The sequence below is a fragment of the Notolepis coatsorum genome (assembly GCF_963971535.1).
Source record: "Notolepis coatsorum genome assembly, chromosome: 3".
Lineage (NCBI taxonomy): Eukaryota > Metazoa > Chordata > Actinopteri > Aulopiformes > Paralepididae > Notolepis > Notolepis coatsorum.
This window is the reverse complement of record NC_140167.1, coordinates 181930022-181995423: the sequence shown is the minus strand read 5'-3', so window position 1 is coordinate 181995423 and position 65402 is coordinate 181930022. Positions and strand designations below refer to the sequence as shown.

The following is a 65402-nucleotide window of genomic DNA, read 5'->3' as shown; positions in this document are numbered from 1 at the left end:
TGCCTCTCTTGGGTAGGCTGGTAACTTCACACGTAACGAGCCAAATGCTGATGGTGGGACAGAAAGAGATTGAGCCACAAATCGGGCCATATCCTCAGCTTTATGCTGCCTTAGAGGGAGACGAGGGGATAGAGGATTAGGGGTATGGTGAGGTAGGGACATTTTCTTTTTGTTGGTTCTTTCCTTTAAGGGTGACGGGGGATGGTCTGAGCGCAGTTTTGTTGGTTTATTCCTTTAACTAGGAATTTTAGTCTGATTTTCTAATGATCCTTCGGCATAGAGATTGCAACCATTGAAAATCATTGCATTGTTTTTTATTTTTTTATTATTTTTTGTTTATTTTACTTGTGGTCCTGGTCAAACCGGAATGGGAAGGGGCATCGGCAGAGTGTCGGTTCTGAGCCTGAGGAAGCATTGAGAAGAAGTGGTCGGGGGATCGGTTCTGGGGACTGGAGGGACAAAAGGGGGGGGCTAACGCAGTGGGCAAGATGGGCACCTCCCGTCGAAGATGGGGGGACACGTGGTGAGGTCGGTACCAGCGCCTCCCGTCCAGGCATGGGGACATGCTTCTACGAGGACTGGAGGTGTGGCGTGGTGGTTGCTGTATTGGCAAAATGTGACTTTTGGCAATACGGTGAGGAGACTATGGCGTGGGCATGGAAGGGGGGCTGAGCGATGGACACTGGGACTCAATGTTATGGAAGAGACAATGTCATTTTTTTTTGGGAGGGATGTTCTATGTTTAGTTCTGACGGTCAACTTCTCCTTTCCCTGATGAGAGTCGCGGTTTCCGGCCGGAACTGTGGCTCATTTGGTAAGCGGTGGAGGTTGGGGGGATTTGTCTGTCAGGTTAGGATTATAAATTTTTTTTTATTTTTTTTGATGTTTTATTATTACTCTTGTTTTGAGCGGTTTTGTGTTTATTGTGAGAACGGTAGTCAGCTTTTGTTGGTCCGTTAGGGGTCCAGTGAATGAAGTAAGGTTTCTTGTTTAGTTAGACGTTCACATTTTCTTGGTTATATGATTTGGGTGGGACTAGGGATAGCCCCAAATGGGGGAATGTTGGGGAAAATGTGTATACGAGGGTGGAGGTAGGAAAGGGGTTAGTCTTGACTAGTTTAATATAGGTCAACTAGCAGGGCTCAAAGACACTAGGGCGACAGTCTGGCTGATGTTCTTAAAACAGCCTCAAGATAGTAGATGGACATTTCAGCACATCATATCGTGTGTTCTAATCTTGTGTCTTTTCTCTCTTACACACATACACAGCACACACACACAGACACACACAGTCGCACAGACATACACACCGACACACACACACATTCCCTGTGTCACAATACACACATACAATACACACACGTCTGTACACAGACGCACACACACACAGACACACACACACATACACACACACACACACAAACACACATATCTCACTCTCTCTTCATGTTCTTAATGTTTTACATCATATCGTGTGTGGATATCATATCTTGCTTATCTCTCCTCATGTTCTCTCTCTCTCCAATGTTAAATCTACGTATCATCTTAATGTACGTCATGTCAGATCTGACATGATGTGACACGTCATCATATCTGTCATGGGGGCAGGACTGAGAGGGGATTTAGGGACAGGCAAAGGGTTCCAGGGTAGAGTGTTTTTGTTCAAGCTGTGGCGATCATCTTTGACCCATAGCTCTTGCTGTTAACGAACTTCTTTTCTTAAATAAATTACCTATTTGTTACAATTGGAAATATCGTCTCCTGCTGTGTCAAACAACCTTTCCACAACAACACTTAACCCCTAATTGCTCCCGATGAGCAGGTTGGCACCTTGCTCTGCGGTGTGAATGTGTGAGTGAATGGGTAAAAATGTGAGGAACAAATTGTAAAGCGCTTTGGATAAAAGCGATTATATAAATGCACCATTTACCATTTCTTTACCATTTACCCTGCCCATACCTGTACCTCCCCTCCCCCATGCTGCTATGACGCCCGGATTCCCACAAGGGGATCAATAAAGGAATATCTTATCTTACAATTCTGTACAATACTCTCACTAATCAATATTCAGCTGTAACATTATCTTGACTACTCTCCAATATTCTATGCTAAATATTACCCTGGAAAAACACATTATCCATGTATTTGGACAGAAAGCGTTCCCAAAAACACATTATCCATGTATTTAGACAGAAAGCGTTCCCAAAAACACATTATCCATGTATTTAGACAGAAAGCGTTCCCAAAAACACATTATCCATGTATTTGGACAGAAAGCGTTCCCAAAAACACATTATCTATGTATTTGGACAAAAAGCGTTCCCAAAAACAAGTCACAAGTCACAAAATATCTCCCCATCTACACGTTTCTGACAGACGGAGTGAGGATTGCATAACACTGCTAAGGGGAGTTCACCAACTTGTATTAGGATAATACTTTCACATCATGACCCCATATAGCTGCAGGAGCTAGATGCTGGAAGAACAGACCATAGTAATTAATAATAATTAATATATGTTGTTGGGAGCACTTGCGAGTTGTAGATCAGAGATGGCAATGATTAGTATGGTACACAAAACACTCCAGCAATGATCCAAATAGTCGGGTAGGTTCGTTCCATTTCATAGACCTTTTCTAACATGATGACATAAACATTCTAAATAGGCCCCTTTGTATTTCCTGTTGCAATGTTTGTTAATACATTCATTCGCTGACGGTAAATAAACAGGGGCCAAAGTTGTTCCCCCAAGCAACGGAATAGCAACATACTTCTGAAGAGGTCTATACAATCAGTTCAAAAAACGGTTTAAAACAGAAACGTATTCAGGACCCAGGTCTTAAGAAGAATCCCAAATGGATGGAAGTGAAATAACATGCTATCCACATGTAAAGACCAGACTCATGACATTCAACATTTATCAAAGTGTCTTGTTTCTTTAAACAGATCGCTTGAAATACACAAGGTGCAATTGTATAGAGTAGCATTTTGTGGAAGCATCAGCAATCAATACCAGAAGCAACAGCAGGAGCGGGTAAAACGAAAGAGGAACCAGAACCAGAACAAAACAAAAAACAAAACAACTCTTCTATTTCCTCCCATCTGCTGTAGATACCTCACATACTAACAATGCACCTCTGCAAGTCCCACAGATCAACTCGAGGCAACAGTTGTGGTGCACAGTACACAGTGAGTGCTACAGAACACTTTGCAGATGGGTTCTGCTGTTCACCCTACGCAGATTAACAGGTTGCTGCAGAGGTCTGCGCTGGCAGCAGCAGGGTGCGTCGGAGTAATGATTTGATGTGTGAGTCACGTTGACTGGTGGGCTCAGGGCTATTTTCAGGGTGAAACTGTCCCCTTTCCCAGCCGCTGAGCATGGTGAAACGATGATGTGATTGAACAGCCTACATTAGAGATTAGCCCCAACAACAATAGACATTGTCTGCCGGATCTCACCCTCCACCCAGTTCATGCTGGCTGCAGTTTGTGTTTTTTCTATTTGATCAATCAATAAATCTCTTTAGATTAGGAGCCTCTTATTCGTGCAATATCTAGGTTTCATATTCTGCTCAGTGCTGGTGAGGGTTTAAACCCTCTGAGGTCTGAACTATTTTGTGATCATTTGTAAACCCGCCTACAAATGAAACGGGTTTGGAGACCTCAGAGGGTTTTAAAGGAACACACCAACATTATGGGAAATGTGCTTACAGCCTTCTCCAGAGTCGGACATGAAGATAGATGCCAATGTGCGTTCAGTAGAAAGCTATCTGGATGCAGGCTACCCAAGCTTAGCACAAATGAATGGAATCGGATACGGACCACTAGCCAAGCTTAAAGCTCCAGGAGGAGTGTTTTTGGACAAATGCTAGGCTAGCTGGTAGGTATCCACTTCAATTCATTTGTGCTAAATTACTGTAGGCTAACTTGCAGCCGGATAGCTTTCTACTGAATGCAGAGAGGAAATTGGTATCCATCTTCTTGTCTGACTCTGGAGAAGATGGTAAGCGCATTTCCCATAATGTTGACATGTTCCTTTAAGGAGCGAGACTGACCACCAGTGATGGTGATGACAATCATTCCTGCCGCCTCTCATCGGGGACGGGCCAGGATTACAACAGAGCTGAGATGACACAGTCTGAAAGGTAGAAAGAAAGAAAACTCACTAAAAGCAATAATTATGAATTATATACACTAAAAGACCTGTTCCTGGAGATCCATCAGCGATTATGTGATAGTTCATATCGGTTTCTTGACTGATCGCTACATTTTATACACTCCATAGGATGTTACAATAAAACGTATTTCTAGAATGAAAACAAAATGCCCCAACACACTATAGACATGCAAATCACTTCAAAACAAGTGTCTGCTAGCTGCTTATCTTTTAAATAGAATTGCCACACCTGATGGCAATTTATGCAATAGCTAAAGGGTCTACGCAAAATAAAACACAAGATGCACAAATGATGGCGTGGGATATGTTCTTTCTTACCGGTCTTTCATGCCTGATAGTTGTGTCCATGTGTGATAGAAGTCCCTGTCCAAATGTCCATGAGTCTGTCCATTCTGTATGTCCAGCTCACCCTCACAACTGAGACCATCACAGCTGGCAGAACTGACCTGTGCCTGACGCACTATTTGTATGAGAGCAAATAAATGTGTGCATGTGTATGCCTGCTGTTGCACTTACTGCATAGCAACCTCCCCTTTTAGTGAGTGTGTTTATGCTGCACCATCATTAACGGCACCACACACATTTGCAAAAGCCATCTCTTAATGGCTGCCAAATCCCCTGGCCAGAGCTGGACGGATGGAGATGAGGGGAGATGTGTGGTTGGCAGGATTAGAGGTAAAGCAGCACTCGGATCAGTGCCAGCAGACGACACCCTGAGCACTCAGACCCCTGCCCGACTCAAGAGGGGTGGACCAAGAGGGCCTGCAGATGTGTTCATAAGACTAGGGATCAGCAGCCCATTACTGGGGCGATCTGATCGGCAAGTGGATCAATGATATAAGATGTGGAGCAGGGAGTGGTATATAGGTTACGGCCAATATCTACAGCTAACTTCCTGTAGCTGAATTAAGCCTACTTGCATGTCCTTATACAAGGCCATCTTGGAAACCTAAGAGAATTTCATGGGCCAACATGCTGTAAGCAGTGATCTGTTGAGGACCATGTAAAAGATTGATCTCCTTCAGGTGGTCAAAGTTCATCTGTAGACCGAGGAAAAGTTAATGCACATCTTACACGTCCATATTAATAAGTGATCAGTCAACTCGTTTTCATAACATGTTGTGAAAGATTGAATTAAAATGAGTCTCGTATACCATTTAAAGACACATTCGCAAAAAGAAAATTGACGCGGTTAGGTTTACAAATGAAATCTTTATATATTTTTTCAAAAGAATTGAAGCCTATCCAATCTAAGCCAACTTCAATATTTTCACTGCCTCTCCACCCTGCAGCCACAAGGCAACAAGCCCGCCTGCTACAATAGTTTCCTCAGCACAACTACAGTAAACAAGTCTTTAGGAAACATGCTTGATTTTTCAGATACTTTTGCATTCAAACCTTTTATTTTGGTAAAATCATACAATAAATCGCACAGCTGAGTATTTCCCATGCAGTGCATTAGCTTCTAAGCTAGTACAGAAAGCAAAGTCTACATCTAAAGAGCTCTGGGGTTCTCCCTGGGGCATGGAGCAAGTCTTGGACAGGGCTCAGACTGCACAGTGCGTGTGCTGGACCCCCAGGTCATTCCAAAACAGCAGCGAGAGCCGCCATGGACGCCACTGTTGCAGCAGCAAGAGCCGCCATGGACGTCACTGTTGCAGCAGCGTGAGCCGCCATGGACGTCACTGTTGCAGCAGCGTGAGCCGCTATAGACGTCACTGTTGCAGCAGCAAGAGCCAACATGGACGTCACTGTTGCAGCAGCGAGAGCCGCTATGGACGTCACTGTTGCAGCAACGAGAGCCAACATGGACGTCACTGTTGCAGCAGAGGCGTTGCTCCATACATGGGGAGAAATCGAGAGGTGCCATATATGCAAATGCAACAATAGAGAATAAACCACATGTTTGTTTCTTTGAAGATTGCCATGTGCCAGACATTCACTGGAGAAAAATAATTATCAGGTCAAATTAGAGTAAAGAATCATAAACACAATGCACACAATTGGAGAATCCGAACACTTCTGCACTGATACGCTTAGGAAATTGATTTGCTCTTTTGACAACTATATTCCAAACCTTGGCATGTTTTTCTAATCTTTTTTTTTTCTTTTTTTTTTAATTTTGATGGTCAATTGGGAATCTTAATAGATGATTGAGCCTGATTAGGCCTTGAAACAGCTGTGGATATTATTTACTGAGTCCAATGCGTCTTCAACATTAAAAAGCTCACACTACCCCGAAATATATAAATTTCACGCATACAGGTGACATTCAACATTCAAGTGCCAGTGTTTTTGTACTGTCTTTTGGTCAAGTTTCTGAAACTTTCAAAGAATCACTTTGAGGCTTACAAAAATAAATATTTGTCAAAAATGCTTAATAAATTACACAAAACTAGCAGCAAAAGTAGAATCTAGAAATCTGTGTGCAAATGGCTAAATTCCCCCAACTGCTAAATCCCCTGGTCCCAAATAAATCCTGGTTAAACGTTGAGAACCCTTCCCGTTTGTAAACAAGCTGCGTTTTTTTTTGTCTTTTTTCTTCTTCTTTTTTCTCTCACAATCTCCTCACACACAATATTTGGAAGCTTAAGGTCACATATCCAAGACATCTATATAAAACTCTAGATGTGCAATAAAAGAACTTTTGTAAAACTCGATGGGCACGACGTACAAGGGCCTATACACCTAAATCAAGTAGCACCATTCAGTCTCAAGTTCTAAACACTGTCAGTGCATCCGCTTTTAGTTCAATTACTAAAAAAGTTTTCAAGGCACAACACACCCGAAGAGAAACACAAGAGCACTAAAGGTTAAATGCCCCATTTCTCCTCCTTTCATTGGCTGGTCCTCTTTAAGAGGAAAAGCCTGGTCTGGCTTAGTAGAGCCAGAGCTTTTTATACATGTCTGAGCAGATGAACTCCCGGAGGAGTTGACAGTACTTATGTCCTATAAGGAAGTGGACACTCCCTCCATCTTTGGCCACCTCCACAGTAAGATTTCGCAGCAATGGAAACCAAAGCCACTGACACAATGGTGGTGCACAGAAAACTGCACCCCAACTCCTAACCCCCCCCCACCCCTAAACCCCCCAGCGGTCGGAGTGCTGCTCTGCCCCGTTTGCTTTGTAACTGGTAAACCTCAGTGATCATTCTAATGCCTGTCTCGTCAAGATGAACTGTGCCTCCCAACGCAGCTTGAAAAGAGAAAACGTCTGTAATTAACTTAAGCCTGCGACTCAGTTCATATGTCTTTTCTCCTTGACCAAAAAACAAAACACTAGCATGCGTAGAACACCGTCTCAGGCCTTGTGGTTAAACGGTGAGATCGGTTAGGAACGCCGACGCCACGACACGCTATGCCCCCCCCCGATGCTATGGTCCTTATGCAGCCATTTTGAACTTCACTTTCAACATGGCAGGCATTTTTTGTTTTGATACATATTTTGTAAAAGAAACATCTGAAAAATCAAAAAACTGAACTCAGTTTTTCAACCGTGCACGCGGCTGCACTAAATATGTCTCAAGTAAAAAGAAAACAAAAAACACCGCCCACTTAAATGTAGCTAGCACTTGGTAACATACTAGCTGCCGTAACACTGTCAAGTCAATTGAGAAATGTGGAGGAACACGTTCCAGCATCGAGTGTCCTTGTTTTACATCTCAGTGAGTGTTGGCACTGAGCTTAATGACTTTGTGTTAATTAAGATCACAATTGGAATGGCTATATATATTTTTTCTTCTTCTTCTTCTTTTAAAGACTACCATATCCATTAAAAAGGAGCCTGTCCAGGATAGAGTGAGCGAAACAGAAAAAAAGTAATCAAACTCTTTGTCCCTTAAGATTAGAATACAGTTGCCTCACCGGGGCCGCCCGGCGGTGATCGGATGCGAGAGTGTTGGCTCCGGTTAGCTGTTTTACTGTAGAAACGGAGACATGTCGTCTCCTGCAAGAAATTTTGAAGTTCAAATGGAATCATGACTCGAGCGAGCCACAACACCCCAGTATTTGCCAAGGTTTGATTAAGTCCAAGCTTAAGTTTACTTTTCTAACGCTTTTCACCAAATAACAAAATAACAGTAATAACAAATTTAGAGCTCTTGGCCAAGTTCATTTGGTGAAATGACAACATTGATTTTTCCTGTTTAAATTCAAAAGGCACAGTACATTAACATACAAATGATCCTCAGGTTATTTCAATTAGTTAGCGGTTTTCTTTTTTTCCCCCACAAAGAAGTACTTTTAACAATGAAAGTCCGAGGTTGCTGTCGGACAATGCATGTCAGCGTCCATGCTCACTCTCTTATCTACGAGGTGAATCTCTGCGGTCTCCGGTGGAGTGCGCGGCGCCGGTGTCTTTCCCCGTTGCGTCGCGCTTGCACTTCAGTTTTGTGAGAAGCGAAGGGCAGAGAATCAGGGTTGGTAATGTACTGTGTGTCAGTGAAGCTACACAGGGAGGGGGGATTGTTATGGTCTGGCTAAAGTTAACATGTGGTTTCCGTGGGGTCGGGTTGACATGGCAACCTGTTCCTATGGGCGACTAGTTGCCCCACCAGTCCTGCCCGCCGCTGCCGGAGTGGCTGTAGTTTCCCCCGTAGCCGTCGTTGTTGTAGAAGTTGTTGCCAAATCCACCTGGAAGGGAGAGAGTAAAGAGGACAGTCAAGACGGGTTCCAGGTGAAAACACCTTTAACGCTACAGAAGGTTAACCTTTCACTACCACACTACAGAAGGTTAACCCTTTCACTACCACACTACAGAAGGTTAACCCTTTCACTAACACACTACAGGGTAACCCTTTCACTACCACACTACAGAAGCTTACCGTTTCACTACAGAAGGTTAACTCTTTCACTACAGTAGGTTAACCCTTTCACTTCCACTACAGAATGTTAACCCTTCACTACCACTACAGAAGGTTAACCCTCACTACAGAAGGTTAACCCTTCACTACCACACTACAGAAGGTTAACCCTTCACTACAGATGGTTAACCATTTGTAGTGTGGTAATGAAAGGGTTAATGTCAGTTCAGAGGACTGATAACTTACCTCCACCACCACCACGTCCGCCGATTCCTCCTCCTCCTCCTCCTCCTCCGTGACTGCCGCCGCGCGGTCCACCGCGTCCGCCACCGCCACCACCGCCACCGCCGAAGCTGCTGGATCCACCAGACGTCTGGCGGTAATCTCTGGCTCCGAAACCACCACCGAATCTACTGCGATAAGGAAGTTATAACATACGGTAAAGGCTTTTCCCCCAACTCAACACCCGACCACTAGAGGATGACCAGTAGTTTGAACAGAAGTGTCCTCTCACCCCTTGGACCGTCCCCGTGTAGGGCCCTTGTGCTGGTGCTCGTAGGCCAGGCTCTCCAGCCAGGAGGGTACCTCCTGCTTGGCCTCTACCAGGATATCCAGCAAGTCTTTGGTTATGTTGCTGTTTTTGTCGTTAAAGAACGACGTGGCCAGACCTGCACACAAACACAGGGAACCCGTTTTAATAAAGGCGGTAACTTAAAATATTATAACAAACAGCTGCCCACAAAGCTTCCATGTCCAATATCATCAACGGCTAAATAAAAGAAAATGGGCACATGGGGTGAAAACGAGGCGTGGTTCTGACCTAGGTTGCCCACACGTCCCGTACGGCCGATACGGTGGACATACTCCTCGATGTCACTGGGCAGGTCGAAGTTAATCACGTGCTTCACGTTGGAGATGTCCAGACCTCTGGCAGCGACCTGCAGGAGCACAGGGGGGAGAAAGATGGTGCTTAATAATCAAGGTGAATCACAAGAGGTGTAGAGACACCGCTGCCGTGTGAGTGAGTGACTACGTACAGCTGTGGCCACCAGGATGGGGCAGCGTCCGGAGCGGAACTGATTCAGCGCCTCCTCTCGGTCCCTCTGGGAACGGTCTCCGTGGATACTGGTGCAGGCGTAGCCCTCGCGGTACAGGAAGTCCTCCAGGGAGTCCGCTCCCTTCTTGGTCTCCACAAACACCAGAGTCAAGGACTCCTTGACTGTGCAGACAGGAAGTGGAGGAGAAGGAGGAGCACGAGAAGAGAAACAAATACAAAACACATTGAGAACAGTGTCTGCGGGCTGTACAAGTGAATTAAAAAAACAGTGAATGTCCAGATTGAGAAGAGAGATGGGAGCAGGAACTTAAAACTTATCATACAACAAGGCCAGGCGCTGCGAGACCATGAGAAGAGAACCAAAATGGCAACTGAAAATAGAGACAGGGTGCATAGAAGCTTTGCATTCACTGACAACTAGGCTTGGGCGGTATACATACGTTTCTTTCTAGATGGGATCGTCGCAGCGAGCGTGACGTCACAGACTGTGCGCCACGCAACGTTATAGTGTGTTCCTGACTTCCTGTGGGTCGCCCATCTCGCATGCGTGTTAATCTGCATGACAAATAAAGACTTGAATCTATAGAATGAGGTTATGGACCGATGGCCGTCCGTTTATTAAGGTCGAATGGACCATGGGTCCACTTCCATACATCGGACGATTGTGGATTCAGGTATCGGAGCGTTTTTCTAACGGTTTGAGAGTACGGATTCGGGAACACGTTGTTTGGGTAAGTAAGTTATGTTATGGTTAAGCGTATATGGAAGATGAATGTATGAGGGTCCGGATATTTTTTCTACAGGGGTTTACCGGCTTCAGCTGGGTTTTGATTATCAGTTTATTAACACATTCGTGACCAACCACGTATATATATGGGTTTCAGCGCCATGCTTAAAGGGCCAACCACGTATATATACGTGGCTAGGTTGTTTTGGCTTTTATTCCATTTTTTTTTATCAAATATTTTTCTTTTTCTTTTCTTTTTTCCAACATTAAACAAAACATATCACAATACAACAACAACAATACATAAAAAGACTTCCCAAGACAGTAACTCAACACCACATGACAAGACAACTGATACAACTGTACAGTGATCATCCTAACATGGACACTCGCTCGTTCTCTCCCCCCCCCCTCCCCCCGCTCACCCCAGGACCTCAACATGAGTCACACTCAATACATCACTCAGCAAAAAACAAGAATCAAAACAAACGTTTCCAAATTTATATGCGTTCCCTCAACTTTGCCACGCCATGAGCTGCTCTTATTTGTAAATAAAAGAAAAAGGAGGTTCCGGGGAGATCATATCCGTTTTATTCCATTGTAATATCCTACTCAATGTCACTGAGCGGCACTGCAGATTTACCCTACTCTTGGAATTCGGAAGTGCATTACCGGCCAGATCCTCATAGGGGTGCTGTCTCGATAATGCAGTGTTCCCCATTACAGACCGGTGTTAATTTTTTATTATGAATGGATTTTTCTGTGTAGCTGATCGCCTGAAATAGTTTTTGGGATGCTTAAATCAGTATGCAGTAAAGGATTATAGCATCAGCCAATGGACATATGGACCAGATGGCAATCGATAACTGGGAAATCCTTTTTGCAGTCCAACCGGCCACAGGTAGGAGCGATTTGACGTCAATTACAGCCCGATCGGGCGTTGCTCTCATAGCCATCCACCCAGTCAGCGAATTAGGCTACTGCCGGTATTGGTAATAAATAATCAGAAATGACGTCCCCCCGCCCCCCTTTCATGCATTCATGGTGGACCATGATACAGACAATATGCATTTTGAGTTTTATCTCTAGCTTGTCTATGGCCGAAACACCATTCGATTTAACATTATTAGCTTAGCGCCTTGTAACTCGCGTTCCAGGAAATACCCCAGAACATTCTGCTATAACGTTCTTATTCAAGACGCTATAAAATGGGAACGTATTGATGAAACAATTCATATTGAAGAGACGGTTTATAGTCAATTAGGGGTGGACGGTATGGTCTAAAATGTATATCACGGTATAATTTGAAGCATAGACGGTAACGGTATATATCACGGTATCAGTGTTTCCGTTAGAATAATTTTTTTTGCCTGATAGGCAGGCTATATAAAGAATGACATCCTCAAGGCATGTAGATTTATAATATTTTAACTTAAAACTAGGCTACTTTTGCGTAAGTCATTATATTCCAAATAAAATAAATCCCGAGTCCGTGCTGCTCCCATTGCAAACAGCCGGGCTGGATGCTGGATTTTGCTAGAAGCATATGTTGCTGCAGAGCCGCAGAGCCAGCGGCGCTTTCAGGCCTGGTCACAGCTTTCAGCCGTTGGGTGGGGGGGCGCTGTTGAGCGGACCTGACCTGAAAGCGCCGCTGGCTCTGCGGCTCTGCAGCTGCATGCTATTCGCAAATCCACTGCTGCCGCCGTCCTCCCGGCTCCCGCTGTAGCCGTCGTCATCATAACACTACACGCATATCATAATGTTTACAGCAAACTGTAGTTGATCACCAGGTATGTTTTATTAACGTAGAATAATTCATATAAGAAAAACGATAGGGACATCTCTTACCTTTCTCCACTGGTTAAAAATGCCAGGAACTGAAATTGAAACTTGCTGTGCCGTGGTGATATGCGTTTATTATGAAATGACAATTGCGTGTTGACACGCCCACTGCGCGAAGCCTCCTAAATAACTTTTTCCAGTTTGCACATATCTATTATCTATGACTAATTCTATCTATTTTTAGGGGCAAATGCGATTGAAATAGTTGCGCTGTGGTTACATGACGTCATTGCTATTTTAGAGCTACTCTACCGGTTACACGGTATAGTAAAAATCCATACCGTAGAGCAAATTAATACCGTTTATACCGTCCACCCCTAGTGTCAATTGACAATGGGAACGGACAGATTTAGCTCTACAAACAGCCTCATGCACAATGAAATCTTGTTATGATATGCTGGCCGTATAGAGTGGGCCCCGTCTAATCCCAATGGCCCTGAATGTGTTAATACAGATAAAATGTTGTGCGTCTGTATGTGTACCGTCGTGAGTTTGTGAGTCACGTTGGTCTCATTTCAGCCTCCGTTATTTGTTCCGTATGTCGTTTCATATCCGTGTGTCTCGTATGTGCGTGCTGTGCAGTTTGTTTACGTTGGTAACACGGGTCGCTAAGGAATTTAGGTTCGAGGTTGAAGAAAGTGCACATTTAGGTTGAAAGAATGGCGTTTCAATATAAGCATTCTTAAGATACCACAGTTATGTTGTGGATGTAAATTAACATTTGCTTATGTAAAAACAATGCATAAGACGAGACCTTTTCATTATAACGTCTTGCAACTATGGGTATGATTAAGATATCAAGTATTTACTCCGGGAAAATCTTCATGTATGGTGACAACAAAGTATATTGTTAAAGGGGAATCATCTTATAAATCGCTTTTCCCAGTGTTTAGCATTGTTTTCTAGCAATGTGGGGTTGTATCAACAATGTTGGCAGAGTTGACTCGCTATCCTACGTAGCAAGGAGCTGATCTGCATATCTAAGCGCGCTCTGTGGTTGAAGCCACCGCCCACAATTCTCTCAACAATGGAGCAGTGGGAACAATGTGGAAATAGTTTCCCTGTCACTTCCGAGCGAGACTCATACCCCTGCATTTACACACAATCGCGAGTCGAGCCACTCACACACACGCACGCTCATGGAGCGATCTCTCCCTCTGTCTCTATCTCTCCACCTGCATTTACACACAAGCACGAGTCGAGCCGCTCACACACGCGCTCACGGAGCGATCTCTGCCCTCTCTCTCTCTCTCTCTCATATGTATCACGCTGTGTGGGTGACTGTCACTCAAAGCGCATTGCTAGCGCAAAAACAGCTTGGAATCGAAAGTACTTGATTAGAAATACAAAACAATGAATTTTATTTATAAATTTTTTATAATTTCTTTTAAACCTTACAGATGTGTTCCATACTCTCAGGAATTGTGTAAAATTGCCCAAATAGTGAAAGGAATAGCAAAATAGGAGACTTTTAACTTAATTGGTCAAATTGTCAGTGTGTTTTGGTTTTTGGAGAGAAAGGTAGGCATGGCAACACTGACTCACCATTCGGGGTCGAATCAGCGGCGGGTCGAACCAGAAAAGGGTGCGTCTGTCTGAGTGAGAACGCTCCCCCCCCCCGTCCCGCCGCCCGCTGATTCGTCCCCGGGGGCGCTGAACCTGGACCGATGAAATAGGTGGTCTCGGGTGCGGGCCGGTGGGAGCGGGGGACATGACGCACACAACGTCGTTACTGTAATGCTTTCCACACAGCAACAACTGGACAATAGGGATGGGTACCTTTCACATTTGAACCGATACCGGTACCTGTGAATCGATACCGGTAACCAACGGTACCTTTTTTCGGTACTTTAGTCTCAAGAAATTTTATTTACCTACCTCAGTCGTGAAAAAAAATACAAACTTCAAATAACTAATTTCGACAGTTTTCGGCTTGCCATTGCTTTGACTGCTTTGTTGTTGAATCAAGTCAAATCCTAGGTAAGCATATATTGTGCGTGTGAACGTTGACATGAAAAGAAAAAAGTAAACGTTTTTCTTTTTCTTTTCGGTATCTCACTTGATTAGATACTCGGTAGTACCGACGTGTTTCGGTTCGGTACCTCAAAAGTACCGAATTCGGTACCCATCCCTACTGGACAATACCCACAAAAAGATTTTTTTTTTATCCACTTTCTCCCATTTTTCTATATTTTTTCTCCCATCCCAATTTTCGTATCATCCAATTCAACCCTCCCCTGTCACGAACGCTGTTTCTTGCCTCCCACAAGCCGGCTGCAATGTGGACTAAGTCATACATAGCACAAGTCCCCTCCGGTACAAGGTAACAGCAGTCACATCTTTTCACCTGCGCAGCTCGATCTCTGTGGCGAGGAGTAACGCGTGGGAGGCTCACGCTGCCCCCAACACTTCCTGATTCTACTGCGCAGGCGCACCAACCGACCTGTAGGAGTCGCTGTCCACAACGCCCGATCCCCACCCATCAGTTTCCCACCCTCTAATACTGCCAATTGTATTAGTACGGACAACCAGCCAAACTGAAAACAATGTGGAGAGCTGGATTCGAACACGCGAACCCAGCGTCTCCACATTGGTGGCGAGTGCCTTGCCCACTACACCACCTAGCCGCCCACCCACAAAAACGATATTTATGGGCAATTCGAAAGTTCAGACCTCAACCAAAAACAAGCATGTGGAGCCTCACAGCTCAGTGGATGAAAACATGAAGCCACGTTACAACGCACAGCACTTCCCTGGCTCGCATTAAGCCTGGCAATTTTGTTTGCCATTGCTATGTCTATACATTGGTTTCTTGTTCGAATGCATTTATTTCTATTAGACCAGTGGTGTCTCTAATGTTATCTAGCTACTGATAGCTCCCGATAATCAGTTTGGTGCTGGCTGGCGTTAGCTGCTAACGTTAGCTGCTAGCCACAATGCTATACTGTTATACTGGCATATTCCATTCACGTTAGCATGTAAGCTAACAATCGGCACCGATGAGACTAAACTCCGCTTTTGGTGTTCAATTGTGTTGTTAGTTTTGTTTAATCAACAAATGAGAGGCAGAACACAGTGAATGTATCCGTTTTGTTTATTGCACGTTCTTTGCTGAAAAATAAGTGCTACAGTGGCTATACTAGACTAGTAATAGGCTAAGCTAACTAGTGTTAGCCGTTAGCCCTGGGACATGCTCAAAAGCGGACTCTACAACACCATCCATTCGTGAGAAAAGGGGGTGGGTTATATTGACAAGGCTTGACAACAGAGGTTCAAATATAACTTCATATTTATTGGTTATTTGTTTATTTTATATCAGCATCCAGTCTCCGCCGCCGTTTTAACACTCTTCCTGTTTACATTTTCGAGCGTGACATCATTGCCTACGGCAAGCGTACATGCTCAAAACGCAAACCGTAAACAGAACTCGGAGCGAAACAAGACTGAAGTGTGTACACAAACTAGAGGGGGGAGAGGGAGGGGGGAAGTTCGCACCCGACCCGGAATGAGGACGGTACGGACCGGAACGGACCCGAATGAGTGAGTGAGAAAGCACCCTAAGCTATCTTCATGCAGTTGCCCTCGTCAAGCCTAGTTACTATGGTGATAACAGACTAGTGTGCTTTAGCAAGGCTGCCCATGACATCCATAATGCATCTCTTCACTTTCAACAGTAGCTGGGTGCACAAGTAACCATGGGAACAGTACAAAAGGTACTTTACGTTTAGGCGAGATCAAAGAGGACTTCTGGGTGACACCAATAAGGGGTGGGGGTTGATCCAGACACCGATATACCGTACTTTTCAGACTATAAGCCGCGGCTTTTTCCCCCATTTTTTGACCCTGCGGCTTATATAACGGTGCGGCTTATATGTGACTCGACGTGACCAAACCCGAAAATGTTAAAATCTAAATATTGCTTTTTTGACTGCATTGAAATGTTATTTATATGTTCCCTTATTTGCTAAACTTAATACAACTTGTAAATGAGTTAATTATTGTTATTTGTCCGACAGTATTGTGTCCCAATGCTAATTACATATGGTAATTAAACATTAAAACACCTGCGGCTTATAGTCCAGTGCGGCTTATATATGTACACATCATTCAATTTAGCTGCTGCGGCTTATAGTCAGGTGCGGCTTATAGTGCGAAAAGTACGGTAATACTTAGGCCATGACATTGCGATTTATTATGTTATTACAGTGAAATATGTAGTTTAGCGTGTTCCACCGCCTACTCCCTATTCCTAGGAGCAATATCAAGTTATCCAACACAGTTGGTCTGTTGTGCATTCAACTTGCTGTGAACCAACAGGTCTGTGCCAATATCAGATCTATGTCACGGCCGTCGGACTCATGGAAGACTGGGGGGCTCCGTTTCTACGGGGAACCCACCAATTAGTCCATATTGAGCTGGCAAACGCCACTGTTGAAAATGTTCCCAGGCAGCAACGCAGAGCCAAAAAGGTCTCCTTTGGCCACAGGGAGTTTGGGAGGGGGGGGGCGGAGCTTGGGGGTTGAGGTGGAGAGAAGAGAACATTTATCGAGATGCAATACAAGATCTGCTGCTCCACTAAAAGCAGTCTTCCCTTGGTGCATGGCAAGTGTTACTCGCTGCGCCTAGAAGTTCATAATCGGACAGGAGAAGGAAAAGAAAATAGAAGAAAAAAGGGTGAAAAAAAGACAGGATGTGTGAGCTGGGGAAGGAGGGGGTGAGGTGCGAGATGTCTCTGGCTTGTGGGTCAAGCCAGAGCCAAAGACAGTGTGGTTGAGTCTTTACTTACCGGGTTTATCTGGTACGTCGGGAATACTTTCCGGAACATCAGGGGGAATGACTGAGATAAAAATGAGACCGCCCAGTTAACGCAAAGCTGCTCATCGTTACTTTCACAGCTTTTATTAAAGAGTTAAACGAGAAGGAAGCTCCTCAAATACATTCTTGGTGTGTTGACTGTAGTTACGCGGCGGCCATTTTGCTCTTACTTCGTGTGGGAATCGGGGGGTGGGAAGGAACCCAACCGAGTGACATAAGCGGAAAATGGCCGCCGTGTGACTACGCGCCTGTGCTTACCCCTAAATAAGCATAACCCAATTGCTCCAAACGGTCTTTAGGGAGACTTAACACATTTTAGCTTACAGGGATGTGGCTAAGTCAATATTAGCTTAGCATGAGTCAGACGGACAAACACAGGAGGATGGGGGCACAAGGAGAAATATGAAATCTTTTACAACTCAATGCATTTATCATAAAAAAAATATAAACACAGCATAATATTTGTGCGTGCGTTTCTCACCTGTAGCGTTGAGCAGGTCAAGAAGGAAAGACCTCTTGTCGTTCTCCTCCACCCAGACCACCTTCTGGGTGATGTTTTCTGAGGTGGAGCCCACACGGCCCACAGCCAAGAAAATGTAGTCCTCAAGGAAATCACGGGCCAGGATCTGAAATGGAATTAAAATCGATAAATTGGCCATAATATACCAAGACTGAGATGTGCAGATCTGTGCACTGATTGGCTAGCCATATCTACCTGGATCTCCTTGGGGAAGGTGGCACTAAACATCATGGTCTGGCGAATGCCTTTGGGTGGCATGGTGTCCTGTTCCACAATGCGCCTGATCTGGGGCTCAAAGCCCATGTCCAACATACGGTCAGCCTCGTCCAGGATCAGGTAGCTAGAGAGGACACGGCACAGACACTTAGACCATGACACCGTCTGCCGTGTCAAAAACACATTCTTCTGCGGGCAGCTGGGTAGCGCAGTGGACTAAACACTCGCCTACCACCGCAGAGACTCTGGGATCGAATCCAGCAGTCAGCGGTACCTCCGGCTTGGTCAGTCGTCCCTACCAACACAATTGGCAGTTAGCAGGTGGGAAGCCGGTGTGGTATGTGTCCTGGTCGTTGTAAACTGCGACTCCCACTGGTCGGTCGGGGCGCCTGTTCAGCAGGGAGGGGATCTGGGGTAAATTGCGTGAACCTCCGCACACGTTACATTCCCCCAGTGAAACTCCTCGCTGTCAGGTGAAAAGAAGCGGCTGGCGACTCCACATGTATCGGAGGACGCATGTGGTGGTTCTAGACCCTCCCCAGGCCAACAGTGGGGCAATGCACGCAACGACCAGGAAGGGAATTGGCATGACTAAATTGGGATGGGTGAAATACAGAAAAAATACCTAAACAAATTTAAATAAACATTCTACTATTCAAAAGCCCGGCATGTAAAAATACACCTCTCCCCGGTACTGACTTGCAGTAGTCGAGTCCAATCTTGCCCCTCTCCATCATGTCGACGAGGCGCCCGGGCGTGGCCACCAGCAGGTGGCAGCCTCTCTCCAGTTCTCTTATCTGCTGGCCGATGTCTGCTCCTCCGTACACCACGCAGGGACGCACCTTGGAGCGGTAGGCCACCTAGAGCGGGAGAAGAGGGGATTCAAGAGAGATTTAAGCTACCCACTCGATAATAATTCATTACATTTATATAGCGCTTTTCTAGACAGAGTGCTCCCCACAATGTAGGGCGGAAATGTCCTCCTTCACTGGTAGCACCCAACCTTGGGCTACGCAGGCTCAATGCCTGCCATACACTGGCACTAGGGCTGGGCGATATGGCCTCTAAATGATATCGCGATATTTTTTGGCCATATCACGATACACGATATATATCGCAATATTTTGACATTTCCTCTAAAGCACTTAAAAATGCTTGATTTAACCCTTTGATGCATACAATAACGCCAATATGATGATTATAATAAGTCCCTGTAAAATATGTTTGCATTATTAAACCATGAAGATCCTTTAAAAAATTATTAAATGAAAATGTACTAAGAGTAGTCTACTGACAGACTAATAAAAAAAAATTACATCCAAGACAATTTATATAAAAACTATTGGGTGCCTAAGACTTTTGCACAGTACTGTGTTTTCTATCCACTTTAGCCAAACCACACACATATTATATATATATATATATATTTTTTTTTTTTTCGGACTATAAGCCGCGCCTTTTCCCCCCATTTTTCGACCCTGCGGCTTATATGTGACTCGACGTGACCAAACCCAAGCAAATATTGCTTTTTTGACTGCATTGAAATGTTATTTATCTGTTCCCTTATTTGCTAAACTTAATACAACTTGTAAATGAGTTAATTCTTGTTATTTGTCCGACAGTATTGTGTCCCAATGCTAATTATATATGGTAATTAAACATTAAAACACCTGCGGCTTATAGTCCAGTGCGGCTTATATATGTACACATCATTCAATTTAGCTGCTGCGGCTTATATTCCGGTGCGGCTTATAGTGCGAAAATTACACACTACTGTGAGAAAATAATAACACACAAAGGGATAATGGCTTATAGCAGACTTAATGATTTTAGAATATTTCAGATAATGAAATGTTTATATAATCAACTATCCAGTTAGTATTTATACTGTAACGTTTGGCTACTTTAAATCATTGAATGTAGAGAGAGAGCGAGAGAGAACGCGTTTGCGTTTTGAGCGTATAAGCTGCCGTAGGCGATGATGTCACAAATACCGAGATGTCCCACTATGTTACCCGTTTATTGCACAATGTTGTTTTATTGGATTCTATTATATGTTGTACTACTGTATTGCACATCGTTACGGGCAAGACCACCCGCATTTCATTGTATACTTGTATGCCGTGACAAATAAAACTCTTGACTTGAATGTAAACACAGGAAGTTGAACACACGGGAGATTGAAACTGGATGCAAGAAACGAATAACCAATAAATATGAAGTTATCTTTAAACCGCTGTTGTTAAGCGTCGTCAATATAACCCACCCCCTTTTCTCACGAATGGAACTAGTGTCGTGGAGGCGTCTCTACATTTCGTAGCTCCATTTCTGCAGACCCCTCTCCGATTGGTTGAGCTCCATTTCTGCAGACCCCTCTCTGATTGGTTGAGCGCGCGCATGCGCATGAGCCGCGACAAGCTCCTCCAGGAATCGAAACTCTGTTAAGCTCCAGAGAGAGGCTGAAAACCCAGTTCTTGCCCAACGGATGGGAACCGAATCCCGGATCCGAGGTTTCTGATGACTACCCCCAAAACATGGAGGTCGCGAACGCAATTTATACGCATGGAAGTATTGATTACGCCATAACAAATCATTAAAATACTATTGACAGGACCTAAATAACTTATGTACATATACCGATATGCCCTACTCTGTTTACTTGTTTTATTGCACAATGTCGTTCTATTGACAGGACCTAAATAACTTATGTACATATACCGATATGCCCTACTCTGTTTACTTGTTTTATTGCACAATGTCGTTCTATTGGATTCTATTATAGGTTATTACTATTGTATTATGCACATTGTTGCGGGCAAGACTACCCGCATTTCATTGTAAACATGTATGCAAATAAACAACTTGTGACAAATAAAACTCTTGACTTGACCACCAGCCTCTCTTTCTTAAGGCATTAACTGGGTTAATTAATCTAAATGTTATATTGTAACTGTCTAGTTAGGCATTAACTGTGTTAATCTAAATGTTATATTGTAACTGTCTAGTTATTGATTGATTGATTGAAAACTTTATTAACAGATTGCAGAATGGGTACAGTACAGTACAGCTCAATACATACAATTGTTAAGGGGATGCAGACCCCAGAGAAAGACTTTCATCTTGTTTACATCAGGGTCCCCCATTTTCAATTCATCGTAACATATATTACATCAGGGTCCCCCATTTTCAATTCATCGTAACATATATGACATACAGATACAGTACAAACTGTGTTAATCTAAATGTTACATTGTAACCGTCTAAAGCATTAACTGGGTTAATCTAAATGTTACATTGTAACTGTCTAGTTAAGGCATTAACTGGGTTAAGTTGGGAGTGCGTCATGGTACAGTTACAGTAAGTGGGGAGTGTAAACACGTCACGTGAAATAACGTTATGTGAATAAACCTATAACGTTACAATGTACAGTACAGCTGGCTGTGTTGTGAATAACGTTATGTGAATAAACCTATAACGTTACAATGTACAGTTTCTGACAGCTGGCTGTGTTGTGAAATGTGCATAATGTTATGAATAAACCGCGGAGTCACGCGAAATAACGTTATACGCGAATCTGGTCGTACATTTCTTTTGCCTTTTACCAGGTGACGAGCTAAACCAATCAGAGGGGCTTCGCTCAACCAATCAGAGAGGGGTCTGCAGAAATGGAGTTCAACCAATCAGAGAGGGGTCTGCAGAACTGGAGCTACGAAATGTAGAGACGCGTCGTGGAGTCCGCTTTGAGCGCTTCCAGGGTTAGCAGCTAAGAGCTAACGCTAGTTAGCTTAGCCTATTTATGGTTTAACTTAGCAGCTAACGTTAGCCCATTGCTCGCATCAATTATATTGCATGTCATTGAAGGTCCGCGCTGGTCTGTGTAATGAAATTACAATTGCATGTCATTTAAGGTCCGCGCTGGTCTGTTTATAATGAAATGAGAGGAACGCTCTGCACTAAAGCAAGTCTCATATCAGCCGCGACAACATATACTCGATGTTCACGATATAGTAATTTACTACATCTCACGTAGAACAAGCCGCGATACATCGAGTATACTCGATATATCGCCCAGCCCTAACTGGCACCAGGCACACATCACACTACACAATGGCTGAACGGCTCAGGAGACAGGGATTGACGTCAGCCAATTAAGGGAAAGGGATGATTAGGTGGCCTTGATGTCAGAGACCTGATTGGGAATTTGGCCAGGAACGTCATGGGAACCTCCTTCTCTTTGCGATAGGCGTCCTGGGTTCTTTAACGACCGAGATTCAGTCAGGATTAGGCATGGGCCGGTTACCGGTTTGACGCGGTTTGAAAACATTGCAGTGTCAAAACCACTAATATTATGTTCAGACGGTAGGCGCCGATGGTATACGCTAGCAAGCTATTAAAAAAGAAACGATTCAAAAGGAACACGCCAACTTTTTGGGAAAGTGGAGCAATCTTCCATTTACTTATGTATTTTTAGGCGGATTTTCAGAAAATAGGGCTCGGGCTTAAAGGTCAACCTCCACGTTGTATTTTTGTTCAATAAACAATGTGGACTAGGCCAACAGTGGCTTTCATGAAGGGGAAAAAAAAGTATTGAAATTGACCCAGTTTTAGCGTTTTTATCAAAACATTTTGTCTGCCCAACACAATCACCACGCACGTGCATATTTTAATCAATGGTTCATAACGTGCGCGTGTAATGTCGTCACAACAGGTGTTGGTCACCAGGGGGCTCACCAGGGGGCGCTGAGATTCACACAGCTAGTGGCAGGCAGAGAGCCTTGCTACCATAGATATATGCTTGCTACTACTAGCCGAATGAAAATGTATCCGTTTCACCTCACTATTGCTCCGTGATTATAGCCATCCATCCATCTCTAAAGCTAACCACTATTTGTAAAAGCCACAACCACGTTACCATATTTGTAATAATGTAAATCATTGTGTCGTTGTACACATTGTGTTTATAACGTTAGTAGATAACATAGCTTAGCTTGGTAGCTATTGTGCTAACAACATATCACGACATCCGGCTCGCTGGCCGGCATGAACGGCCGACCCAAAATGGTTCTCTCCTCTGTACACCCCGTCCCCACGGGTGCCCTGCCGGGGGGCCCATGGACGCGAGGGCGGCGGCAGCCGCAGGGCGCCCGAGCCCGCCAAGGCTAGTGTTACACGATAGCTATGAGCTAACTAGCGCTGCGGGCTCCGGCGCCCCGCGGCCGCCATCGAGTCCACAAGCTCCTCCGCGGGGACGGGGGCACACAAGGAGAGAGCCACCCGCAGGGACGGCGGGCTATAGGCTAACGTCAGTGAGTGTAGTGGTCCCGACTGCGTGTAGCAGGGACGGCGGAGATATAGGCCAACTGTGATGCACCGAGTGAGCCACCATTGATCTAGTACTATGACCCGGATGGACATAAGGCATACGTTTCCTGAAGTGACGTCACGGCCGTGCTAGGTGCTAGCGTCTGATAAGCTTTTAGATTCGGCTCATTAATATGCACCTGTAGTGACGTCGGCGTTTGATAAGCTTTTTTGATTCGCGTGTGCATGTTATTCGTGCATGGACCTTTTTAACTCTTTCAGAGTGGCATTTCCGGTGTCAAATGGAAAAAAATAAAGAATGAAATTATATACCAATGATGTAAACTACCCATAATTGATCAGTAGGGTTTAACCTAGAGGTTGGGCTTTAAGAGGTTAATCCAGTAAGAATAGTTCCCGCTGTGTGTAATACAGACAGTCTTCACACATTCATAAATAACACAGAAAAGCTGATCACAAGCACTCTGTAATAAAAATAAGTTTTGTTCAATGGTTTCAATGTTTTTTTTTACCGAATACCGTGACATACCGTCAAACTAGGGCTGGGCGATAAAACGATAACGATAACTATGGCGATAAATTATTTCCTCGAAATAAACATGAAACATGGTCGCAAAGTTTCGATATATCGATTTCCAAGCTTGGCTCCGTTCAGCCTCGGCTCAGCACACTCACTAACAACAACCAACGTTGCGTGATGACGTGCATACGCACAACAGCTAACAACCAATCAGTGAAGGAGATGGCCGAGAGCGAACGAGATCCGGAAGGAGACCCAGAGGTACTAGGACTCACTCAACAACAAGGCTTGCTAGGCTAATTAGCTTGCACGGCGTTGTTTTATATATTTACGTGCCGAGTGTGTGCGTGTTTTGAATTCTGAGGCCACGTTTAAGTAGTGTGGGGTATACAGTGGACGTCGTTTCAATATATTGTGGCGGAAGAGAGTATTTTAGTGTCATATTTAGCACATTGTCATGGAATACACCGCTTATAAACAACAGGCTGGCTAGGATAACTGTTTTATATATTTACGTGCAGAGTATGTGTGTGTTTTGAATTCTGAGGCCACGTTTAAGGTCGCTTTCACATATAGTTTTGGTGGACTCGGTGCGGTTCTGGTGGTGAAGTTGCAACATTGTTGCTTTCTTCATTTGGTTCGCCTGCGTTCACATAGAGAAATCTGTCAGCGCACCGAGACCTTCTGAACAATGTCACGCGGTCGAAAAGGGCGCTTGTCTATTGGACAGTGGAAATGTGTGTGGCTGCAAGCCGTGTGTGCGCGCGCGCGTGTGTGTGGACTGTCTGCGAGCTCTCAAGATCAGCGGAGCGAGTTTTGACTGATCCATTGTTCTATTGAAGCACATTACCACCATCCTCTCGCTAAACAACTTGTAGACCAATAATAATAATATAATAATAGTATTGACGTGGCATTGATCCATTATTAATGCCGTGCGCCTCGGTAATAATAATAAGCCGCGTTTTTCTTCCTTCTTCCCAAGATGCACAGTTAGATATATAGATAGATAGATAGATTAGATGCAGTGTGCTTGTTTTGCAGTGAGTGCTGCAAGCAGTGGTAATAATAATCACTTCCTATATTTGGTCCGCTGAAGCCGAACCGAGACCTACGTTTTCAGGCGGACTAGAGTTCGCCTGCTTGGTCCGCGGACATTTCGACGCGCATTCACACAGACCCGAAAAACCGGACTATCGAATTCTGGTCCGAAAGTCCGGACCAAACAGCCCCTGTGTGAAAGCGACCTAAGTAGTGTGGGGTATACAGTGGACGTTGTTTCAATATATTGTGGCGGAAGAGAGTTTTAGTGTCATATTTATTGTCATGAGATACTCCGCTTGTCGGCCACTGCTAACGTGCGCGGACTGATGACGACATCAACTCGACTTGAGACATTCGCAGCAGCATAAGAAGTTAATAAAATTTGACAGACATTATATCGACGATAATTATCGATATCGAATTATATGAAAATAATTTTATAATTTTATCAGGATAACGTTTTTGGTCATATCGCCCAGCCCTACGTCAAACGTGGTATTTTTGCCCAAGGTTATCATACCATCAAAATGTCATACCGGCACATGCCTAGTCAGGACCTCGATTAAGCGTCCCGTCCGAGCGAGGAAAGAGAATCAAAAGCAAGCTTTCAGCTCCTCGCTGGTCTTCGTGCGACATGTGCGGTGGCCTTACCTTCCTAGCCTCGTCGTAGATCTGCAGGGCCAGCTCTCTAGTGGGAGCCAGCACCAGAGAGATGGGGTACTGCTTACGGCGTCCGTACTTGCCGTTCTCCTGTGGAGAGGACGAGGAAAACATGTCAACATAACGTGAGCAGAAGGAGTGTAGGAACAATTTGTGGAGGAAGTCTACATCTAGCCCTATGTTCCCACATTTCTAAGATCTCTCAAAATTAGGCCTCATGTTCCCACAGCCCTATGTTCCCAGATAAACCCTCTACTACCAGAGGACAATTGGATAATAGGTTGGGTGTAATTGGCTACCAAATTAAGAGAAAGGGGGTAAAATCAGATGCAATTCATGAAAAAAGGAAATGTGGGAACATAGCAGGGCTCTACGCTAACCTTTTCACCAAGGAGCACATGTGCTCCTAAATGAAAATATTTAGGAGCACCAAGAAATTTAGGAGCACACAAAAATATTTAGGAGCACAGTGAAAATATTTCAAGTAACAGATTTTTTTATTTTTATATAAATGTATATTTGTACTGTGCGTGCATGTGCAAACGGGAACGGGACACATCTGTGCAATAGCACATACCACCAAAGTCACTGGCCCACTGTGTGTGTGTGTATCTGCATGTGCAAACAGGAATGGGACACAGACATTTGAACTATTAAGTGATTAACGCCTACTGTGGCAAAGTTGTAGCCAACAACTAGGCCTAATAAAAAAGCCAGTGACATTGAACAAAAAGGAGACACTGGCATTACCACCAGGGCCATCAGTAGAGAGGACTGCCTTTTCGGTATACTACCTTTGCTAAAACTGTGTTCTCTGGGTGGTAACTACTGGAATAGCCTACCAGTTGTGATTAGAGTGCCCCACATACTCCATGTTCAAGACCCATCTTAAACTGCATCTTAACACTTTAAGGACCGCCCACGTATATATACGTGTTTCGGTGCCATGCGTTGTGGACCAGAGCCCTGTATATAGCCGTGGCAAGTTGTTATTGTTTTATTCCATATTTATAACTATTAACATCCGCGATCGAGATGCATGACCTACCCACATATTTGATTTTCAAAATGCAATACCGGCCAGATCCGCTTAGGGGCGCCATCGCTCCACTGCAGTATCATTGAGGGTGATTGTAAAAAAAAAATCTTTTACAGTCTGTGGGCGGATCATATGAGCCTCGATTCCAAACGAAGACCCTCCATCTTTGATCCCGTTACCGAACGCATATTTCAGCCTGGAATAATGGGATTTATGATTAGCCAATGGACATATCGATCTACCAGAATCCGATGACTAATGAAGAAATGCTGCCGGCGATCACATGGCCTGACTGTAGGATACTATTACAGCTGGATTGGACATTGTTTTAAAACCTAACGTGATCGATCACTGACATTGGCTACCTGAACGCACACTATATTGCTAATCAATAATACTAATCGGCGTTCCCCGCCGCCCCCATTTCATCCATAGATGCTCTGCAATAGTCCGGATGCTACGCAGTTTGTTTTATTTCATTGGTATATATTCAGCAGAAATGGCGTTTGATATAACGGCGCCAACGTTTAGCCTATTATCTAGCTTCCTGGAAAAAAGACGAGACGAAAAGCGCGATAAACCTTATATTCACGACGCTATAAAATGACAACCAACCGATGGATTTTTATTTTCTTTAAGCCATTATGAAGGCACGGTTTATGCACTCAAGTGACAATGAGAATGGACAGATAGCAATACTATAAATGATATATATAGCTCTTAGAAAGTACATCGGTTTGTAAACAAACCTGTCCTCTGAGGCATAAATCGCCGCAAGACTGTGGTCGCCAAAGTGTTAAGGCAAACCAGAACTGTGATAATTTTTTATCCGATTTAGTTTATGTAACTTGTTTCTTGTTTTTATTGTTGTTTTTATCATCGATTGTCACAACGCTTTACCCTAAGCAGGCTATTTATTTATTGAAAGAGGTTTTCTGTCTCCTGGTGTAAATTAGCTCTTGCTACAACCCTGCATGTTTACATTTTGTATTTTGTACTTTATGTTCATTAACATGTGCTGTCCCTATCAAATAAACTATCAAATCAAACTACTGCTACAAAAGTAACAGTCACTTAACTTTAGCCCCTTTTATGCATACAATGCCTATGTTTTGGCTAGTGTTGCTCTTCTAGAAAAATAATCCTTTCAGGGTTGCTTATTGAAATACTGTACACCTCCAGTACAGAGTTTGCGTGTCAGGTAGACCATTGATTGACAGTCGATTCTGCCAATTACGTCACACCGCTTGCACTTCAGCCGTCCGGCGCTGCAGCTGGACCCTATTGCCCACCTCTGCTGTTGTGTGCGGCACAACGACACACTGCATCAACGTTATGATTAACAAAGCAAGGCATTCGTTTTGTTGCATTAACGTTATATTACTATTGCTATCGCTAAATCTAGGTGTTCTAAAATCTATTGCTATTGGTAATACTAGAATAAGTTACATGTCTCTGGAAACTCTCGCATATCGCAATGGCGGACTTTCAGGAAGTAAACAAGCAAAATGAGAGCTTCCGATTGGTCATTTGCTTTCTTTCCCATGAAACCAGTCACGTCACTCTACTGTGATTGGACCGTTGGCTTGAGTGCAATGTGGGATTTTTCCGGTTCGCACACACATATTTCTAGGGGCATATGCAAGCAATATGGTCGCACTGTAGAGCCCTGCATAGGGCTGTGGGAACATAGGCACGCTCCTGTTCTCCTTACATGTCCGCTGCTCTTGGCAGCCTGCAGTGCGTCTCCAGGCCCCTCCATGAAGATCTGACTCAGCACTGGTAGCAGGAAGGCAGCGGTCTTTCCAGAGCCTGAAACGCAATGGGGACACTTCATTATTGACATCTACTAAAATATGAAGACCAGGTTGCAAATATAAAACATGTCCAAACAACAACCCTGCTTACCGTCCCCATGGCGTCCGCCGATACTAAACAGACAAACTCAAGAGCCTTATAGTACGGTCCATCAATGCCATGGGGCCAGTAAGGATCTACATTTAGTACATTTACATTTAGTCATTTAGCTGACGCTTTTATCCAAAGCGACTTACAAGTTCTGTACGACAAGCCATCAGGAAGGGCACAACTCTATCAGCTGAGCAACAATGTTCATCAAAGTGTTGAGTGCTACAGTGTAGGTTAGTTTATTAGGACAAGTGCATGACAGTACGGTTAGTTAGGGTTAGATTTTTTTTTTTTTTTCACTACTACCGACTGCAAATGACCAGTAGCGGTGGGTGCAAGCAAGCGTGAACAGTCAGGAGAGGTCCTCACCAGTCTGGGCGCAAGCCATCAGGTCTCTCTTGGACTTGATGATGGGGATGGCGTACTTCTGGACCGGGGTGGGCCGAGTGTAGCGGCTCAGGTTAATGTTGGCCATGATGATCTCCCCCATGTCAACATCATGGAACTATGTCACAAGAGACACATCGTCAATACCACGATTCCAATGAGTCATTAACTTCGATCACAGACCATGACGTCTGGAATAGGACGTGTGGAAGGTAAGACTTACACTATCTATGTGAGGCGGAGAGTTGGCTCCAGTCGCCTCCACAGGAATGTCGTCATATTTCTCAAAGTTAATCCCAGTGTTGCTGCCAGCGAACAGCTCGCTGGAGGAGACAAGGGAGGGGTTTAGGGTTTAGAGTGACTTGAAAAGGGCTTCCAACATGGAGGCAAGACTGGTGGTTATGGTTTTATCTTACTTTTCCAGGCGCTCGTTGGGTGGGGTGGGCTTGGACCAATCCTCGTCATCTCTGGCGTCCTCCAGCCAGCGGCTGTTGCCTCCGCCTCCGCCGAAACCTCCGCGCTCATACCTACAACACAGGTAGGTGGTGTTACACAGGTGTCGCTACACAAACCACACAGGAGACCAGGGTATCTGCCGGTTTCAACACGTTACATTCAAGACCTTTTTAATACCAATTTCACAACCAGACAGCAAAATATAAAACAAAGGGACACTGAACTGGTGGCGGTTGTGCGCCAATAAAAAATTATCATGAGTTTGATACAAGCTCTCGCCAAACACACCAATCTCCCGGTAGCCACGCAAAAAAAACAACTACCATAATTTTCGGACTATAAGCCGCTGCTTCCCCCCCCATTTTTCGACCAGCTGGCGCTGGCTAACTAACGTGGCTATCGTTCTGTGAGCTAGCGTTGGTACCTGGCTGGCGCTGGCTAACTAACGTGGCTATCGTTCTGTGAGCTGGCGTTGGTACCTGGCTGGCGCTGGCTAACTAACGTGGCTATCGTTCTGTGAGCTGGCGTTGGTACCTGGCTGGCGCTGGCTAACTAACGTGGCTATCGTTCTGTGAGCTAGCGTTGGTACCTGGCTGGCGCTGGCTAACTAACGTGGCTATCGTTCTGTGAGCTAGCGTTGGTACCTGGCTGGCGCTGGCTAACTAACGTGGCTATCGTTCTGTGAGCTAGCGTTGGTACCTGGCTGGCGCTGGCTAACTAACGTGGCTATCGTTCTGTGAGCTAGCGTTGGTACCTGGCTGGCGCTGGCTAACTAACGTGGCTATCGTTCCGTGAGCTAGCATTGGTACCTGGTAGGCTTGGGCGGTATCCTTTTTTTCACACAGTTATACCTTTATGACATAATACCCCGGTGTACGGTATGACTTTCATTTATCAGCGGGGGGGGGGGGGGCAGGCAACCCGTGTTACCAAGTAAACAAATCATCGTCAGCTCTCAGAATGGTAGCCAGAAGCCTGCAGCGTTAGCGTTACTGCGTTAGCATCTAGCCTAGCCATGGCAGACTATTTGATTCGTTAAGGGCTAGAAATTGCCTGGGTTTTGGTCATATGCTCCCGAAATGCTCCCGTTGTTTGGCTACTTCTATGTGCAGTGAAAACTACTCGAATGCTTTATAACCCAGTCATTGATTTAGTTCAGGGTAATCCAAGATTAGCCGCAGAGCTAACGCCAGTTAACGTGAGCTAACGCTAGTTAATCAAGCTCAGTAGCTCACAGAGAGAGATAAACAGCCGACAGTACAGGACGGTACAAATACAATAAAAAGGCGGGTGGGGGCTGTTGTGTAAACCTTGTACTCTTTAGTTCACATAATAAGAGACGGATTATTTGCTTGCTCCACAACACGCATCAACTCTCGTCACAACGCTTTACGGTATTTTCACAGCACTGTCGCAACATTACCGTAAAACGTGAACACCGTTGTGACCCACTCGCTCCACTAGTGAGGACGCCTGGTCTCGCCCTCTGCTGCCGCGTGTGTGCACTACACTCAAAACTCCGTTTCAATGTAATAGAAGCTGAAGCGCATCTGTGATTTTGACGGTGACGGACGGTATTGATTTTCAATACAGTCGGGATTTCTAAATACCCTGGTATACCGTAATACCGCCCAAGCCTAGTACCTGGCTGGCGCTGGCTAACTGGCTATCGTTCTGTGAGCTAGCGTTGGTACCTAGCTGGTGCTGGCTAACTGGCTATCGTTCTGTGAGCTAGCGTTGGTACCTGGCTGGCGCTGGCTAACTAACGTGGCTATCGTTCTGTGAGCTAGCGTTGGTACCTAGCTGCCGCTGGCTAACTGGCTATCGTTCTGTGAGCTAGCGTTGGTACCTGGCTGGTGCTGGCTAACTTGCCATCGTTCTGTGAGATAGCGTTGGTACCTGGCTGGCGCTGGCTAACTAACGTGGCTATCGTTCTATGAGCTGGCGTTGGTACATGGCTGGCGCTGGCTAACTAACTAGCTAGCCATCGTTCTGTGAGCTGGCGTTGGTACCTGGCTGGCGCTAACTAACTAGCTATCGTTCTGTGAGCTGGCGTTAGTACCTGGCTGGCGCTGGCTAACTAACTAGCTGTCGTTCTGTGAGCTAGCGTTGGTACCTAGCTACAGTTACTGTTTAAACAAAAATGTTAATAAATGGGAGCTTCCTCAAACAGCCATATCTTTCCCGACAATCCCCTCTGTGCACGAACCCTTACATATGGTAAGGGTTAACGGAATATTTTCAGGTAATTAACATTACATATCTCTTGTCGTGGAATTAACACAACATTATGCATACTTTTGACAATAAATAAAATCAGAATTTGTTCTTACTTGCCTGTGTAAATAAAGGTTAAAAGTTTTTTTTTTTTTTTTTTAAACAGATACTTTCCGATATCACATTTTAATGCCAATATCGGTAGGCCGATAATATCGGACATCCCTACTTTTAAGGCCTTAAATTGAGAATGAATACTTTAATACCCCCGCAGATACCCTGCATACAGGAGATCAATAGTTGAAGTCTTCAAAATATGCTACTCAAGAGCGCACTCTCACCTGCCCCTGGAGCCTGTCCCGCGGTCATTGAAGAAGGCGGACTTGCCCCTGTCGGCGCGTCCGAAGCTGTTGTACGCTGCGTCCCGGGGTTGACCTCCCCAGCCAGCCTCTTTGTTTTCGAAACCGCCGCCAAAACCTAGAGCCGGAGCACACGGCAAGATGGGTTAGCAAGAGCCCCGTCCACAGTTTCACACGCTGGCAGGCAACATTTCCTTACCGATAGCGTAGCTTCGGCTTTCCCTTTCTCCAAGGATTACCTCAGCCGGGTTTGCCTTTGGTCTAAAACGTATCACCTAAGTGAAAAGTCCTAGAGTTATGAAGAATGATGGCTAGAGCTGCTGAAGGGAGGGAGGATCACTGGGACTAAACTACACTGTGCGTCTAAAACTATGTTGAGTCGCTACTTTTCTCTTTAATCTAAGGAACAATAGGTTGTCCCCACCTGCATTTTGCATTGGCTGATTAAACGTGCCTCCGCCCCTGTTACCACGGTAGCCGCCAGGCCCACCTCTATCATTGCGAGGGGGGGCTCCGCGACCGCCAAAGCCCCCATTCACGTGGTTGTCATGGTAACCATTCACAAATCCATTGCTGCATCCACCGTCCCATCCGGGTGGATCTATAGGGGGGGTGGAAAGAAGAGAGGATGAATGGGAGAGGGGTGTGTGTGAGAGGTAGGGTGCAGAGTAAGCTAAGTGAAGGAGGTAAAGGTAGGGGACAGAGTAACTAAGTGAAGGGGTAAAGGTAGGGGACAGAGTAGCTAAGTGAAGGGTGTAAAGGTAGGGTAGAGTAGCTAAGTGAAGGGGTAAAGGTAGAGTAGCTAAGTGAAGGGTGTAAAGATAGCTATGTGAAGGGTGTAAAGATAGGGTAGAGTAGGTAAGTGAAGGGTGTAAAGATAGGGTAGTGTAGCTAAGTTAAGGGTGTAAAGATAGCTACCCTAAGTGAAGGGGTAAAGATAGGGGAGTAGCTAAGTGAAGGGGGTAAAGACACCGATTCCTTCACAGCCCCAGGTCACTCCTGTTAGCTCAGCTAGTTATAATGGAGCTGGTCTACAAATACTAAAAACAATGCTTATTACACATAAAATGGGAGGGATGGGGGAGGAGTCTTCATTAATTGACAAAAAGCATTTTATGTCCTTCAACACTGGTCAAAGGGGTCTTAAAAAACATTTCCATACTATAAATGGGCATGTTCAATCCAACAGAACAAATGAAAATGAAAATAAAATTCTCATACGAGGATGGGTAGAATGAGAGGAGGGCAAGCTTACAAATCACAATAAATCCTGATCTTCCCAGACTTTTGAACATGGGTAAGGCAAAACACATCTTTTCCCAGAAGACCTAATGGAGCCACGCCTCTATCTGGGGGGGGGGGGGGGTTTACTGGCTGTGTCGTCCTTCCCAGCGATGGACACACTTTTCAGTGCCGGCTGGGGGAAGAGGCTGGGGGCAACAAGGGACAGTTCGCATCACGTGGTGAAGCTTGCTAGGTAGCACAGATCTAGGCTTAGATTGGCTCTGAACGCTGATGTTAAGAGGAGTGGACTGGATATGGAGGACACAAGGCTGACCTCAGATCTGTTAAGTAGGGTATTATACTTAAACCTGTGGGCCAACAGGTAAGTGCTTTCAGTGCAGTGCCCACTCCCGCGCACACACACACACACAAGGGGCAAAACTAGTAATGTTGGTTTGTAATGACACCAGCTCAGATGCTTTGGACCAGGCATTGGTTGGTGATGTGCTCAAACAGACCCACTCGCTGCCCTGTGCAAACATGGTTAGCCACGGCATGCAGCAGGGCCCGCAGGGGACTTCATTCCAAACAACATCAAGATACAATGACAAGAGGCAGCAACTCCAGCCTATCTGGTACAATTCAGAATCTATTAATGCACACTATGCTAACACCCCCCACCTCCCAACATAGAAATGTGTGGAGAATTGACCAGGCAATCACTTGCAAAGACATTAACATAAACCAGAAATCACACCACTATTATGGGCCACTGAGAAAGTTTGTGTATGAAATCGCCAGGAGCAATCCATAACAATAGATCAACTATTTCTGACATTATAATCACAGAAAAGTTTGTCTCGACAATGGCCACCTTCTTGGCCAGATCCAGCCATGCCTCAACTTTTAAATGATCTAATGGATGCATAAAAACAACCACTATGCAAAAGGATAAAGCTAACTTTGCCTTATTCAGAAGTATCCAAAAGCCGGCCAGTCCTGACAACGTCCTCCAAAAAAAGGAAATCCTTTTAATGCGCCATTTAGATACTTGAGAAACCCAGGGAGAAAAAGTGGAATGCAGTGCAGTCAGCTTTGATTTCCCAACTGTTACGAGGAACTGTCCAGAGGATAAAGAGCAGTAGTGGATAAACACGGGACACAAGTGGTAGGCTGGAGACACTGCCTCACTGTCATTAGTAAGACAGCCATACTAGTGATGCAGTGCAGAACCTTCAAAGCACCACTACCATGCATCACAAGCAACTACAATGCAAGCTTTGACAATCATTGCATTAGGCCACAATTCACACTGCTGTCTACAAGTGACCATCACAAAGCATATGCTAAATGCAGTGATTTAGGCCTGGCAGTTTGTGCTGGATAGTTCCGTAATATATGAAGGTGAAATCATGGCATGCATGTAGATCCAGGTATATACCACATCTGATTGGCCAGCCCCCACTGTAGGCGTGGTAAAAGGCAAGCTCCTGAGGGGCCAGTCTTGGGTAACCTAAGCAAAGGTAGGGAAGGAGGCTATAAAAACCCCCAAAGACTCTCACCAGGATTACTGGAAGCTGAAGTAAAGAGTGTTGAGGTTGACACTAATAGTTGTTTTTGCTGGTGCTCTGCCTGCCATGGATGTGGGTACTGCTTCGACAGAACTAGGATATTAGTTAAACACATACAATGAAAAATGCAGTCCTGTTACCAAATGTAAAATGATTTTATGATTCTCCCAGCACACACTGCAAATTATATCAAACGTCTAGCGCCTAGCTGCTTATTGAAAGCAGCCTTAATTAAAAGTCAGCACAAATAAATATTAAAAAAACATAAGCTTAATGGGCGGATGCTTACATCGCCCATTACCTTTAACCGTCTAAAGTGACTAGAAGCATCCCGGCAGAGAAGAGCACATCAATTAATCATGAACCCATGGCTAATCATTAGAATGATGTGTGTGGATGTAAACTGGCCCTCCCCCCGTCACAATGGCTTTGCTGGTGTGTAAATGGCTAGTTCATGCATCTGGGAATGCAGGTTGCCCTCAACAGACAGAGGGGACTTACAGAGGTTTACTGGTGCCACTGAATAACCATACTGTCTACCAGCGGAATAACCATTTCCTGCTGTGGAATAAGAAGAACAACAAGACGGGGGAAAACGTCAAGTGTGTAAAAGAAAAACACAAAAAGGCAAGCAGTACCATGACTCCTGAGATTAATTTAACAACGTGAGACTGATCCGTGATCTGTGAATTATTCAGCTTATCTAGATTTGAGGCCTTTAACACTATGCCGTCCGTCCACGTATTATACGTGTTTTGAAAAAGCGCGATGTGGACCAGAGCCACGAGTATATACGTGACGAGTTATTGTTTTATTCCATATTTATAACGGATCTTAGGTACCCGATCCACTACCAGCATCTTTTCACATATTTGATTTTCGAAACATGCAGTACCGGCCATTCCCCGCTTAGGGGCGCCATCGGTCCACTGCAGTATCAATGTGCATTTTTTTTAAATAAAAAGGTACAATTCTGTGGGCGGATCATAGTTCCTTGATCCCAGCCGAACATCCTCCATCTTGGATCAGTTTGGCGAGCGGTTTTTTCAACGTGGAATAATGGGATTTATGATTAGCCAATGTGCATATCGATCTACCAGAATCAGATGACTGGTGAGGAAATGCTGCCGGCGATCACATGGCCTGACGGTAGGATAATATTACCCCAAATTACAGCTGGATTGGACATTGTTTTATAACGTAACGTGATCGGTCAATGAAAATGCTATATTGAACGCACACTGTATTGGTAATCAATAATAGTAATCGGCGTTCCCCGCCGCCCCCATTTCATCCATAGATGCTCTGTAATAGTCCGGATGCTACGCAGTTTGTTTTATTTCATTCGTATATACACAGCAGAAATGGCGTTCGATATAACTGCGCCAACGTTTAGCCTATTATCTAGCTCCCGGGAAAAAAGACGAGACGAAAAGTGGGATAAACCTTATATTCACGACGCTATAAAATGACAACCAACCGATGAGATTTTTATTTTATTTTCTTTAAGCCATTATGAAGGCACGATTTATGCACTCAAGTGACAATGAGAATGGACAGATAGCAATACCATAAATGATATATAAAGCTCTTGGAAAGTACATTGGTTTGTTTACAATCCGCTGTCCTCTGAGGCCTAAATCCATAGGCCGCGCCGGTCGTCAGTGTTAAGAGGCTCTTGTTTCATGGACTCCCCGCTACTGGGGCTGTAATTGCGACACACGGCGACCACATGCTGGAAAAATCGGAAGTCCAAATCGGTTGCTGGTGTTCAAGTCAATTTGTGGGGTTCTTTCTGAGGGATTTGGGGTGCTTTTTCAATGTATGTGATGGATAGATTGGGGGAAGATGGTAGCATCTAACGGTGCCAGGTCAGAGAGGGCAGAAATGTGTTTGGCTTAGCAGAGGTTGGTTCAGAGCGAGTGAGCACCACACTGCCAGCGAGAGAATGTTTGTTGACATTCCATGTAGGGACATCTGAGATAAGAGCGAGTGTCTCCCAGAGCAGGAGGGAGAGAGGTTCATCTTAATGAAACGTGAAATGTGTGTAAAGGTTATTAACGCAGTTGTCATGACAACACGTCGCATGACAACCAGAAGGCGGGGCCGTCGTTGCGACGACGAACATCAATAAGTCGAACGGTGTTTCCGTGTGTAGGGCAGACTAAAATCTGACTGAGACTAAGAGGGAAGAAACCAGAAGAGACTCTCTCTCCTCTTGTCACGGAGGGGGGGGGGGGGGGGGGAGAAGAATGCCACATCATCTTTAGCTTCGGCTAACGCGAGGAGGGTTAGGCTAAAGACCAGGCCTGAACACTATTGGACTGAATAACAAAAGGACGATAGACGAACACACCGAAAGATCATTAGAATACTCTTCAAGGACGATACAATTTGATAACATCTGATAACATCTGATTATGAGGTTCTGTTTATAGCAATAAAACAACGCTTTTCCTCATAAGGTATTTCACGGTGTCGAAGTGTCGAATTCTTACGGAGGTGGAGAATTAGTATGGTTTATGGATTGCACTAACGGGGGAGATAAGGATCTTATCTGCCAGTATCGGAGACGTCAGAACCATTAAAATGACACAACGCAGAGGAATTGGATGGAGAGCCAAAACAGATGAAGACGTGATACTGGCCAGTTTGATCAGGATCTAACATTTCCTTTAGATCAGGGGTCGGCAACCATTGGCACGCAGTATCTTAACCAATGGCACACTAGCAAGTGTGTAAGAGAGGAACCTTTTTAGAAAATGTTGAAGTGTCCTGTCATCCCCATGCCGAGTTACCTCTTTCACAGCCTGTTATTTATGGTAGGTTGACTGATATATCAGGGATAGTTCAGGGTCAGAGCCAATCAGAAGGGTCAGTCTGTTTGCCGGACATTGAGTGTTAACCTCTTCCACCCGTGCGGTACCGGACCGCAAATGACATCACGTCATAAATCATTCTCTCTACTGTCTGACATAATTATCTTTTTTTTTTCAAATGTATTCAAGAGTAAACATCCTAACCATGTCACAACAGCAGTCAGTGTATATTTTCAGCAATACATTTGTTTACCAATAGGTTAAAGTATTATTAGTGAGATTTTAGTTTTAGAAATGTGTTGTATTTTTCACAGAGATCGGCCATTTTGAATTAGTGGCCGTCGCTGAATGATGATTGTAGTCATTATGAGAAGAGGACATCCAGAGCTCTCAATGAGCGTTGGAATTTCGAAAAACTATACTGCTCAACGGATTCTAGCTTCCTGCAAGCAAATTACGTGTATGAATTTTCTTAATTTCTCTTATTTCTCTGGATTATATACCACAAAACTGAACGTTATTGGCATATATTGGAGCGCAGTTAGTTTGTCTCCCCTATTGTGAACATTTAGCAACCATCCGTGTTGAAATCAGTTTCAAAATGGCGAAGCCGTTCTTCATGCACGCCTGGTGATATTGAACTCGGCCATTTGAAAGAGAAGACCCAATAGATATCCATAGATGTGCGAGTTGGCTATAATAAGGTAATTTACAGGCCTCATTTATAGGCCTCATATTCTGTAATAATATTTCAAATTGCATGGGTCCCGATGGCAGAATTCAGTACTGCATCTACAAAACCTTCCGTTTAATCATCTTCCCTTTATTAATTTCCTTAGATTTGTTGTACACGTGATCTCAAGAAGGTACTGAACGAGCTCAGTGGCAGTTTTTCTGGTCATTTTTAGCATGGTGTTATTCACTGTCAAAGAAAAATCATAATTCATACTCCTTTGTTTCATCACAATTTAAGCAAGCCTAGTAATAGACAATATTTCTGACATACCGTAATTCCTCTAATAGTAACCCCGGCTTGTATTTGTTTCAACTGTAGCGGATACCAGGCTTGTATTAGGAGGAGGCATGTATAAGAGAGAGGCCTATATTTCTAATTTTCAAACAGATCATAATGAATAAATCAACATTTTGTGTCAGTTTGAACCCAGTAAAATGTACTGGGTTCATTTATTGAAACCAAGTACTGTATGAAATACGGTAGTAAACAGTGCAATTACAGGTGGTAAAAAAAAGTTAAATAAAGTAAAATAGTGCAATCACAATACTGGTATAATAATAATAACTTCGTTTTATACAATTCTGAGGTAGGCTTACTCTCTTGGTAAACATTAACACCATACCATTATATGGTATTTACTGCACAGCCAGGCCAGCATATAACAACAATAACAAAATATATTGCCTATGGTAAATCCGTTGAGGGAAATACCGTAATTCCTCTAATATACATGAAAGCCGGCTTGTATTAGGAGGCCGGCTTATAATTGCTTAACTCAACAGCGCACCCGGTCATTAATAGAGTCCCGTTTTTAATTGAATACCGGTTACTATTAGAGGAATTACGGTACATTCACTGCGGTCCATAGATGTCCCTAGATACCAAGAACATGCAAATGGACCTTGTAGAAGTGGAGCAATATTCCATTTACTTATGTATTTTAGGCAGATTCAGAAAATAGGGCCCCCGGGCTTAAGAGGTTAAACGCCATTTTGTGACCAAACATGAGAAATCCTTTAAAGTTGATGCAGACAAGGCTGAATGTGTCGAGGTATGGCAAGCATCTCATAAAAGGTGACGGCATTCTTGTATAGCGCTCTTATATAATTATGAGAAAATGTTATTAAAACTATTGCTATGTGCACGTTGTCTATATGGATGGAATATAATTACAGATCCCTTGGAGATTTACATTTTAAAATGGCACTTTGAATCAAAAAGGTAGCGGACCCCTGCTTTAGAAAATCCCCTTAGTCAGTACAGCCACCTAGCGTGTCTCTTCTAGCCAACGTCACTTGCTATTCTGGAATCCATTCTGCAGCTGGGCCACGCTATTTGGTCACCCGTCATATGTCTTAACCTGCAATAACCATTTCCCAGAAAGAGAGGGGGGAGAGGAGTGGCAAACAGAAGAACAGGATCTCCTGATGACTTAAAAAGGCAAGGAAATCAAATCCAAAACGAATTTTGAAATAAATATGCCCCATTTTCCGGCCTTTAATTGTGATCAGACGGGGTACAAGGCTGTGGCTGGTTTTACTGTAAGCAGCAGCTGTCCTCGTTTAACTGTGCTAAAATCCATTTCAGGGACTTTACTTTTCGCGTTACCAAGAAAATGTACGTTCTCCCCCTTCAGTTGACTTTGGCACCCCGAGGAGTTGAAATGTAACAGAATCTAAGGGTATGGGAAAGAAAGCTCAAACGATGTGCGGAGTTAAGTTACCGTTACGTTGTTGTAACAGACGGTAGAGGTCAAGGTGTCAAACACTGAATAAAGAATATCAAGTACTGTCTGGGAACTGGTTCGTCAGAAATATATGCCCTATATTTGATCTAAGAACAATCTAGTGCTATTAAGAAAATAGAACAGAAAGACAGAAGAGAGCCCATGATGTGGTGACAATCTGATTGTGGCTCTCTGGGTGAGAGATGACGCTCTGGGTGAGAGAGATGACGCTCTCTGGGTGAGAGAGATGACGCTCTACGGGTGAGAGAGATGACGCTCTACGGGTGAGAGAGATGACGCTCTACGGGTGAGAGAGATGAAGCTCTACGGGTGAGAGAGATGAAGCTCTACGGGTGAGAGAGATGAAGCTCTACGGGTGTGAGAGATGAAGGATGAAGCTCTCTGGGTGTGAGAGATGACGCTCTGGGTGTGCGATGAAGCTCTGGGTGTGAGAGATGAAGCTTCATCTCTGGGTGAGAGAGATGAAGCTCTCCGGGTGAGAGAGATGAAGCTCTCCGGGTGAGAGAGATGAAGCTCTCCGGGTGAGAGATGAAGCTGAAGCTCTCCGGGTGAGAGATGAAGCTCTCCGGGTGAGAGAAATTAAGCTCTCCGGGTGTGAGAGATGAGGCTCTGGGTGTGCGATGAAGCTCTGGGTGTGAGAGATGAAGCTTCATCTCTGGGTGAGAGATGAAGCTCTCCGGGTGAGAGAGATGAAGCTCTCCGGGTGAGAGAGATGAAGCTCTCCGGGTGAGAGAGATGAAGCTCTCCGGGTGAGAGAGATGAAGCTCTCCGGGTGAGAGATGAAGCTGAAGCTCTCCGGGTGAGAGATGAAGCTCTCCGGGTGAGAGAAATTAAGCTCTCCGGGTGAGAGAAATTAAGCTCTCTGGGTGTGAGAGATGCAGCTTGCTCTCTGGGTGCGAGATGCAGCTTCATCTCTGGGTGCGAGATGCAGCTTCATATCTGGGTGCGAGATGCAGCTTCATCTCTGGGTGCGAGATGCAGCTTCATCTCTGGGTGCGAGATGCAGCTTCATCTCTGGGTAAGAGATGACGCTCTGTGGGTGAGAGCGATGACGCTCTGTGGGTGAGAGAGATGACGCTCTGTGGGTGAGAGATGACGCTCTGTGGGTGAGAGAGATGACGCTCTGTGGGTGAGAGAGATGACGCTCTGTGGGTGAGAGAGATGACGCTCTGTGGGTGAGAGAGATGACGCTCTGTGGGTGAGAGATGACGCTCTGTGGGTGAGAGATGAAGCTCTGTGGGTGAGAGAGATGACGCTCTGTGGGTGAGAGAGATGACGCTCTCTGGGTGAGAGAGATGACGCTCTCTGGGTGAGAGAGATGACGCTCTCTGGGAGAGAGATGACGCTCTCTGGGAGAGAGATGGCGCTCTCTGGGAGAGAGAGATGGCGCTCTCTGGGAGAGAGATGACGCTCTCTGGGAGAGAGAGATGACGCTCTCTGGGAGAGAGAGATGACGCTCTGTGGGAGAGAGAGATGATGCTCTCTGGGTGAGAGATGAAGCAGTGTGTGAGATGATGCTCACCATTTTTGGAAACCTCTTTGTTCCTCAAGTGAGGTGGAATGTAACGTCCTGAAAAAAAGAGAAAAAAAACAATGTCACAGGGGATCACATTAACACTTTCCGTGCCACTCACGAGATATCTCGTGTTTTTTATAGGTGGTTGAAAGCCACTCACGAGATTTCTCGGATTTTTTTTTTAGCGATCTGAAATCATATTGCATCACCCGAGCCTACCCGAGTATAGCCGAGCGGCGCCGGCGATCATTGTGGAAAAAAGCGCCCCCTGTCGTCTCCCAGATGACATAAGTGATTTTGGAATGGACTCAATGAAAATGAAGGGGAAAAAAATCCGGTACTCCACATTTTCCAGTCCACTGATCCAGCCGGGGTTACCACAGTTCATTCTGGAACCTCAGATCCCCGCTGATCATGGAGTTCTACTGTATCGCGTTGGATCCATACACGTATCGATTTTTTCGAATGGTGATCAGGAATTGGAATATACCAGTTGGATACCATCTGATTGATGTCAGGTAAGGACTCTATGTTAGGATAATCAGAGTAAGTTTGATGAAGTTATAAGCTGTTTTGTGAAATGTCTTCTTTCGGTTTCACTGTAAAAGTCCATGAGGAAATCAACGGGACGATTATCCGTGCGCGGCTCAAATGTGCTTGCGTGCACGTATAATATTGATCATCTAGCGTTTATTTGAAAACGATTCATAAAAAGGCAGACGAATATCAACGTCGTGGAATATTCCAGTAAAAGGCGATTTTCATAGAATGCTCCAGAATGGGCTGTTTTTTATCTGAAAACGGGTGCTTTTCTAAATGCTCTGAAACGGAAATGCCGCGATAAAAAAACAATCTGCCTTGACAGCACTGACTGGAAAATAGTCTTTGATAATGCGATGGGCAGATTAGACACATAGCCATAATTTAAAACATAGATTAGGCGATATTAACGTTAACATTGGCGCCGATGGTGGCATTCAGCCGGTAAAAAGGAAAACCCGGCGTGGCGTTCAAAGTGTTAAGCATCCCCAAATTTTTTTCACTGCCAATAATAAACGCAAGTATCAGCCGCTATAGAGTACCGATCCATTACCTCACTGAGCAGATCAGTTTAGGGTCATTGAACAAATATGACTATGACCAGGGCTGCACAGAGCTTTGTATGCATTACATATATACAAAGCTATATAACAAATTGCAGCAGATTGAGGGTCAAGTCAAAACTCGTCCTAACTAATTATTGCAAGTTGCATTGTGTTTTCAAAGGGATCAACAGAAAGCTCAAAGAGTCTCTATAAAGGCTGGTGTGGTGAAAACACAAGCTTCTGCTGAAATACAGTATAAAAGTACTCAATTCTCTGCAAAGTCTCCTTTCAAATTGGTAATGGCGCCTACTTATGGTCATTTTCTGGGATGGCTCAGAGAGCGCTCTGTGCTGCCACCACTGGTCGCCAATAAAACACATTACCATTGCTGTTAACCTGTCGTGTAAAGGTGCTGATCTTATTGGCAACCAGTGGTGGCAGCACAGAACATTAGTCAACTGGAGGATTTGAAAGGAGCCTTAGGAGAGAAAGGGGTAATTTTCTACTGTATTTCAGCAGCAGCTTGTGTCTTCACCCCACTGGTCTTTGTAGACTGAGCTTTATATTGATCCCTTGCGAAGTTGCGATTATTAGTTAGGATGAGTCCCGACTTAACCCCCAGAATCTGCGACAGTTTGTTATAGAGCTCTGTATACATGTAATGCACACAAAGCTCATCAATAGAGCTAAGATTTACCATGCTCCCATGTGCCTAAGCTAGCTTCACCACCAGTAGTGGGTTCGATACATCCCTTATTTTTATTGAAACAAAGAAGCAGTAATCACAGAACAGAATTTAGATTGTACTATTCCAATGCTCTTGTGCTCCCGTGTCCGGGCAAAAACCTTGCATCTCCAAATGGGTAAACATTTCAGGAAGTAAGAAAAAAATATCTAACATGTAGTTATGTCATTTTGTTAGGTTTAATAGGTTTCGTGATTCTTGGGGTCACAATTTACTGACAAGGTAATCAGACAGCAGCGATGGACAATGGTCTCCATAAGCAGGAAAGCATCACGTCATCAGAAGACACTTTTTTGGAATAGATCCATGAAGTAGTGACCGAAGTTTGTTGGCTCAGAATTTTTTTATTTGTATAAATAAATGTATTTATATGTAGGGCTTGCAGCTCTAAATCAGAAATATACATGACAGTAAAATCACCATAGCACTGTCATGTCCTAGGAGTAGTCCCATTCATTCACAGTCTATGGAGCAGCTCCAGGATGTGTCTCTTGGTGACATCACTAGTTTTGTTTCTCTTGTGCTCGGCTTAAGGAGACACCTATTCAAATTCACAAATTGAAACTGAGCTGTGTGATATAGAAATAACTGATGTGACTTCTACTTTGTAGTGAATTTTCCTTATGGGTAAAAAAAGTTGTGGAATTTAGTCAAGGGCATTTGTACTACATCATATATCAGCAAAAGTACTGTATGTCCAATAAATACTTACTGCCAGTGCCTCCGCCTTGTCCGTCATTCAAGTCCAGGCCAGCAAGCTAGAACGTATGTAAAAAAATATATAATTTTAAAACTGCTCAAGAACGCTTCACATAAAAACGCTTTAAAACACATGTGGAAGTATGTGACGGGAAACGGGCTCTTGTGGAAAACCTAATTTGTTAATGGTTGGGTTGGACGGATGGGTTAACCCTGTCAGATGTGAGATTAGACGTTTGAGAACGTAACATTATAATCATGGTCGTATGTACTGTACCATTGTGACAGCAATAGGGTGGTAGAATTGAAGAATTCTCAGAAAGAATTGAAGGCCTTGTTTATTTTTTTAGCTAGGCCTAAACCTGAAAGTGGCAATATCATTGACAATATAGTCTTGACAATAAATACCACAAGCACGTCTATGATTGTGACATGTTTAATTATACTACATGGCACCTACATTATTTTTACCGTAGCTACTAAATCCGACAAGGCAGAGACTCTATACTGTAGTTAAGTACCGGGACTAGAACGTTAACCTACCTAACGTTATCGACACTTGGTACAAAGACCATCATCAAGCTAAAACACCAGATCAGATAATAACCGACAAAAATATAAACACACAAGGCACGTTCATCTTGCAAATAAAAACGAACATGAATAATAACCAAACAGATTTGAGACGACTACCGTTGAGCTAAAAAAAAGCTCGGTCGACGTTTTTTTTCTTCCTGCGCCACGTTTCACGTCGGAAAGGCCTCCAACATACCGGCCGGTGTTCCGTTAACACGGCAGCTGCTCTATTCTCTGCCTAATGCTATTATAATACCAGATAATAAAAAAAAACACATACGTTGTAAACGTTACACGAACTTGTCGTTTTTATTAGATACGGTAGAGTTTGACGGTCAAATTCCTTGGTAACGACGCCAGGCGCTCCGCCATCACGGTCTCCTCTCCACCATTTTAGCAGCCGCGGCCCGGAGCTAACGTTAGCTAACGACGCTAGCTTAGCTTAGCCCGACGACACGAAGTTAGCCGAGCTAGCTAGCATGTCGACCGTTCGCCGAATTATTATACGTTGATGACACTACTTCAAATCACAATAAAGCAAATGGTAAAATAACGTAAGGTTAAACTCTTACCTGCTGATCTAGACCGTGTGGATTATCGACGACCACATGACTCATAACTAAAGAGAAGAGTGGGGGATTATTTCTGAAGAGAAAGGATTTTCTTTTGTTAGCACTAGCCGGAGCTTTTTCCCCACGAAACACGACTTCCAGTCAACGATTATCTGGTCAAAGTTAATTATTAATATGTACTTATTAATAAATAAATTAAACAAATATAGTTGTTACTACAAATAAATGTTCCTTTAGGGTTTCTCAAATGAAGGATTTTCTCTTGAGCCGATACAGAAACCCCCCTCTGGCAGGCTTGACCGAGGTGGAATGGGAGACGGAACGCTCGGGTACCGCGAGATATCACCACACTAAACACCAGACCTCGCGAGGTTCTGCTCCCTCCCTCTCGGATTTGCTGCTGGGCTCAGAAGCGAGAGAAAAAAACGCAGGGCCTTTGTAGTTATTATGCATATGAAATTAATCATTGTGTTTTGGGTAATCCTCTGTACATGACGACTGATAGTGGTAATTTTCCACTAAAAGCATGTCTCATTTTTAAAAGGAGATTAGGATGCAGAACAGAATCCCCAACTCTGAATTCGTTCAAAATGCTAATACCCAGGGTAGGAAGATTTTGTTACATGTTGACAGAGTATATACTATACATATGTATACACACACACACACTGAATTTAATTGAAAATAGGACACACACACACAGAGAGAGAGAGACACACACAGACACACGCACATAAAAAAAAACATCAAAACGTATCTTGTTACAAATTATAAATACTCCTTGAACAAATATATCAAAATAATGTATTTTGAAACAGAGATTTTTGAACATCCATGAACACAATTGAAGAAATTTTTTTAAATGTTTAACTCCTTTTAGAGGCATGACATTAACTATATAGATTGTTTTTGTGCAAAGCACCGTTTTCCACATTCCCCTAGAGAGGGAGAGCATATCTCTACTTCCCTGCAATCTGTTGTGTGATGTCAATATAATATTTATTTGTTACGGGTATAAAATACATCAGGAGGGAATAAAAAACAAGGGTCAGGTATGAGACCATAAAGTTGTGTGTAAACTAGTAAATTACTATATACATTTTTGTGTACTTTTCTTCTTCCTTCCAACATGGCTGAGTAGATGATATTACTTCAACAGAACATCCTGTACGATCTTCCCTTTCAGTCTGACCGGTGAATAACTACATATTCCACTAGTCTGAGAACAATCTGACTGGTGAATAACTCTACATATTCCACTGGTCTGAGAACAGTGGGACTGTTGAATAACTCATATTCCACTGTTTGAGAAAAGTCTAATTAACTATATTCCATTGGTCTGAGAACAGTCTGACTATAGTGAATAAGGCTACATATTCCACTGGTCTGAGAACAGTCTGACCTGTGAATAACTATATATTCTGCTGGTCTGAAAGCTTATGATATAGGCTACTAACAATGTGATCAGTTTCTTATTTTCTAACTGAATACCAGTATTTATTGTCATTAGTATAATATGACAGCATCCTAAGTGTCCCAGTGCCCCCCCCCCTATTTTGAGGACATATTTTTGTATTTTATGAATATAAAAATACTGTCCTCAGAAGAAATTACACTTTTGATGGCTGCAAAATAAAAATGAAAAAATACATAAATATGTATTTCAGGGCGGCTGGGTGGCGCAGCGGACACCGGGTTCGAATCCGGCTGTCGGCGTTGCCTCCGGCTTGGGCCGGCCGTCATACTAACTCAATTGGCAGAGTTAGCGGGTGGGAAGTCGATGGGTGGTAATCTGGACGTTGTGGACAGCGACTCCTACAGGTCGGTTGGGGACGCCTGCACAGCAGAGACAGGAAATGGCAGGGGTAGTGTGAGCCTCCCACACGTTACACCTCGCCAATGAGAGTCCGCGCTGGCAGGTGAAAAGATGTGACAGGCTGCCTCCTCGTGTATCGGAGGGGACACGTGATGCAAGGCTTCAATCCTCCCTACAACCGGCCAGTGGGGGGCATATGCGAGCAACGTTCAAGACAGGGGAGGGGAGAATTGGCACAGCGAAATTGGGATGGGAGAAAAAATAGAAAAAGTGGATCAAAAAATATATATATGTATTTGATATACTGCCATTTATGTGTGTGTACACACACACACACACACACCATTGTTATTATTCCTATTTCCCCTAAGTGTATACATACTCAAGGTTGTTCAAAACTGGACAGGACATCTGGGTGGCTGATAGCTTAATTATATGGTTCCTAATGCCCCTTGTAAAGCCAAGCTAGCCTATACACAATGCTTTTCTCTGTCCAGGACAAGGTTACTGCCCATCCGTCAACCCCCCGTTCCCACCCCCTTCCCTCCCTCTCTCATCCCCCCACACACTCTCGTTCTCTCTCCCCCCATCCTCCCTGGCTGTGCCTACCTACCCTCTGGGCTACAACCCCCTATGTTTATTATTTCTTGTTCTGTAGGCCACGCATATGAAACTAGTCCAGTGAGCCTTCAGGGGGCGGGCTAAGGAGACCATATGTCGTGGGGATCAGGTGCATCCAAGGTAATCGGCTATATGGATGGGGCAGGAGGTCTACTTGGAGTTGGGAGAGATTTCAGAAATGACAGCCAGTGAGGCTTATGCGCGGAAAATGATCTCTGAGCTCCAGCCTGGATAGTCAACTGGAGTGAATGAATGAATGAATGAATGAAAACTTTATTTAACAGATTGCAGAATGGGTACAATACAGTACGGCTCAATACATACAATTGTTAAGGGGATGCAGACCTGAGAAAGACGTTTGTCTTGTTTCCATCAGGGTCCCCCATTTTCAATTCATATAGACATATATGACATACATGACATACAGATAGTCAGTACTGCTACATCTATACATTTATGACATACCAGATTTGCAAATACAGTACTGTTTGTGGTACAGAAGGAGTCAAGAAAAGGGAGTATATACATTTGACGTAGAAACTGTACATTGGAGGAGGTTGGGTGGGGGGGGTTGGGTACATTGGGATATTGACAACCATACTGGGTAATTTACATTGGAGGTGGTTGGGGGGGGGGGGGGGGGGGGCGGGGGGCACACTGTATAAACAAGTAACACTGTACATTGAGGGGGGGGGGGAGGAGACACTGTACAAACAAACACAATTGTACATTGAACTATTGACAAAACCATACTAGGTAAATGACTGTACATTGGAGGGGGTTGGGTTAGGATATTTACAGGGGCCAGTGTTGAATTGCAGTCTCCCGTAGGTGTCCCTTGAGAGAGGTTTTGAAAGTGGGTAGTGATCCACATTCCTTTACAGCTTTGGGTAGGGCGTTCCACATTGATGTGGCATAATTGCGAAACGTGTTTAGTCCCTTATTTGAGCCGAATCTGGGTTTAACATGATTTGTGGAGCTCCCTCTGGTGTTGTGATCGTGGTATTCACTGACCTTTGGGAAGTATTTTGACATGTACATGGGTACCTTGGTCGTGTAGTGTATCTTGTAGACCAGGCCCATTGCAAGTTGTTGTACTCTGTCGTCTACTCTAAGCCATCCTAGGTTGTCAAAGTGGGCAGGGGTGAGGTGGGTTCTAGGAGTAAGGTCAAGCAGTAGTCTGACCAGTTTGTTTTGAGATGTTTGTAATTTTGTTTTTAGCGCCTTTGAGGTGCTTTGGTACCATGAGGTGCAAGCATAGTCGTAGTACCCCTGAATGAGTGCTCCTGCCAGAGTCTTCAGGGTGTTCTTGTTTACCAGAGAGGAGATCCGGTACAAGAATCGAGTTCGTTGGTTGACTTTTTTTATTACATTGGATGCCATTTTGTCACAGGAGAGATTAGCCTCTAGGATGGAACCCAGGTAGGTAATTTCATCTTTCCTTGTGACAATATTGTCACCCACTGTAACTGAGAAGCCGTCGGTCTTGCTGAGTTTGTTATTTGAACCGAAGAGAATGGACTCTGTTTTGCCCATGTGTAATGATAGTTTGTTATCAGCGAGCCATATGCAGATTCTGCCTAGTTCCGAGCTGAGGGTTTTTTCAACCTGTAACTTGTTCTTGTCAGAGACCAGCAGGGCTGAGTCGTCCGCAAACAGGAACAAGTTGCAGTCACAAGCTGACGACATGTCATTTGCATAAATTAGGAACAGTAGCGGTCCTAGTATGCTTCCTTGTGGAACACCACAGCTCACTGTGAGGGGGGGGGATAGGGTACCGTTTACCTCCACCATCTGTTCCCTCCCCTCAAGGTAGGATTGCATCCAGCTCACTGATAGACTATCAAAACCAATTGCTTTTAGCTTGTCAATCAGAATGGAGTGATTGACCGTGTCAAAGGCCTTTTGTAGGTCCAGCATGACCATGCCGCAGTATTTGCCTGCGTCCACCTCTTGTTTGATGTGGTCATTCAAATAGAGAAGGCATGTGTCAGTGGAGTGGGACGTTCTGAAGCCAGATTGGAATTCGTAGATTAGATCTTTTTCCGCTAGGTACTTTTCGACCTGTTCGTAGACTATTTTTTCCATGACTTTCGAGATGGAGGTGAGAATAGAAACAGGGCGGTAGTTGCCTGGGTCTAATTTGCTGCCCTTTTTGTGCAGAGGGGTCACTCTCGCAATTTTGAAGTCCTTGGGGACGTGTCCCTGTTTTATGGAGAGGTTTATTATGTGTGTGATGATTGGTGTGATGGCGGCTGCTGAGTCTCTGAGGAATTTGGAGGGGATGTTGTCATGGCCAGTGGCCTTGTTAGGTTGGAGGGCGCTCAGTTTATTGAGTACCTCATCTGTTGTTACCATTTCCAGCTTGAAGTCGTCCTTGCGGACCCCTAGGTTTTTGTAGTAAGCTACTATGTGTTCTACCCCATAAAGCCCTGAGTGGGAGGGTAGTTTGTTTACCAGTGTTGTGGCTATGTTTGTGAAGAAAATGTTTAAGTAATTGGCTACATCCAGCTTGTCTGTGATGAGCGTGTTGTCCGTTTTTATGTTTATGTTTGAGAATCTGGTTTTAAGTTTTTTACTGCATCCTAGTTGATTATTGAGTAATTTCCAAAGTTCACGTGGTTTGTTTTTGTTTTCCTCAGTTTTGTCATTGATGAAATTCTTTTTTGCAGTTTTGATCATGGAGTTTACGTCGTTTCTTAGTCTGTTTCTTTCTAGTTTGAGTTCAGTCACGTGGGCTTGGAGTTCACTGCTCGTGCTTTTAGTAAGCTTTGACTGACTTTTACGAAACTCAGAGCATTTTTTGTCTCTGGTTTTCATAGCGGCCAGTATTTCGGAGTGCATCCACGGCTCACTTTTATATTCCAAATACAATACAATTGGTCTGGGCGGTGTTGGTGGAGAGGCTTCTCGACAACACCTAACATACTGACAGGCAGATTGATTGATTGATTGATTGATTGATTGATTGATTGATTGATTGATTGATTGAAAACTGTATTAACAGATTGCAGAATGGGTACAATACAGTACGGCTCAATACAAACAACTGCTAAGAGGTTGCAGACCAGAAAAATACTTTCGTCTTGTTTACATCAGGGTCCTCCATTTTCAATTCATCAAGACATTTATGACATAAAAGACATACAAATATACAGTACTGTGTAAGACTAGCAGGACTAGCAAAAACTATGCAAAGACATAGAATTGACAGAAGACCAAACATTACATAGCACATTATTATTGTCGGAGCATGGCATACTTGTAGCTGTAGAGGAAGGGTAGTTAGTGTCTGTCCCGTAACAAGTTGTATCTTTCTTTCTTTTAATTGCATGGCGTGTGTCTATACCGGTTTAGACACATCATAAACTATTTGGCTGGCTGTGCACATATCTTGCGCATGGTTCTCAGCAAAGGGCTTGGCTTCACGTGACATAATTTCTATGCAACACCTGTGAGTCGGTAAGCGTCACACCTGTGGGCCCACTCAGAAATGTTGCGTAACTGGTTAACAGACACAAGACTGACCGGATTTTAAGGCGTGAACCAACGGAATGAGTCAGCCGGATACATCTTTAGACTTTATATAACTGTACTAGCCGGCTCTGCCTGCAGCATGTGCTCTCAAATTGCCCAAAGACTGACTATCAGTGGGTCTCCCCCTCCTAATCTGTGGGATTTCACTGGGTTCCATTCCATCTGATAAATCTTTGCCATGCCCCTTTCCTGAAGAGAAGTCCATGAGGGTTCTACAGTAGGCCAACACGTTGATGGTCCCATCTTGGAAGACCTTATGGCTCCACCTGGTGGACAAAGCAAGAATTCACTCATAAGAATTCACAGCAGATCTAAGCATCAAAGAGAAAGAGAAAATGTATAATTACATGTATCAAAGAAATGTATCAAAATTAACGACATATATAAATACTGCTGGAAAGGAATGTATTATACAATTAGCCTATGTATATACACAATAGGTAGGTTGAAGACCTGGCCATGACAACATCCCCTCCAAATTCCTCAGAGACGCAGCAGCCGCCATCACCCCAGTCATCACACACATAATAAACCTCTCTATAAAACAGGGGCACGTCCCGAAGGACTTCAAAATTGCGAGAGTGACCCCTCTGCACAAAAAGGGCAGCAAATTAGACCCAGGCAACTACCGCCCTGTTTCTATTCTTACCTCCATCTCGAAAGTCATGGAGAAAATAGTCTACGAACAGGTCGAAAAGTACCTGGCGGAAAAAAATCTAATCTACGAATTCCAATCTGGCTTCAGAACGTCCCACTCCACTGACACATGCCTCCTCTATTTGAACGACCACATCAAACAAGAGGTGGACGCGGGCAAATACTGCGGCATGGTCATGCTGGACCTACAAAAGGCCTTCGACACTGTCAATCACTCCATTCTAATGGACAAGCTAAAAGCAATTGGTTTTGATAGCTTATCAGTGAGCTGGATGCAATCCTACCTGGAGGGGAGAGAACAGATGGTAGAGGTAAACGGTACTCTATCCCCCCCCCTCACAGTGAGCTGTGGTGTTCCACAAGGAAGCATACTAGGACCACTACTCTTCCTAATTTATGCAAATGACATGTCGTCAGCCTGTGACTGCAACTTGTTCCTGTTTGCGGACGACTCAGCCCTGCTGGTCTCTGACAAGAACAAATTGCAGGTTGAAAAAACCCTCAGCACGGAACTAGGCAAAATCTGCATATGGCTCGCGGATAACAAACTATCATTACACATGGGCAAAACAGAGTCCATTCTCTTCGGTTCAAATAACAAACTCAGCAAGACCGACGGCTTCTCAGTTACAGTGGGTGACAATACTGTCACAAGGAAAGACGAAATTACCTACCTGGGTTCCATCCTAGAGGCAAATCTTTCCTGTGACAAAATGGCATCCAATGTAATAAAAAAAGTCAACCAACGAACTAGATTCTTGTACCGGATCTCCTCTCTGGTAAACAAGAATACCCTGAAGACTCTGGCAGGAGCACTCATTCAAGGGTACTATGACTATGCGTGCACCTCATGGTACCAAAGCACCTCAAAGGCGCTTAAAACAAAATTACAAACATCACAAAACAAACTGGTCAGACTACTACTTGACCTGAACCCCAGAACCCACCTCACCCCTGCCCACTTTGACAACCTAGGATGGCTTAGAGTAGACGACAGAGTACAGCAACTTGCAATGGGCCTGGTCTACAAGATACACTATACGACCGGGGTGCCCATGTACATGTCAAAATACTTCCCAAAGGTCAGTGAATACCACAACCACTACACCAGAGGAAGCTCAACAAATCATGTTAAACCCAGATTCGGCTCAAACAAGGGACTAAACACGTTTCGCAATTATGCCACAACAATGTGGAACGCCCTACCCAAAGCTGTAAAGGAATGTGAATCCCTGCCCACATTCAAAACCGCTCTTAAAGAGCACCTACGGGAGGCTGCAATTCGAAACTGGCCACCGTAAATGCCCAAAACCCCCACCACCTCCTAATAGACAGTCTCCTCCCCACCGCATGTATATATTCCCTCCCCGCCGTATGTATATTTCCCTCCCACCCACCCACCCCCTCCTAATGTACAGTCCCCTCCCCATCATATGTATATACTCTGTCAGGATCTAGGGGTAACAGTACTGTATATTTGAATACCGATTATGTCACAAATGTATCAGTACTAAATACCTATATGTCCCTATGCCACAAATGTCATGTATGTTGTGTATGTCATAAATGTCTATATGAATTGAAAATGGGGGACCCTGATGGAAACAAGACAAACGTCTTTCTCAGGTCTGCATCCCCTTAACAATTGTATGTATTGAGCCGTACTGTATTGTACCCATTCTGCAATCTGTTAAATAAAGTTTTCATTCATTCATTCATTCACAGAGGCTACATAGATAAATAAATGGATAAATGATCAGAATCAGAAAGGTCTTTATTGCCAAGTAAGCTTGCACATACAAGAAATTTGTCTTGGTCATTTGGTGCATCAACATTAACAGACCATTAATAGAATAAAATAAAATTTAATATATTGTAGTGATTGATGGTACATAATTCACCCACAGAACTATTGTTAGGAACATTCTAGAACATTAATTCTGCCCGAACATTCTGGAACGTTTGTGATGATGTCATAGAAGCCAATTCTAGAACATTAGTACCGCCCGAACATTCTGGAAAATTTGTGATGATGTCATAGTAGCACATTCTAGAACATCGAACATTCTTATTTAAGCGGTGGCAGTTCCTGTCATTCTAGCTTTCCAGTAACATACTGTATCGTGTAGGTGTACTCAATAAATACTATTCGCTCTGCCTCCAGCCACCGTCTCCAACTCCCATCTCTCTGCACTACAATATACACTAAATTAGAATACAAATACAGTGGAATAGAATGATGCAGAGATGGGCAGTATTTCCATTACAATAGTACGTATTTAATAACTTTTATGTAGGCTATTTTGTAATTTGTGTTGTGCAACCATTACAAAATGATCATATAATTTGTAACAAGATTACTTCTCTGGACAGTATTTATAAAATACCAAAACCTTTCAACACTTAGAGCCACTGGGACAGCTGGATGCTGTATTAGTCTGATGCATTGTTTGATTGATTGATTGAAAACCTTATTAACAGATTGCAGAATGGGTACAATACAGTACTGTATATTTGTAGATCTGGTATGTCATAAATGTCTAGATGTAACAGTACTGTCTACCTGTATGTCATGTATGTCATATATGTTATGATGAATTGAAAATGGGGGACCCTGATGTAAACAAGACGAAAGGGGTCTGCAACCCCTTAACAATTGTGTGTATTGAACTGTACTGTATTGTACCCATTAAGCGACCTTGGGTTCTATGTAAGGCGCTATAGAAATTTGATCTATTATTATTATTCTGCAATCTGTTCATACAATTTTCAATCACCTCAAAGGCGCTAAATCACCTCAAAGGCGCTAAAAACTAAATTACAAACATCACAAAACAAACTGGTCAGACTACTGCTTGACTTTACTCCTAGAACCCACCTCACCCCTGCCCACTTTGACAACCTAGGATGGCTTTTTAGAGTAAACGACAGAGTACAGCAACTTGCAATGGGCCTGGTCTAAGATACACTACACGACTAAGGTACCCATGTACATGTCAAAATACTTCCCAGAGGTCAGTAAATACCATGACCACAACACCAGAGGGAGCTCCACAAATCATGTTAAACCCAGATTCGGCTCAAACAAGGGACTAAACACGTTTTGCAATTATGCCACATCAATGTGGAACGCCCTACCCACAGCTGTAAAGGAATGTGAATCACTACCCACTTTCAAAACCACTCTCAAAAAGCACCTACGACAGGAGACTACAATTCGAAACTGGACCCTGTAAATGTCCTAACCCAACCCCCTCCAATGTACAGTAAATGTCCTAATCCAATAATACACGAAACCCTCTTCTTGGGACCAAGTAAGGTTTCGTCGATAATCCAATGTGATTGATTGATTGATTGATTGATTGAAAACTTTATTAACAGATTGCAGAATGGGTACAGTACAGTACAGCTCAAAACATACAATTGTTAAGGGGATGCAGACCAGAGAAAGACTTTCGTCTTGTTTACATCAGGGTCCCCCATTTTCAATTCATCATAACATATATGATATACATGACATACAGATAGACAGTACTGCTACATCTATACATTTATGACATACCAGATTTGCACAAACAGTACTGTATTTGTAAATCTGGTATGTCATAAATGTAATGATGAATTGAAAATGGGGGACCCTGATGTAAACAAGACGAAAGTCTTTCTCTGGTCTGCATCCCCTTAACAATTGTGTGTATTGAGCTGTACTGTATTGTACCCATTCTGCAATCTGTTAATAAAATGTTCAATCAATCAATCAATCAATCAATCAATCAGTACGGCTCAATACAAACAATTGGGGGATGCAGACCAGAAAAATACTTTCGTCTTGTTTACACCAGGGTCCCCCATTTTCAATTCATCAAGGCGCTAAAAACAAAATTACAAACATCTCAAAACAAACTGGTCAGACTACTGCTTGACCTTACTCCTAGAACCCACCTCACCCCTGCCCACCTTGACAACCTAGGATGGCTTAGAGTAGACGACAGAGTACAGCAACTTGCAATGGGCCTGGTCTACAAGATACACTACACGACCAAGGTACCCATGTACATGTCAAAATACTTCCCAAAGGTCAGTGAATACCATGATCACAACACCAGAGGGAGCTCCACATGAATGAATGAATGAATGAAAACTTTATTAACAGATTGCAGAATGGGTACAGTGCAGTACAGCTCAATACATACAATTGTTAAGGGGATGCAGACCAGAGAAAGACTTTCGTCTTGTTTACACCAGGGTCCCCCATTTCCAATTCATCGTAACATATATGACATACATGACATACAGATAGACAGTACTGCTACATCTATACATTTATGACATACCAGATTTGCAATTACAGTACTGTATTTGTGATACAAAAAGAGTCCAGAAAGAAAAGAGTATATACATTAGGCGTAGAAACTGTACATTGGATTGGGTAGGTGGGGGTGGGACTGTACATTGGAGGTGGTTGGGGGGGGGGTTGGGTAGGAGGGGTGGGTGGGGACTGTACATTGGAGGTGGTTGGGTGGGTGGGGGGGGGGGGGGGTAGGAGGGGTGGGTGGGGGACACTGTACAACTGTACAAACAACACTGTACATTGGATTATTGACAAGACCATACTTGGTAATTTACTGTACATTGGAGGGGGTTGTGTTCGGACATTTACAGGGGCCAGTTTCGAGTTGCAGTCTCCCTTAGGTGTTTTTTGAGAGTGTTTTTGAAAGTGGGTAGTGATTCACATTCCTTTACAGCTTTGGGTAGGGCGTTCCACATTGATGTGGCATAATTGCGAAACGTGTTTAGTCCCTTGTTTGAGCCGAATCTGGGTTTAACATGATTTGTGGAGCTCCCTCTGGTGTTGTGATCGTGGTATTCACTGACCTTTGGGAAGTATTTAGTCATGTACATGGGTACCTTGGTCGTGTAGTGTATCTTGTAGACCAGGCCCATTGCAAGTTGCTGTACTCTGTCGTCTACTCTAAGCCATCCTAGGTTGTCAAAGTGGGCAGGGGTGAGGTGGGTTCTGGGGTTCAGGTCAAGTAGTAGTCTGACCAGTTTGTTTTGTGATGTTTGTAATTTTGTTTTAAGCGCCTTTGAGGTGCTTTGGTACCATGAGGTGCAAGCATAGTCGTAGTACCCTTGAATGAGTGCTCCTGCTAGAGTCTTCAGGGTATTCTTGTTTACCAGTGAGGAGATCCGGTACAAGAAACGAGTTCGTTGGTTGACTTTTTTTATTACATTGGATGCCATTTTGTCACAGGAAAGATTTGCCTCTAGGATGGAACCCAGGTAGGTAATATCTTCTTTCCTTGTGACAATATTGTCACCCACTGTAACTGAGAAGCCGTCGGTCTTGCTGAGTTTGTTATTTGAACCGAAGAGAATGGACTCTGTTTTGCCCATGTGTAATGATAGTTTGTTATCAGCGAGCCATATGCAGATTTTGCTTAGTTCTGAGCTGAGGGTTTTTTCAACCTGTAATTTGTTCTTGTCAGAGACCAGCAGGGCTGAGTCGTCCGCAAACAGGAACAAGTTGCAGTCACAAGCTGACGACATGTCATTTGCATAAATTAGGAACAGTAGCGGACCTAGTATGCTTCCTTGTGGAACACCACAGTTTACTGTGAGGGGGGGGGATAGGGTACCGTTTACCTCCACCATCTGCTCTCTCCCCTCCAGGTAGGATTGCATCCAGCTCACTGATAGACTATCAAAACCAATTGCTTTTAGCTTGTCAATCAGAATGGTGTGATTGACAGTGTCGAAGGCCTTTTGTAGGTCCAGCATGACCATGCCGCAGTATTTGCCCGCGTCCACCTCTTGTTTGATGTGGTCGTTTAAATAGAGAAGGCATGTGTCAGTGGAGTGGGATGTTCTGAAGCCAGATTGGAATTCGTAGATTAGATTTTTTTCCGCAAGGTATTTTTCGACCTGTTCGTATACAATTTTTTCCATGACTTTCGAGATGGAGGTAAGGATAGAAACAGGGCGGTAGTTGCCTGGGTCTAATTTACTGCCTTTTTTGTGCAGAGGGGTCACTCTCGCAATTTTGAAGTCCTTGGGGACGTGTCCCTGTTTTATAGAGAGGTTTATTATGTGTGTGATGACTGGGGTGATGGCGGCTGCTGAGTCTCTGAGGAATTTGGAGGGGATGTTGTCATGGCCAGTGGCCTTGTTAGGTTGGAGGGCGCTCAGTTTTTTGAGTACCTCATCTGTTGTTACCATTTCCAGTTTGAAGTCATCTTTGTGGACCCCTAGGTTTTTGTAGTAAGCTACTATGTGTTCTACCCCACAAATCATGTTAAACCCAGATTCGGCTCAAACAAGGGACTAAACACGTTTCGCAATTATGCCACATCAATGTGGAACGCCCTACCCAAAGCTGTAAAGGAATGTGAATCACTACCCACTTTCAAAAACACTCTCAAAAAACACCTACGGGAGACTGCAATTCGAAACTGGCCCCTGTAAATGTCCTAACACAACCAAGTATGATCTTGTCAATATTCCAATGCACAGTTTTGCTTGTACAGTGTCCCCCACCCACCCCTCCTACCCAACCCCCCCCCCCCAACCACCTCCAATGTACAGTGCCCCCCCCCCACCTACCCAACCTCCTCCAATGTACAGTTTCTACGTCAAATGTATATACTCTTTTTTTCTGGACTCTCTTCATATCACAAACAGTACTGTATTTGCAAATATGGTATGTCATAAATGTATAGATGTAGCAGTACTGTCTATCTGACTGTATGTCATGTATGTCATATATGTTACGATGAATTGAAAATGGGGGACCCTGATGTAAACAAGACGAAAGTATTTCTCTGGTCTGCATCCCCTTAACAATTGTAAGTATTGAGCTGTACTGTACTGTACCCATTCTGCAATCTGTTAATAAAGTTTTCAATCAATCAATCAATCAAATTTATGACATACATGACATACAATTATACAGTACTATTTAAGAGAAAGATCATAAAAAAATAAATAAATAAATAAATTAAATATATACATTCGAGGGGGAAGAAAGTTAAGAAACTGTACATTGGCGGGTGGGTGGGGTTTTGACCTTGACCGGGGCCAGTATTGCTTACTTTGAGTTTTGCCCCAAGATTTAGATTTTTAGAAGTCAATGAACAAAATAAATGCTACTTTGCCTTCAATTCCCATCAGCCCTTCTGTTTTTTCCCCGGAAGAAAACGTCCGCTTTTCCCTCACGCTTCCTCTTTCCGTCAACGGGGTTTAGGTATGAAAGTGTCCGCCTTATTCTCTTGATAAAATCTGTTAGAAATCATGTTTATATTAACGTCATCCATTCTGGAACAACACTAGAACACGTTAAATAAAGGCAAAGAAATAGTACCAGATGATTATTTAAAGAGTATACATTTTATTTTATGTCTAAAACCTTAACTTAGCGAGATGTAGCCCCCGCCTAGCTCCGTGATGATGACATGGCCTGGTATGGCGGTGCAATATGTCAGCCACCGGCAGCGGAGCTAGGCAGCTAGTCGATTATAGACGAGACATTTGCATTATAATAACATACATGGTCCAATTTATATACCATGTAGTTTCGGGTATGTGAACACTGCCAGGCTACTCGTATTGTATGTTTACCGTTAAAATGGCTAAGTCTGTCATGTGTGCTAACACTAGTTAGCCTGGGTTGCCAGGTCATACATTTATCAAATAATGTAGATTCACCCACATTAAAGTCCAGTACTCGGCACGGTACTGTTGAATAATGCCCGCGTTACACTTTCATCGTATTACAATTTTTAAAAGTAGTGAAGTACTAGTAACCCAAGTGTAGCTAATGTTGATGTCCTAGAGATGCAGCATGTCTCGCACTTAGCATGTATGGATACGATGATTGACAGTTACAAACTATACCAACATCCTTGTTTGGTGTTTCAGGTCACAATGGGACGTGTAATTAGGGGACAAAGAAAAGGAGCGGGGTCTGTGTTCAAGGCCCATGTCAAGCACAGGAAGGGTGCTGCTAAACTCCGCCACATTGACTTCGCTGAACGCCATGGATACATCAAGGGGATTGTGAAGGTATAAAGTGCACTACTACAGTCTGTTGCTGGTAATGCCTTTTTTTTGGGCAATCGTTCTGGCTCACTGTACATTGGTGCCTGTGTAATTTTGCTGTCATACATTAGGGGTTACGGGTGATCACTGAATAACATTTGGAATGTTTTCTGATACATTTTGGGTTTGTTGCAAGTGTTTTAATGCTGTGACGTGGTCTCACCTTGGTCGTTATTCTCCCCAAGGACATCATCCACGACCCTGGCCGTGGTGCCCCCCTGGCAAAGGTGACTTTCCGTGACCCTTACCGCTTCAAGAAGAGGACGGAGCTCTTCATCGCTGCCGAGGGCATCCACACCGGACAGTTCATCTACTGCGGCAAGAAGGGTAAGAGGCTACAGGGGGACATCTTTTCGTGACATGACCCAGAGTTCGTTAACCCGGAGGACATGGAACCATTCATTTTAAGGGATTGGTTGTAATGGCACATAATGCTATCAGAAATGTACTTACTTGATTCACTTGGTTCCCTGTGGAACATATTAACGATGCAACTATCTGCTTCAATCGCATATCAGAAATGACTCACTTAACAGTGGCCCCAAATACCGGCTCCATGCTTTGTTTTTGTCCCTTTAGGGAGTTCCAAAGCTTCATTAAGGGCGTTTTCACACCTAGCTCGTTTGGAGCTGTTATTCCGGAACCTGGAGCGTTTACCCCTTATTTCGGTTCAGTTGGGCATATGTGAACACAGCAATTACATTCTGTTGCGGAACAAAGCAAGCGGACCGAGACCACCTGGAGAAGGTGGTCTCTGCGCAGTTCCAACCGAACCCGAAGCGGACTTGTACACTGTGAGAATGCAATCGATTTAACAAACCGACACAATTAATAATAATACGTCGTGGGTCAACGTGGAGCAGCGATGAGGTACACTGCGTCATTGATATTTGGGCAGACGATCACATTCGGGTGTCAAGTCAGTCAGCCGCGCGCAGGAGAGAGGAGCCGGGGTCTCTGTAGTGACGCTGCAACAGCAGCACCGTGCGGGACAACGTCTCTCTCTTTCTCTCTCTCTCTCTCTTGGCTCGATTTGGGGGGGGGGGGGGTACACCCCCCAAAATCTGACCAGTGAGTGACAGTTTTCTCGCGCGTGCGTTTGTTTTGGTGCGCTGTTAACACAGCCGTGTGAACACAAACGAACTAAAGGACAAGTGCAACAATTGTATCATTATAGTCCGTGTCTCCCTGAATCGGAACAAAGCAAACGAACTACAGGTGTGAAAACGCCCTAAGTATGGGAAACCCTTGCAGTAGTAGTCTGATTAACCCCCACAGACTCGCAACATTGCCGTCTTTTACCTTGCATCTTACCTTGCCCACTAAAAATAGCTTTAATAAAAAATTCAGCTCAGTTATGAAGTCCAGACTTGCACGTCTCTTTGTCCGTTCCATTTGGCACAGAATGGCAGAGTCTGGCCATTTTTAATGGCCACGGAAGACACAGGCATGTTGGGATCAGTTGACCAGCCGCTTCGTGCAGCACAGCATCTTCTGCAAGTTGCTCTAGTGTGAAAAGGGGGGTCCGTCCGTGGGGGGTGAGTCAGGCAAGGTGAAGGATGCCAACATCACAAGTTCATGGGTTTGTAGACTTAAGATGTACCCCTAAATCAGCTGGGAGGGGAAACTATTGAAGATGGTTCAAGTAATTTTTTCATGAATGTCTTGAGTTGACTGTCAACCTATATGCCTGTTTATTTCCCCCCCCCCCCCCCCCCGACTGTCATTTTGCACACGGGGAGTACAAATTGTGTCAAATGCTTTCTAGAATGACATTTACAGCACATTGTTAAGCTAGCATGAAGCCATATAGCTAACATTGCGTCAACCGCAATGCACGTTCAGTGCTATTGACTACTGTAAATGGCAATCAATATCCGCGACAAGTCGGTCACCATCTTCCTGTTTTACATAAATATAGAGTTTATATTATTAGCCGTTTCATGGGGACTTTAATTACATTACTGTGAAGCAGCTTGTTTTATGGCATTTTCACACAAGTGTCGTCTCATGACATAAGTGGCAGTGTGAGACGTTCAGTGGGATTTCACAATGGTTGGGCTATTGTTATATCCTGTTAAATGGTAAAATATAGCGCTTTATCCAAAGCGCTTTACAATGTGTTCCCTCATTCACTCACACAGTCACACACAGACGGCAGAGGCAACCATGCAAGGTGCCAAACTGCTCATCGGGAGCAGTTGGGGGTTAAGTGTCTTGCTCAAGGACATTTTGACAAGCTGCCCGGGAGGGGTGGGAATCGAACCAGGAACCTCTGGATTACCAGACGACTGCTAGCCCTGTTAATGCAGGCATTAAAGCGTTCCGTCTTGGGACGGATATCCGTCCATTTGATTTGGAGATTCCGTCATTTGATTCGGAGTCGTGACGGATTTTAACCTGAGCCAATCGGAGGCGTCAAATATCCTTTTTTTCCCCTACCGCGGCCGCACCAAGCAGTAATTTGCGAGCAATCTGCAAATTCTCAGGCAAATGCAACCAACCAGAAGGCGAGATTGTTCTGAGTTTACAGCCCTTTCACCCGCCTCCGCTGTGCTCGGCACCAATGGGAAGCGCCAATTTTCTTTTGAGTTTCTGCAACTCTGCCATTGCTCTCTAGCTCTACTCGCGAGTAAACTTGACTCATCAACAACATGCGGCAACTTTTACGAGACCGTAAGTTCATTTGACTTATTCTAGTCTAAAGAAACATATATATTACTATTGATAAATCTAGGTAACGTGAATGCCACAAAACGAATGCCTTTTGTTAATCAGAACGTTATTTACACGACAAGCAGTGTGTTGTTGGTGGTGTTTTGTGTGTGGTTGCGCCGCTCGCTCGTTTTTTTTTTTTTTTTTTTTTTTTTTTTTTTTTTTAATTTTTTGCACAAATCTCTCCAATATTCAAAACATCTCTTTCCACATCATCATATGCAATTTCCAGGATTTGCCTTTTTCTTTTTTGTAAGAACATACAAAACATGTAAAGGACTCATACAAATACATTAACAACTGACATGGAAAATAAAAAAAGACTTACGAAAAAAGAAACGTACTATACATTATGCGTATACATCCCTGATATACATACTTTGCATGTAGACCAAACTACCTTCGAGCAGGTATGTGCTGCATCCTCTATCGGGATGCCACCCTTCTCCATATTGCATGTGAGAGAAAGCGCCCCAGACACATGCAGTTGTGCATGATAACATGCATGCACGCATGTCTCCAACACATGTATGTGGGTACGTGTATCACATAAGCATGTGTACATGCCTCATATGTGTGTGTGCATCTTCCTGGTATGTGACTGTACTCCTATCTCTTGTGTGTGTCTCGTATCCATGTGTGCCTCTGCCCCCTATGTGAGTGTATATCTCAGATGTGTATATATATGTGCGTCTCAGCTACGTATGTGTGTCTCCTATATACATGTGTATCCCCCATATGTGTCAGTGAAAGCCTATACTTCAACTATGTGTATATGTAGGTGTGTGTATGCCTATTTCCTATAAGTGAGTATGTGCATGTATGTGTGCCCCTGACGTGTATACCTTATCCTTGTGTATATGAGTGTGTGTAAACCTATTATGTACACATATGAATATGTGTATCCTAGATACTTGTATGCGGCTATACCTGCGCACATGTGAGTGTGATAGAGACAGTGACCGTTCCATAGATGCACCATCCGGACATAAAATACATGTACATACATACACAATACATTATAAAGCACAAGTACCATCAGATCAGATCCCCTTTTTTCATATTCATCCTTGATAACATTGTAATCCCACCTTAATCATTTGTCCCCAGACCGTTCAGTCAGGTGTAGAAAACTGTCCCATACCTCAGCGAAAATATCCTCTCTCCCTGCGACTCTATACGTCACCCTTTCATATGATGCTGTCCGGAACATTAGTTCCATCCATTCTTTAAAAGTAATATCAACAGGTGATTTCCAATGTCGTAATGCAATTCTACATCCTGATATCATGGCCATTCTATACCACATTCCCCGGTATTTAGTCAGTTTAATCCCTTTCGGTACTATACCCAAAACACATGCCATTGGGGCGTTATTTATCTTCACATTCAGAACCTTACTTAGGAATATCACAATTTGATCCCACATTTTCCGGACCTTCTCACATTCGTACAGCATGTGCAGTAAAGTGCCTGTCTCCTTCTCACATCTCCAGCAGATGTCACTGTCCCTTAATTTCAGTCTGGCCAGTTTACTAGGCGTCCAATAGCTTCTGTTCAACACTTTGTAAAAAATAAGTTGTGATTGCGCCTCCCTAGAGAATTTACCCCATTTGGACACCAGTTTCTCCCACATTTCCTCGGTAATATCCTCACGTACATCGTTCTCCCAGCTCAATCTCAGACCCGCCAATTTGGGTGCATTGTATTCTCTTATAACATCATAAAATCTTGACGCACCGCCTTTCCTACGCCATCCTCTATAGAATATTTCTTGAATTGCAGTAATCGGGCCACACTTTGGTCCTCCTATTGATGACAATATACAATGTCTAATCTGTAGGAATTTATAAAAGTTTTTATTATCTATATCAAAATCCTCTTTAATATCCTCAAAAGGCAAAACCCCATCTTCCCCGGCTCTATCACCTAGTACATGTATCCCCCTTTTAATCCAATCGTCCCATATGACTGATTTCTTACCAATCTTTAGTTTCTTATTATACCATATAGAGCAGTGGTTCCCAACCTTTTTCCCCCCAGGGACCCCCAAACATCTCTGATGAAATTCGCGGACCCCCTCCTAATAAGATACCATAAAATACTTTTTTTTTTTTCATTTTAATAACAAACTGCTTATACACAGGCATATGCATCACAATTAGACCCACTATGCTTCTTTAACTTGTGCCTTCAATCAATAAATCTCATCTTGCACCATATGCATTTCAAAATGTTTGGCCAATATTCAAATCCTGTATTCATCCTCTCAAATCAGTCCCTAATGGTGAACGGTTTGCATTTATGGAACAAATCAATGCAACAAATTAAACTAAATATGAGACAGGAAATTCCAATCAGTAGCAGAGAGAATCTGTCCTAGCTGGGTTTAATACTTTTTTTTTTTTCATTTTAATAACAAACTGCTTATACACAGGCATATGCATCATAATTAGACCCACTATGCTTCTTTGACTTGTGCCTTCAATCAACAAATCTAATCTTGCACCATATGTATTTTAAAATTTTGGCCAATATTCAAATCCTGTATTCATCCTCTCAAATCAGGCCCTAATGGTGAACGGTTTGCATTTATGTTGAA

The 65402-nt window shown here is 43.9% G+C and overlaps 2 protein-coding genes across 4 annotated transcripts in view; one reads left to right on the top strand and one right to left on the bottom strand.

Moving 5' to 3' along the window:
* Positions 1-5368: 5368 nt before the first annotated feature.
* Positions 5369-45665, bottom strand: ddx3xa (DEAD-box helicase 3 X-linked a). 3 transcript variants are annotated; one of them, XM_084310765.1, is made up of 20 exons: positions 45358-45665; positions 44223-44268; positions 41687-41734; positions 35364-35420; positions 32492-32668; positions 32050-32185; positions 29452-29562; positions 29259-29358; positions 29018-29153; positions 28455-28552; positions 25693-25791; positions 18855-19015; positions 18135-18279; positions 17901-18045; positions 17391-17441; positions 10016-10197; positions 9799-9916; positions 9493-9646; positions 9225-9391; positions 5369-8808 (listed from the first exon to the last, which is right to left on the bottom strand). In XM_084310765.1, exons 1-20 carry the CDS (start codon positions 45400-45402, stop codon positions 8717-8719), a joined length of 2268 nt encoding a protein of 755 aa, XP_084166891.1. In that variant the 5' UTR covers positions 45403-45665; the 3' UTR covers positions 5369-8716. The 3 variants fall into 3 exon arrangements, with proteins under 3 accessions (XP_084166891.1, XP_084166889.1, XP_084166890.1); XM_084310763.1 differs by lacking the exons at positions 32492-32668; positions 35364-35420; XM_084310764.1 differs by lacking the exons at positions 32492-32668; positions 35364-35420 and having other exon boundaries at positions 9225-9388.
* Positions 45666-59179: 13514 nt separating this feature from the next.
* Positions 59180-65402, top strand: part of rpl8 (ribosomal protein L8) — a 25401-nt gene continuing 19178 nt past the window's right edge. Inside the window, exons 1-3 of the mRNA XM_084310169.1 lie at positions 59180-59231; positions 59906-60049; positions 60271-60412. Of these exons, the coding sequence (XP_084166295.1) occupies positions 59912-60049; positions 60271-60412 (280 nt within the window). The 5' untranslated portion in view covers positions 59180-59231; positions 59906-59911. The remainder of the gene's footprint in view (positions 59232-59905; positions 60050-60270; positions 60413-65402) is intronic.

Excerpts from the sequence above, each read along its gene's own strand:
- ddx3xa (XM_084310765.1), bottom strand. The coding sequence starts at position 45,402 with ATGAGTCATGTGGTCGTCGATAATCCACACGGTCTAGATCAGCAG. Across the intron at positions 35,421-41,686 it reads CAAAGAGGTTTCCAAAAATG|GAAATGGTTATTCCGCTGGT; the intron begins GTGAGCATCATC and ends ATTCCACAGCAG. Across the intron at positions 19,016-25,692 it reads TCTACGACGAGGCTAGGAAG|GTGGCCTACCGCTCCAAGGT; the intron begins GTAAGGCCACCG and ends CTCCCGCTCTAG.